The sequence below is a fragment of the Ammospiza nelsoni genome, chromosome 1 (genome assembly GCF_027579445.1).
Source record: "Ammospiza nelsoni isolate bAmmNel1 chromosome 1, bAmmNel1.pri, whole genome shotgun sequence".
Classification (NCBI taxonomy): domain Eukaryota; kingdom Metazoa; phylum Chordata; class Aves; order Passeriformes; family Passerellidae; genus Ammospiza; species Ammospiza nelsoni.
Window position 1 is genome coordinate 93,542,567 of NC_080633.1, and position 72,089 is coordinate 93,614,655.

General features: G+C 41.2%; 3 protein-coding genes across 3 annotated transcripts; 2 read left to right on the forward strand and 1 right to left on the reverse strand.

The window, feature by feature from the left end:
- Positions 1-28,079: 28,079 nt before the first annotated feature.
- Positions 28,080-33,465, reverse strand: SEC61B (SEC61 translocon subunit beta). The gene is made up of 4 exons (XM_059488301.1): positions 33,313-33,465; positions 33,115-33,212; positions 32,370-32,471; positions 28,080-28,413 (listed from the first exon to the last, which is right to left on the reverse strand). The coding sequence occupies exons 1-4, from the start codon at positions 33,313-33,315 to the stop codon at positions 28,326-28,328; spliced, it is 291 nt and encodes a 96-aa protein (XP_059344284.1). The 5' UTR covers positions 33,316-33,465; the 3' UTR covers positions 28,080-28,325.
- Positions 33,466-33,702: 237 nt separating this feature from the next.
- On the forward strand, positions 33,703-36,806 carry ALG2 (ALG2 alpha-1,3/1,6-mannosyltransferase). The gene is made up of 2 exons (XM_059478396.1): positions 33,703-34,035; positions 35,881-36,806. Exons 1-2 carry the CDS (start codon positions 33,703-33,705, stop codon positions 36,781-36,783), a joined length of 1,236 nt encoding a protein of 411 aa, XP_059334379.1. The 3' UTR covers positions 36,784-36,806.
- An 18,494-nt stretch (positions 36,807-55,300) lies between these two features.
- On the forward strand, positions 55,301-59,409 carry LOC132082503 (interferon alpha-inducible protein 27-like protein 2B). Its single transcript, XM_059486791.1, has 3 exons — positions 55,301-55,517; positions 58,213-58,359; positions 59,242-59,409. The coding sequence occupies exons 1-3, from the start codon at positions 55,370-55,372 to the stop codon at positions 59,268-59,270; spliced, it is 324 nt and encodes a 107-aa protein (XP_059342774.1). The 5' UTR covers positions 55,301-55,369; the 3' UTR covers positions 59,271-59,409.
- Positions 59,410-72,089: the final 12,680 nt, after the last annotated feature.

The following is a 72,089-nucleotide window of genomic DNA, read 5'->3' on the forward strand; positions in this document are numbered from 1 at the left end:
TTTTCTGATCCCACTCCAGCTGCTGTGGGCTGTTGCTAAGATCACCCCACAGGCTCCTCTTCACCAAACTAATCTCTCAAACTCTGCATGTGTTCTTGGTCCTTTGCTATGCTGGCAGCCCTCTGCTGGGCTCCCTCCAGCTTCTTCACAGCCTTCTGGCAGCAGGGTGGGGTGGAAGTGGGCCCATACAGCAGGGTACCTGATTCCAGCCTCACCAGTGCCAAGCAAAAGTGGATGAGAACAGCTTTGCTTGACCTTCTGAGCACGCTCCTTCTAGCCTAGTATGTAAGTTTACTTTACAATTATGGCTCAACCACATGTGATTCAACCAATTCAGCACAGCTCTGAGGTCCTTTTACAGCCAGGACGCTGGTTAGCCAATACTGATGCTGGAGTTACTCTGCCATGAATGCAGAAACTTGCATTTCTTCTAGCTTAATCTTATGAAATTTCTGTGGTCCCAATTTTCAACTTTCTGATGATTCCTCTGGACTAAAGCTCTGCCATTCTGTGTGTCAATCACGCCCCCCCACTTAACACAGTCTGCAAATTTGCTAACGGTGCCATCTGCCTCTTCATACAGGCCACTGCCTTCTTGTCTTCGCTATGTTTGAAAATGAATTTCAAGAAGATGTTCTTTTTCAGTGACTGAGGTGACAGTAACAATCATATTGTTCCCTGGATTGTCCTTCTTGCCTTTATGAAAGACAGGTGTTTCAGCCCTTAGCCTTTTTCCAGTCTTCATGGATTTCTGCAGACCACTCTGATTTTTCACATATGATAGCAGGTAACACTTTCAGTATCAAATGAATCTCACCAAGCACTATGGATCTGAATCCAGTTGTAGTTGTCCCTAGCTCATTGCTCCTTCCCAGCTGTATCCTCCATAACAAACAGTGCTGGTGCAAATCTGTGTCTGAGTTAAAAGAGACACTGAGGACCCTGTTTTGTTATGCTTACCACTATGTTGTTCTCCCCTATTCTTCAGCAGGCCTACATCCTCTTTGAACTTCTCCTGTAATTAGAGTTCCAGTAGAACCCCTTCTTGTCACCCTTAATGCCTATCCTTGACTTAACTCCAGCTGGGCCTCAGCTGTACTCATTTTTATCAAAAAATGCTAAAATAATATCTTAATATTCTTCCTTTGTTCGTTTCAATTCTTGTATGCTATTTGGTTGCATTAATGGCTTGCCAGGCAATTCCATGCTTAGTCCAGAGCCTCTTCTGCTGGAAGCCCATCCTGCACAATGGGATGCTTAATTGTTACTCACCTCTCAGAAAACTGAAAGGTTTTGTGCTTGGTTTTGCTTTTTTTTTTTCCTTTCAGTTTTGCTTGTTTTAAATCAGCCAGCCCTCCTTTGCCCTTTTTCCCCTTGGCATCTTTCCTAGGAATTTTGCCTAGGGAAATTCCCTAACTAAACCAAACTCTATAAAGTCTAGAGACCTAATTTTCCTCATTCTCTTTCCACTTTTCCTCTGTATATTGACCTCAGTATCTCACAGTCACTGCAGCCCAGGTTGCTATTTCTGCCAGACTTTTGGCTGCTTTTTCCCACTTTGCAAACAGCTGGTCAAGTACAGCCCTCTGGCAGGCACTGGCATCACAACCTGTGAGCTGCATAGTCTGCAACTTCTTGGGTTGCTCACATGGTGCAAGCCCAGCAATGCCTACCTGAACAGCTCTCAAAGGCACAGTCAAAAGAGTTCTGTTTGTGGAAAGCCTCATCTTCCACATCTTGTTCAGGAGATTTTGGTCAGACCCCATCTCAACATCTCTGGTGGCACTGCACCCATAGGCCTTGGCTCTTGGCCAATACATCCTTGGATTTCTGCTAGAGCCCTGCTAAGTCAAGGAGCACCTTCACAGAGGGGACAGCAAGCCCACTGATCTTCCCCAAGTAAACTGTGTTTACAATAGTTTATGTATCTTTCCTAAGACCTCTCACCAAAAGTCTTGGTATCATGCATTTTGTGTAAGACAGTGTTACACAAAATATTACTGCTCTGGTTTCTCTTTTTTTCTCCATCTTTTCTATACCACTTCTTCCTAGAACCCTATTAACTAGTATTTCAGCTCTCTAGAATTTAGCTTTCTTTCTACATTTGTATTTCACCCACTTGAGTTCCTATCATCCCTGGCATTAGTGAAACAATTATCTTTTAAAAAGTGATTAATAATATAACTGGGGGTGAGTGTTGGGGTTGAGGCACAGGAAAAGAGGAGTAATAGGTTCCCAGTACTCGTAATTTGCAATTCATTAAATTAAAAAAAATATGAACATGCCTTAAAAAATCACAACAATTTAGCATCCTTTACAAATGTAAGCAAAATTACATGATCTAGTTATGGTCATTTATTAGGAACATGAAAAACAGATAATTTTGAATCCATTCAAATGAAAGGGAGATAGACCTATAGGTGATCAGGAAGAGTGAATAGACTGCAATTATACTACTTTTATTCAAAAATTCACTGCAAAATTACATGCAATAATTATGCCACTGTTTTACTGAAGCCAAACATGAATTTTAAAACATCCTTTACTTACACTGATCACGTTCTCCAATACTTTAAATGAGATCTAAGAGGATAAAAACAGATAAAGGCACCAAAGTTTCTGTGCTAATCTTCCAACAGAATACCCTACTAGCTATTGTTGAACAGAAATTAATGACCCCAAAGGATATCCAAAGAAATAACAATTCTGTGGTTTCCAGAGGATGAAAGCAGATGCGGCATTACCACCTCTCCCTATCCTGTGCTGCTTCTAAGTGGATGTTTCAAGATCTAGGAGGCCAGAAGCATGGCCTCCAAAAGGCCTGCAGGGTTCAGGAAGTGATGCCTCTTCTTGAACCCATTCTCCCATGCTCACTTTCACCTCCCATTCAAGTCTTTTCCCTGCCAATAGTACCCGAGTCAGGGACAGGAGAGGGCATTTGCCAGCTTCAGGGGAAGCTCTCATTAAGACAGTAATGACCCACCATGCCCAGGAACAGCCTGTCACAACAAGGTGTCTGAATAACAGAATGGTTTAAGTGACTCCTGACTGATTCTGTGTTATCCAGAAACTCTCCTCTCACATATTGATGCTTGTTTATGCCAGCAGCCACACCTACTTATCTAGGGGGCTGTGGTGCCTGGTTTTAGGTAATGGGGAGGGAATCATCCCTGTCTACCTGAACTGCCACATCCCGGATAATTATTTTTATGAAGGGCATTTCTCAGACACAGCAAGCAGTAAAACAATACTGAGATTTTAAGTCACTTCTTAAAAACTTCCACTCTAAGTATGGCACAGTTCAGATGTTTTTGTCAAGTTAGAATTGATATCTCCACTTTAAAAAGTCTATTAAAACATGGTTCTTCAAGGAACAACATGAAAGCAAACATGATGAAAGAATTCACAGTCACAGCCATGAGTGTCTCTCATGTGTCTGTATCTTAAGCTCTCTTTCCTCCCTCTGTTGCCTAAAAGAAGCATCTTTTCACCTCAGTTTTTTCAGTTAGTCTTCATGATGAGGAATAATAACCAAGAACACACTTCTAGTTAGTAGGTGGCTTCTGTGCAGAGCTCTTCTCCATTGCTCTTGCCAAGATGAATAGTGCTGTCCCACTCTTTCCTGCCCAGCGTTTTACTGGTGGGGAACTGTATGTTCCAAAAGGTGATTTATTAACCTGCTAAACAACAGAGCCAAATGCTGTAGAGATCCTGCTGTCAGCATCCAGCATGGTAGCTAGAGGAAGGTTTGTTCTCTCGTCTAATCTCAATGATCGCTACTGATGTGAGTCATGTTTCCCACACTGTCACTGATTCCTCACCTGTGTGATGTCTAAAAGGGGATTTTAGGCACCATCTCCTGCCCCAATTACTCACACAGAGCTAGCAGCCTTCTGCACAGACAGATACAGTAATTAGACATGTGTCACACCTCAGGCTTTAAATACTGCTCCAATCTTCTTGCATGCAGGAATTTCTGAAACAGCCTTGGATTTTCCAAGGGTGCAACACAACCATGGCAAATTCTTGCTGGCACACTTTTTGGCCTTGAAAGTGATTTTTTATTTATTTACTTGGGGTTTTTAAGTCTTTAAGGAGTAGAGTTTCTTTTAGGCAAGTACATGTAAAAGCAGGAAAGCAACAGTCAGTGCCAGCCTGACTCGCACAGAGAGACAAGATCTTTAAAATAGTATTTCCGCTCCTTTTGAGGCTACAGTCTGTGGTTTCATCTGAGGTACCTGTGTGGCAACCCATTCAAATGAGCCCACAGAGAGTCTTGTATGTTAAAAGGAAAGAGGAATTTCCAGTGGAAAATGTGATTGAACGGAGAGATGTTCATTTGGACAATCTCTTACCAAAGCTCAGCAACTAACTAGTGGTATCTGCCAGTCTCTTTTTCCATGCCATGAGGCACTCTGTCTTTACTGCTTACATCAATTAGAACTCATAATGTCATTACTGGGCACATCAAAGCATCATGCCTCCCTTCAGAAAGGCTCATAAGTCTGCCCACTCACATTGTGGTCTGCAAGTAACTATGAATCCCCCAGCACTTAGTGGTATGTTTCACACCTCAGGTCTGGGCTGGCTCTGAGCACTGTTTTCAGGCTCTTATAGCCGTGACAATTAGACACCATTCCTTAGGAACCCTCAGGCTTAGTCAAACATTCTCTTTTTTTCATACTAATAAGAACTACTTTTAGAACATGATGCTCACAATTTAGAATATAATTAAGAAAATAACCCATCTATTAACTGAATATTTCAGGACTGAGGTAATAGTACAAGACAGCATAAGTACATATGCATTTACAGATTTCAAAATAAATTTTCCTAAAAATTTGCATGTGAGATTTTTAGTCTCCCATGGAACTTGTATATGCATGTCTAACTATCAGAATCACAAGGATGTTTTGTAAGCATCAAGCTCTTTTCTGGCTACAGGTACTAATTATAACAATCACTGAATTTGTCAACATGCCACTGATGCTTAAGGGAAATGTCAGAGGAGACAGGGCTAATTTGAAAAGGACAGAGGGAATGGAAATATTATGGTTTGGGGTTTGAGTTTTTTGTTTGGGTTTTTTTCAGACAAGTGTCATACCATTGCTCTTGGCTTCACTTCTGTATCCTGGTTAGTTTTCTGATCTCCTGACTGTGTGTCAGGGTGCCAGAGACATCACAACAGAAGTGACAAGAACTGGGGAGGAATAGTCAGCAGTGGTCCCAACTTAAATGTTGCTTATCTTCAGCCTGAGTCTGCAGTTGGTGAAATTATTCAGGAAAGTGCAGTGAAGGGATAGAAGTGAGAGGTCAGTGCTCAATGGCTTCTGTGTATCTTGTCTTTGGGGACTGAGGAATCTCTGCCTGTTTGCCTTCAACTTCCATGCACAGCAGGGCCAATCTTAAGCACAGAGGACACAGCTGTCTTGGGTAGCAGGCTGAGAACCAACCACAGCCCTGATGCCTGCTCTGTACCCTGGAGCTGCTGACAGCCACGCCAACACAGCTGCTGACTCCACTGAGAGGATGGAGTCAGATGTTTCAATTGAGGTCTTCACTCATCCACTCAAATGACAAGTTGAATTCCCCAGGCTTTCCCCCTCTCTCTCTGAGCCAGCTCCTTCCCCTCCTTTCTCCCCTCCCACACCATGGGTCCCACCACAGCATCTCACTTTGGAGGTGGCCATGCCAAGAAGCCCCAAACAACCTCTGCTATTTGGCTGTGAGGAGCCCAACTGTGCAGCTGTGAGCAGAACAGCTGCCAGTATTTGGGAGTCCTACAATGCACAAACCTGTAAAGGCTGGGAGCTGGAGGCATCCTCATCCTACCTTAAATGTCCAGCTAGTGCAATGTGCAGTTGGCTGAATGCCTTTGGAGACACGGTGGCCATGAGCAGTGGGATCCCTAGAGCTGCAGCCTTCTGCTGCACACTGCCATGGACAGGCTGGTTACTGTGGTTCAGCAGCCTCAGGTTGTCACTGCAGGTGATCAACCCAAACAGGCAAAATGAGAGTGACAACGAGCAATGTGGGAGTATGCTGTCACCTGGCCAGATAAGCCTGAAGAGATCTAGAAGACCCTTCCACAGCAAGCAAAGGAAACTAGCCAAAAGCCGCTGTCTTCTTTGGGATGGTTTCTGAAAAGCTCTGAAGCTGAGTGGCTCCAGGTGCTACCAGCACAACACTCTGTCCTGTTCTGAATCTCAGTAGTGGGGCCACCACAAAGAGCTGCTTGTGGAGCTCATCAGCTCATCACAATAATGTCACAGAGAGGTTTTGTGGTTGGTTGGTTTTGTGTTTTGCTTTTTTTTTAAAGGTCAAAACAGCTGAAAACTGCAAAAATGAATTTGTATCAAAATAAAGTTTTGCAAAATTGAAGACAAATACAGTCCTTTGTCCAGCTGAGTACATAAATGTAGTTTCCTCCCTTGTCCTAGCAGAGACACATCTGAACCAGAAGCAAGGGTAATCTTAATAAATGATGTTAAAGTGCATATTTTTCATTGAACTGGAGGGCACGGAAGCAAAGAGCAGAAAGTTAAGACACCTGTTGCACACCTCCTTCAAAAGAAACTATATAATACTAATTGCAGGCTGTCATAAAATCTCTTATAATGCCTCAAAGGCATTGGGTCAATGTGTTAACAATTTGGTTCTTATACTTAGTGGAAAATAAAGAGAAAAGAACTTCAAGGTATGCTTGGTCACTGCAAACTTAAAACTTCAGCTGTATAGTTTGATGAGTGGTTTTATGTTGGAAATTCCTTTATGGTTATAGGAAGAGCAAAAAAACCAACATCAGTCCCGTTCTAATATTGAAAAGTAACAGAGAGTGAACAAAAGAACAATCTGGAGATATTCCCCAGGAAGGAAGGAATTACGGCTCTGTAACCAAATGGCTACTTTTTCTTCCCTGTTTTCTTAAGAGAAAGTTTTGTGTTTAGTCTCTCTAAAAACATCTTTGCTTTTCAGGTGATGTCTGCTTCACTTGTTGAGAACAGAAGTGTTAGGAAGGACAGCATCTGGGGAGAAACAAAGCCAGGAGCATTTACTGGAAAGCACTAACTATATCAGAAAGAGTACTTCAGATGCTGATTTAATTGAAATCAGGAATGTAGCTGGAGAAAAGAAACATTGCCAGCGTACCCTGGAGAGCAGTGCTGAAATATGTGCTACATTGACCACTGACAATCCATAGAGAGCTGGCAGGTCACACTGTGCTGGCTCTTCTCCTTGTTTCCAGCTGCTAAATTACATTAAAGTCAGCTTAAAATTCATTAAACGCCTTCCTATTATTACTTTTCCATATAAGCAGTTGTTATAGCTGCTGAAGAGACATTGTGTGATGGTGACAGTGAAGAGAGAGACCTGAGTAAATATGAATGGGAAAGGAGAGGTGATTTTGACCAGGAAAACGCTTGGGACCCTTCAGAATTTAACTGCTCTTCAAAAGATGAAAGCAGCTACACAGTAGATTGTGAATTCAGATGCTTAAATGCTCCAGAGATACATTAATAGTGATTGTGGAGGTCACGTTTTGTTTGGCAGTTTTGCATAAATCCTGAACCAGTCAGAATGATCACTCTGTGAGACTCTCATTGCAATGATGCTGACCCGGTGTCACTGATAATTACAGGTAATTTCAAGTGCTGTCATTAATTTGCCTTTTTCAATCTCTCAGCAAAGCCTTACAGGCTTTGTCCTGTATATAATAGCATTGAAGGTAATACGATTTCTTCCATCGGGGATTTAAGGAATTGGATTTTACTCAGATTTTTTTAAAGGCTTAGCACTATTTCCTGCAGGTTTTGAAAAAAGTAGTTCTTTAGAAGTTTTCACCAATTTCAGTGGGAAGTTTTTTCCACAGGAGGATAGAGAGGAGAGAAACTCAGGTGTTATCTGAAATACAATTCACAGAATTCACAGAATGACTAGGTTGGAACAGACCTTAAAGATCATTGAGCCCAACCCATGCCCTAACACCTCAACTAAACCATGGCACTGAGTGCCACATCCAGTCTTTTTTTAAACACATCCAGGGGTGGTGACTCCATTACCTTCCCAGGCAGATCATTCAGAACTTTATCACCCTTTCTGTAAAAACTTTTTCCTAATATTCAACCCATATTTCCCTTGACGCAGCTTGAGACTGTGTCCTCTGGTTCTGTCATCTGCTGCCTGGAAAAAGAGACCAACCTCCACCTGACTACCAGCACCCTTCAGGAAGTGCAGGGAGTGATAAGGTCACCTCTGAGTCTCCTTTTCTCCAGGCTAAACTCAGTTCAGAAGGAAACTTCCTTTATAGGTGGAAGTGGAGGAGAGAGCAGAGGTCCTTGCCTCCATGCCCATGTAAACCTTTTTGCTTACATGGTAATTTTTTTTATAAAATATCAAAACCAAAAATATTTTTTGCTTGAATTCTGGCCTTTAATGGCATGACATATGCAACAAAGAAGAATCAAGTGGCATGCAGTAAGTGCACCAACAGGACAGAAATGGCAAGCCAAGCCCAGTATTAAATAGTATTTTGAAGTCAAACATCTGGCATAGTGCTGTCCATTCATTAGCTGCATCATCTGATGTACATGAGAAAAACATATCATAGGGCCTTCAACACCACCTTCTAGTCTGACTGAAAGAAAGAACCCATCCATTTTCCTGGCAGAGCAAAGTATCTACTAGAGGAAAAAACTCTTTTTAAATCTAAAAAAGAAGATATAAACCCATTTTTTGTGACTCATATGACTTAGAGCTGTAAAGACTTTTTAAAATAGTATTTGCAGTTTCTGCAGGGAAGACTTTCAGAATAGTACCACTAAAAGTAGAATGCCCAGAAATCTTGAAAAAAGTAGAATATTAAAATAATATAGATCATAACAGGAAGTCATGCCTCTGCATATCTTATAACTGGAGTCTGCATAGGCGATGCAGAGGTCCATCCACTGGAGACCACTGCTGAATTCCATGCAGTTCCTCTGCATATGCAATTCCCACTGGCACCACACTTGACCCAGTCTACACAAGGATGCTGCCAGCACACAGTAGTCATGTAGTCATGTGTACTGTTACCTTATTCTGATCTTCTCTAAATATTTGGAGCTGAATTTGGCTTGTCTGACAACTCAGGTGCAGCAGAAGATGTGAAATTCAGTCTCCAGACTGTGAGCTTCCTATGAGTTGGGACAATAGCAGGGGCAGTCAAACCAGCTATAGCAAAGGTGAAGAAGAACAACACAAGACTGATGGGAACCTTCTGAACCTAAGGGTCTTCTAGGGAACTCAGTTAATCCTGCCGGTTTCTTCAGGGGAGTGTCTGCCTCTGTGGAGAGAAGCGCCGCCGAGCCACCAGCCCTCTTTGGGAGAGCTCCTGTACTGTTCCAAGGTGGAGCTGCTCTGCCCCCGCATGGCAGGTCACTGGCAGAGCACGGAGCCAGACCTCCGCTGCACGCTGACAAACCCATCCTCTCATGGCAAAGCATGCCAAAGATTCTGTGCCACATGGAAGGGACCCGTGTTCGTGTTCAGTGCATCATGTTCTGTTACAGCTGCACATGCCAGAAAATTGTAGGAGCGAGGCAGCTGAAAGGAGCCCATAAAAAATTAATGGCTGACATAAATACCAACCTCCAAACAAAGAATGGTCAGAAGGGAAAATGCAAGAGAACTGAAATCTGTGACTTATTACAGGCTTTGTGACAGGTTCTCATTTGGAGCACTGATTTTAAAATATCGGGTATTAAAGACAGGTTTTAGACAGGATTCAAACTTGGCTTCTGGAAGCAGAGACCATACCTGTATATAAAATGCAACTGGGAAGGAAGTCCTAATGATGTTAACTACTCCACAGAAGCCAAGAATGAAATACAGAGACAGAAGCAGGAGAAGGATGGAGTTAAAAGTTTCTGTGGAGGAATCCAGACAGCCTTTTAGGGGAAGAGAAAAACTATCTCAGTAGAGACAATTAATTCACAGAGCATGGGAAGTTCGGTTCTCATGGTGAAACGTTCCCATGAGACCAGACAGTCCATCCCATTATCCCCCAGGACAGCTTAGGCAACACCAGTAGTCACTGAGAGCTAAACAGGGTCTTGGCTGCATCCAGCTGACTCCTCCAGAGTGGGAAGAAGATCGTGACTGCTTCTTGACTACATTGAAACAAATGTATAGAGCTTTTATGTGGGCAGGGGCATCTGGTTTTCGCACCATATGCTACTCCTTTTGGAATATAAGTATATAGCTGAGTAAATGCAAGGGGTTGTTTATATGATGAGCATGAAACAGTCTGAAATGACACCAGAAGCCACTAGTAATAAATAAATTCTGCTTTTCGTCACAGGCCTCCAGATTCTCTTGGTAAACTTTTTGCTGATATGTTTGACCTTAAGTGAGATGGCCCTTGGACATGGATGGAGGAAAACACTATTGCTTTTCAAGTACACTCGATACTTCCAGACATCCAAAATGCGACAAATGAAACAGAAAAACAAAACCAAAGTAAACCACAGCAAAACCTCACAAAATTCCATCACATCCCAGTTGACATTCTCTCCCTGCAGCGTTTTCCATCAAAGATGCTACACTCATTCATTGGCAAGGTGGCCTCTTGCCATTCAATGTAAGGGAGCTGTGATCAAGTGAGTAAACACTACTCTTCATAAAAACCTGAAAAAATAAATATTGTAAGTGGTGCAGAAGTGCAGAATTTAAGAGGGTGCCACAGGCTTCAGTAACCAGAGGTGTGGGATCCTTTCTGTCTTGAAAAGGTTTCCATCAAAACCCTTCTTACAGATAGCACAGTAAGGAACAGCACAGATTATTAGTATACAAAAGAATAAAGAAGAAAAAATTTCACAGTCTGTGGTGACTGGCTTTATTAATTGTAGGCTGAGAGAAAAGATAGTCAAAATATAAACTACTGAAAACAAAGGGAAGGCATCTGCCAAAAGGAGATTACATGTCAGACTGAAACCTCTGTGCATCGGTGTGTATATACATGTGTACATATTATTTGCTAATGTTGGCTTCAGTGCATTTCTTACTAATCTTACTCCTATGAAATGAAAGAATTGTTAAAAAATTAAGGTTTTCCTGGAAGAAGTTTGAAGATCTTGAGTGTGGTGTATTAGTTCTTGTTAAAGAGTGCAATCAGTGACAAATTCCCCAAGTGGTACAGGGAAAAGTCATACATACAACTGGCACGATGAATTTTCTTGACAAGAAATCTTTGAAGAGTGTCGTCCAGCAGAGAAAGACTGAAATAGCGCCAAACATGACACATTAAGCCAGGACATAGTGCAACTGTGCAGAGAAAGTGATACAAGGATCTGTTTCTAGCCAGGGAAGGCATTTGTGATTAACCAATAGCTGGTGGACATTTGCCATTTCAAGCCATAATAACAACTTTTAATCAGACTCAGTTTAGAGTTTCCACAGAGAAACATCAATATTGATCCCCAATGGATTTAGGAAACACACACCTGATGTTTCATGTATGCACATACATACATATCTATTTCTGTGAATACACTTCCAAATATTTAGGAGCACAAATGCAGAGCCACTAATATATAGTTATGTCATTAGACATGGACGTAGTTAAGGGGTGGTTTTATATTTGCATCTGTAACTATAGATAAAATTTTAGCACATTATAAAAACACTGATATATATTAGAGGATTCTTTCTATATCCAGAAGAAATAGGACATACGTACATGAGACAAAGCTATACGTAAATATCTGGCAGCCTGGCACACTGAGTAGGCCTGCGCTCTCACTGAAGGCTGGGGCTGAATTAATGTTAGTTTCCTTTCAACCATGACAGGGAAGGAGGAGGGAGGTCTGGAAAGCACCATCTGTTTTTCCAGATTGCTGTTAATCTGCCAATAATTCATACTGGATATAAAGAATTAATGCTATGGGAGAACATTGAAAAATATACAAAGCTTTCCTCTTCAGCATATGGAGCAAAGACCAGCAAAGAAGAGGCACCAGGTTGTCTTCCTGGGCCAGGAGGGTGAAAAACCCTCTGAAATTTGTCTTGTATGTTAAAGAGAATGAAAAGACAGACAGATGTGGAAGAGGAAGGGAATGTTCCTCTGATAATCAAAGAAAGAAACCTCACATTCATCAAAAGAAGGCTTTATAAAAAAAAAAAAAATTAAGATTGGCCAAGTAACACCAAAAAAACAGGGCCCCGGCCCAGGCAATGCAGAGGAACAAATGATATCCTGCCTGTGGGGAACATTCAGACTATGCTTTGTGAGCCCGTGATGGCTTCTCTGAGAACACACATTGTGAGCAAAAGGTCACACAAAGGGAGCCTAAAGTCACTTGGAAAGGGTGGCAAGGTGGCATCAGCGAGACAGCAAGACATGGGGTGATACATCTGAGGTTAGGCACTCATCCAGGCTGATTGCGGATTTTACATTGACCAGAAAAGGTCGACATATGGTCTGCTGGGAAATCCGCCAGCAAAACTACTGCTATTTTTGTATGGTTTTAATACAATTTTCAACCTTTTCCTTATGTGTGCAGCTTTATTAGAGAAAGGAGTGATGGTTACTACAAGGAGCAATCTCTACCTTTTACGGTGCCTCTGTCAATGTTAAGTTGAGCAGGAGTGAGCTACATACAGGTGTCAATTCACTGAAATAGGACTGTTCTATCCCATTTCTGCTGCACCTATCCAAGTAAACTGAGCACTGGCAAGCAATCAGCCTTCCCACAAAAGCATGAGCACTGTTTCTTGCACATCTTTGGTCCAGGCCAAATGACATCCTGATCTCTAGCAACACTTCAAGACTTAATGCAGGTCAACAGCCTCTCTACTGTGCTTCTATGGCCTTCACACAAGCACACACTGCATCTTTGGGGCAATTTGCCACTTCCAGTGCTTGAATCCAACCAATACAAACAAGTATGAAGGCTTTTCCACAGGCAAACGTGGTATTCTGGATCCATCCTTTTATTCCTGTCTATCCATGGTGGCAGAGGTCTTTTCAGAGGTGAATAAACAGCATTTCAAAGCTACTGCCTTTGCATTCCTACAAAGGTCCTCTGTGTTCCTGTGCAGCATGAAATTGTCTTACAACAATATTTAATTTTCACACCAGAAATGAAAGGACTTATCTACGCTGACATTAGGAAAAGAAAATCACCCACCTCTCTGAGGACAGAAAGCTGGTGCAGCAACATAAGTGATCTGGCAGTTCTTGCATAAACAGGAAGAGAAGAATTCCACAAATTTGATGACATGTGGTCTTTATTTTCAGAGTTGTTTGATTGACGAGTGACTGTGAGGGGTGCTGTATACAGGGAGCTCTGCTGATGGGCCCTGTGATCCAAAGCTGGAAGGAGCTCTAGACTGATATCACTGCTACCTGATGACAATTTTCTGGCTCTGGGGGCTATTTCTTCTGTCAGACATGCTGAATGCCATATCTCCTTCATTTCATATGTCTTTTTTTCTTAGGCTTTTTTTTTCCCTTCTGAGTTTTCTTACCGTATAAAACGTGTGAATGGGTATGGGTTGTACTCTTAAATCATGAATGTGGTGTCTCTGTTTCACTCAAATTTTTACAATCCTCACTTTAGACCCAGTAAAATCTACCAGTAAAAAACTTGTTTTATTCTCCTCTCTGGTAAGCTTAAGCTGCAGGTTAAGAACTTCTACAAAGATCACCCTTTGTAAAAAGACTACAAAAGTGGCAGGGGCCAGAGCCTAACGCCACACCTTCAGACTCTCCATCAATAAAAGCATGGACTAATGACTTGCTTTCCAGGAGCAGGACAAGGTTAGTAAAAAGAAAATTTTTGAACAAAATAATACAGCTGGGAAAAAACAAAACAGGTAAAATTTGGCATACACAAGAACTTTAAGGGATTCTTTACCATAAAGTGGTCATGGTTTAAAGCTTTAATATTCTAGATAGTAATCTTTATTTCCACAGATGCACAATGAATTTTAAGGGAAAAAGTCGGTACATCATGTTCAGCTTACCCATGAAATGCAAAACCTAAATTCCAGAAATTAAAGTTCTGGCTATATGAAATACACTTATATTCCATCTATCCAAAGTATATGTTGTTTAACTTAGTCATTTGTTTTATGAAAAGTAAATTAAAGACATAATTTCTATAGCTGCTTAATGTTTTATTCCTGGCTGGGTATTTGGACTAGGAAAACAACAGCTTTCCTTTTGGCTGTTAGTGCTTAATTATTCAATGTTAACAGCCAAGAAGTAAGCTGTTAGCCCTCCTCCTCTTCTTCACAGCTTTTCTTTCTCTCATGGGTCTAAATCTGTCCTTCACACATATGAAGAGCAGTTTGAGTTGTAGGGGTTACATTTTGGCCTCACAGGAAACAGCCCATGGCTTACAATATTTCCTCTTAATATCCCTGTGGCTTGTTCTCCAATCTTTTAAAACAACACAGTAGCAGCTTAATTTCCTGTCTTTGATGCTCTCCTTTAAATACCATCACAGACTCCTTCACAGACCTGCTCCCAAGCTAAGCTCTTTTGCTACAGTTTCTGAAATGTGATGATTATTCTACCTAAATCACTGTATGAAGTGCTAGACAAAGTAAATAAGCTCTAAATCTAGTGAGTTTCCTTCTTCCTTAGAAGCCTCCACAGCAGAAGACTTCACCAGACCTAACCAGATTGACTCCAGCAGCACTTAAAGGTTATGTTGAAAGGCAGCAAATACTGGCATCAGAGGATGATGACTGCTTGAAACATCCCCAAATAACATCTCCTAAATTAAACACATATTCAGTGTATTTGGGTCAAGTCCATGAAGGCCAAGTCCAGCAGTGTCACCCAGAGAAGTGTATTTTCCTAAAGACTCAAAAAAGTCATATAGCTTGCCTCTCTAGGATTAATGCTACTCATGACATAACCACACTCTTTCCTTGAGTACAGCTTTCACCTTTACCCTCATCTGGAAAAAAATCTCTGGAAAAGTTTCACTGTTTTATTTGCTCTAGCTAAGCATAACAAAAAGCAGGCATGTACCCCTTCATGACAGGCCACCCCAAGATACTCTTGCTACATCAATCAGGGATACACAGTTCATGACTGTTCCCTTGCCTTTTCTACCAAATAATTGCATTTAGGCTATATTATAGACTGCTTTAATTCCTATCAGTCTGATAAACTTGGAAGGTTAAGGGCAAAGAGAACACACCATATATACAAAGCCATGGTCTTACTGTGAGTCTAGCTGAAGTCTTAACAGTCTAAATAAAGAATTACCTATCCAGTTACAATGACACTAATGCTTCACTGCTCAAATTACATTACTTAAAATTGTATATATACAAACATTTTAGCATTACAGAATCATTAAGATTGGAAGAGACCTAAAGATCATCTCATCCAATCATCAACCCAGCACCACTGTATCACCCCAAACCCACAGCTTCAAGAGCCATATGCAGATACTTGAACACTTCCTACCTACCAGCAATCCTAACACCTCCCTGGATAATTTATTCCAGTACCTAACCACACCTTCAGTACAAGGTTTGTTCCTAATATCTAATCTGAATCTCTCCTAGCACAATTTAAGGTCCTTTCCTCTCATCCTTGCACTTGAAACATGACAGAACAGATCAATCCCCACCTCACTACAATCTCCTTCCAGGGAGTTGTAGACAGAGATGAGATCCTCCCTGATCCTCCTCTTCATCAGGCTAAACAACAACAGCTCCCTCAGCTGACCCTCCTAAGACTTGTGTTTGTGCTCCAGACCCTTCACCAGTTTTGTCACCCTTGTCTGGACACCTGCAGCACCTCAATGTCCTTTTTGAAGGGAAGGGCCCACAACCGAACACAGGATTTGAGATGCAGCCTCAACAGTGCTGAGCAGAGCTGGATAATCACATCCTTTGTCCTACACTGGCCACACTATTTCTGATACAAGCCAGGATGCCATCGGCCTTCTTGGCCACCTGGGCACACACTGGATCATGCTCAGTCACTGTCAAACAGCACCCCCAAGACCCTTCCTGTTGAGCAGCTTTCCAGCCACTCTGCTCCCAGCCTGTAGCACTGCCTGGGGTTGTTGCATTCCCATTGTTGAACCTCATGGAGTTATCTTCAGCCCATCAATCCAGCCTGTCCAGGCCCCTCTGCAGATCCTTCCTGCCGTTCAGCAGATCAACTCCCACCTAACTTGGTAATGTCTGCAAATTTACTGAGGTGTACTCGATCCCCTCATCCAGGTTATTAATAAAGATATTAAGCAGGACTGATCCCAATACTGAGCTCTAGGGAATATCACTTGTGGTTAGCTACCAGCTGGATGTAATTCCATCCATCATAACTCTCTGGGCCCAGCCATCCAGGCAGTTTTAGCCAGCAAAGGCTACACCTATACAGGCCAAGAGCAGCCAGTTTCTGCAGTAGAATGCTGTGGGAGCTGGTGTCAAATACTCCACTGAAGTCTGGATAGATGAGCCTTTCCCTAAGTGTGTCACTTTGTCATAGGAGATCAGGTTGGTCAAGCAGGACCTGCCTTTCAATCTCCTAAACAGGCCAAAGTCTGCCTGTCAGAAGTCCAAAGTGGCAGTTCTGTGGCACCCCTCCACCCTTCACTCAGAATTGAAACTATCATTTTGTGGTCACTATGCCCAGGAAATACCAACCCATTTTTCGGTGGTATGCTTTCCTTTCCACTGCACTCTGGGTCTTAACAAAGACAGCTTCAGAACAGGAGGAGGAGAGCAGTGAGGTCCTAGTATTCAAATCTTTTGCAGTATGATATTGATGGTCCTTCTCAACTTGGAATCTGCTTGGAATCCTTTTCACATGTTTTCTAACATGCTCTGCACCTTGCTCTTTCTTCACTTTTCTCCAACTCTATGTTACACATGTGTAACACTGTTACATACAGTGTGTTGTACATATGTCAGACACTTAGTATTAGTTCCTTTGTAATCCCTACCTGGTTTTACCCATTTAAAGATTGCCTTTCTTTAATTGCTTGCAAGGGACTGCTGATGAACTTCTCACAGCCCTGGGGCCTCTGGTATCATCCTGTCCCTGTAACCCACAAGCTGCTTTATTCCAGGATTAGTCATACACAGTTCATTCTACAGAGAATAAGTGTTTGTTATTAATATTTTCTAGTTACAAAAATATATAAGATTAGGTGTATACCACACAGTTGTACAAAGTGATCAAAAGCTAAAACAAAGTAATAGTTACATGGTCATTAGACAATCACTGATAAGGGTAAATAAGCTAAAATAAGTCTACAACTAACCCAAGACAAGTCCACAGGAAACCCAACAGGTTCAGAAGTCTTCACTGTTAACTTGAGACAAAGCCTGTGGCCTCTTACAATAAATGGAACCACCTTATCTACTTGGCTGCAAGGTTACAGCTGTTCCTTGAACCCTGGCCTTATGATGGAGATCAGAAAGTATAGAACAGAAGAGTTTCTAGTAAAATCTGAGCTTGAAAAAACCTCTCAAGAATTCATGTCTTCAAATCAAGTCAACCTCTGAGAAGCGACATGGACTGTGATGCAAATGTTCTCTTCAAGATCAAATATTCAATTCAGACTAGATTAGAAGGGACTAGACTTCATTACTCATCAGTCAGTCTCCATGATAAATGTCTGAATTACAAATTTGCCATCATACAGGAAACAAACACACATTTTTATTCATTGCAAAAGAAGAGCAAAACTGAAGACTTCATGGCTGTGAAGAGCACTTTAACACTCTCTTTGGTCCAAATGAAAGCTTACTTCTCACCAGAATGAAGCGATTGTACTCCTGATAAAGGAGGATTGCTCTTTCTCTAGCTCAAAATATGGAAATAAATAGTAGATGTGAGTCTTCAGGACAGTAAACATAATCCTGTCTCTGCTTGCATACCAAAACATAAATGCAGATTTAGACTTAATCTCACTGTCTCTGACCTCTCCAGTTCCATTTCAATGTATTACTTTGAAAAGTGTGTTACTTTGAAAAAAGTGATTGTTACTGATTATGTAATGAAAGAAAAAGACACCTATGAAATCCACATAATTCTTAGCTCAGCCTTTACTCTTTCATGTTTTTTTTTTCCTGTGAGGTTCTCTTTTTTCAAGAGAGAAGTTACTATCAGACATGGAGTTTCATAGTTCATGAAGAGGCCCTGTGACCTTTACACCTATTACCTTCCAAAAATATGAGATTGTAATTTCTTGCTAACATGCTTCTGTTATTTTCAGGCAACTTCAACACCATCATTCTCATTTACCTCAGGCAGAGTCATTACAGAACTTGGTGAAGAAAATTCCAGCAGATGATGTTGCTGAGAGAGCTGTTAATCAGGGACCACTGAGCTAAGCCCTTCACAAACAAACAGAATGCAATCCTGGACACACAGACTGACTTCCAAGGTCTGCTCTGGGTAGTTTAGCAAACATTCTCATGTTCTGAATCTACAATGCATAGAAAAGAGGAGGCCAAACTTTTCAGGGCTTTGTCTTTCATTTGCAACCTCTCACCCACATTGATTTGAATGACTCATCTCAAAATAAAGAGAACAGGTGAAAAAACAGTAATTATACATGCAGAATTTTTCAAGAATCATAATTTCCCCAAACAAGATTTCCTGTCTATTTTGTTTAGTGTAAGTATTGCAAAAGCGAAGACACTTGCCTGCAGATACAAAACAGATTGGAAAAACCCTGCCTTTGTGATTGAAGAATGTCTCCACCTCTTAAATACTGGAAGTTGTTATTGATTTCCCCAGCAGATGGAGTAGCATGTACAGTTTTGATGATTCCTGACGACTTATTTATGGGACTTATTTATTTGCAATACATACTACGTTTTTACCAAATATCATGGACTTCTACTTGGTTCAGTCTATCAAAAAAAAAATCAAGCTCCAAAGACTGAATAATACAGCTGATAAAACTAAGAATCTTCTTTCTCTCCATAACTCTCCGAGACTTTTGAAAATCTGACATAACTTTTGTTGAGGTTCTGCTTTATCTTCAGCACTTTGCATCACCTGCTGTGCAGCACAGCAGCAGAAACATAACAAGTTTCAGAGGATGCAGACATTCATCTAGGCATCAAAAAGGCTCCACAAGAATCATATGGTCATAGGATAATTCAGCTTGGAAGAGACCTTGAAAAGTCATCTAGTGCAGCCCTCTGTTAGCTACACCTCAAAGGCAGGTCACTCATGAGATCAGACCAGGCTTCCCAGGGCTTTATCCATCAGATCTTGAAAACATCCAATGGTAAAAGGAGCCTACACAACTTCTAGGGGCAACCTTGGCTCAACCATCCTCATGGTTAAAAACTGTCTCTTTATAGCCAATAGATCTCGTTTCAACTTAACCCCATTGTTTCTTGTCCTCCTGCCATGAACTTCCATGAAAAGACTGCCTTCATCTTCTTCAGGGCCTCTGTGTAGCTCTAGGAAGGACATTATTACGCCCCAATTTATCACTGTCTTTCCTATCACAGAGGGTGATCACATAAGGTCAGAGGTGGACACAGCCAATCTGCTGTAAACTGACACATTGTGCCACTCTCCTCCTGTATTTCCTCATGCTCACAGCTCATGCACAGGCTAACTCAGATGGACTTCATACTTTTATGCCAAGCATTACATAGAGGAATATCTGTAACTTAAGGACCTCAGAAATCCTGAATTCCAGCCTGACTTGTGTCACTAAATTGCTATACAAAAAAATTTCTACACTGCTTCCATGTAAGGACAGCATACATCTCACATAAAATATATATATACACATACATATATATATTCAAGGTTCAGCCCATCTTAGCAAGTCTGGCCTGAGACAAACACTATTATTTCTTCATTCACATGACAACAGAACACACCCCCTAATGCACAGAGATCAGTTTTAGAAGCAGATATGATAAGGTGGGACTAACCCAATGCTTTCCTATCAATTTGTCTTTTCCTGGAAAAGGCAGGATGACTCTAGATCCCTTCAGCAGAAATCCAAGCAGTGCTTTCTGTCAAGGAACAAAGGTGGGCACAAACACAAAGAAATTGGGAGTGGCACTGATGCAGTGTGGAAATGAAAGCAGGAGGAAAGCACTAGCATTGCTTTGATAGAAACAGCTTTATTTCACAGCAACAAAGAACATGACCTGTGATTACTGCCTTTTTCAGCAAGCAGAGGGAAATTGCCTGTGCAAGACCAACCAAGACCAAGTCAGTTCTTCAGTGAACTACATCCAAACTTGAGCTACATGGAATCACAGAGTTGTAGAAGGAACCTTAAAGAACATCTAGATCCACCCACCTCACCACTGACATGAGTTATGTCCTCCTTCAAAGTAGAAGCTGCTACTTTATCAGGAGGTTATCAGGAGGTGAGCACAAGTGTTATGAGTGCTTAAAACTTAAGAAAATAACTTAAGGGGTTAGCCTGGCAAAAGTTTGAAGGCAAAAAACTAGGAGAATAGTGAAATGATGGTGGTATAGCTTATTACTAATAGCTAGTGAGTAGCAGTGGTTCTTAGTGCTATAGGGGTTTTACCCAGCCGCATCAAGTGAGGGTGAGAAAGGAAATGTAGGATGGGAAGCACTGCATGAAAGTTCTTCTCTCACAGAAGGTACTGGAAATATTTAGCATGGGTGTGCTAATTAAGCATTGCAGTTACACTTTCAAATCTGGGACCTGATGGTGTTAAATGCACAGTGAAAAAATGAGACTTTGTATGCGAAAGTACCGCTTTGACTCCATACATTTGCTGGTTTACAACTGCACAATGGATTTGCACCGGAATGCCAGAAGCCATGGTGCCATCATTCTCCCACTTTAATCTGCCTTTGCAGGTTTTTCACAGTTGGGTACTTCACAAAGACACTTAGAGTAAAATGGGATTCTGTGTTTGGAATGTATGCCAGTTTTTATGACAAAGTTTCCTGTAATCTGATACATGAATTATCAGTAGAAGTATTGTTGCCAACTTCAGCATTATCTGAAAGCCACTGTTTTACAGTAGATGGTGGAAGAACAGGGTCTGGAGCATGAATACAATTGTCTGACAGAACTTTTTTATAAAACATGGTGATTAGGTGGCTTTTTAAGATATCTCTTTTCATTACCTGATGCTCATGCATTGTAGGGGTAAGGCAGAGACTGACTTCCACCAACACCATCTTCCTAAAGTACAGGCATATTACATTGCCTTTGAATCAGCTACAGAATTTTACTAAATCTGGCACAACTACACCTACAACTTCACTGCCAAGAGGTGTCTTTTTATACAGGGAGGGGGCTAACTGCTGTACATATCCCAGTGTACCTTCTCAGACAAGACATGGGAAGTTCACATAAATTAAGGTGTTTGATCAATCTGTAAAATGCTTTAACACTGTGTTGCCTGCAAGAGCAGGGAAAGTGAATTTTGAGACATTGGTATTATTTTCTCCCATTAAACTTGACATCTATATGGCAAAGAAAAGCCATTGTAAACATTCAAATATCTGTACCCAAACTCCCTGGAAAACATCCACACTTCAGCCGCTGCTACACGGGACCTGTCTGGTCAGCACTGGCAATTACCTGGAATTATATGTAGACAATTCTTCCTCAACACTTTTAGCCTCTTGTCTACTTGAAAATGAGGTGAAAACCACCCAGCCTTGAGACTCTGGACAGACAAATGTTCCAGGAGAAAGAACCTGGATTCTCATTCTGGTTTGGACACACGGGTATCTCATCATTTGGATACACAGGAATCACACAGGTATGCAGGGGTTTAATTCATTTTAGGAAAATATTTTAACAATTCTTTTTTATTGGCAAAGAAACGCCTAGAAAAATTGTTACAGTTATATTCTGAGAGCCCCTTTTCCTTTCAGAGGCTAGTCAGTTCACGGGGAGAAAGAATACAGGGTGAGTATATACTTGGAAGTTTTCTTCCTTCTTCTGGATTCACTGGGAATGCTAAGAGGAAATTCAGAAAAACATACTTTTCAACTGAAATCATACCAGAAATTAACTTTTATGTGTTGCTCTGGCCACCTAGTGCATGTTGTAGGCATCTTCTAGTACAGTCTGTGTGAGATCTACACATAACAGAAATGGTGTAGGCTATTGAGAAGTTAGAACTTTATATAAATCACTTTATGAGCCAGCAGATAGATCTGAATGCACAGGTGGTGAGTGAGAAATGAATAAGCAGAAGGCCTGGGAACAGTGCCTAGTGAATTTTGGGAAGGCACTCTCAAGCACGTCTGAGTTTTCACTTGCATCCTCCATGCATGAGGCTAGAGCCTGTCCTTATGTGAAATTCAGTATCTCAGTGCCAGGATTATGCTCAAGCCCAGACATATCAGGTTTTTTGAGGAAGGCCATAAACAGGGACAGAAGCTTGAAGTAATCCTGCAGTGATGCAAACTCACTGCCGTGCTGCTGGCAGGAAGGCAATTGGTCTCATTATCTGCATCTTCAGCAAGTTTATGAGGACACCAAATTTCATAAAGTGGTAGCTGGTGGAGAAGAGCCCTGCAATCCCAGGGACCTTAGCAATGTGGAAAAACGAGACAAAAAAACCTTCTGAAGTTCAGGACAGACAAACTTTAAGTACTGTATCTTGGATGGAGCAACTCCATGCAGAGAGACACGGCCTGACTCTCCAGAGATCAGCTCTGCACAAAATGTCCCAGTGGCCACACTGAACATGAGCCAGCAGCACACCCTTGCAGCAACAAAGCCTAACCATGGAACAAGATGTACAACAGGCATGTCAGCAAAGCACTTGTAAAGATACTCTCTTATTACACACTCATTTGAAAAATTGAGTTTTGTGCCCCCAGTGCAAAAGAAGCACTAACAAACTGGAGAATCTAGGAGAGGGGTATTTAGACGGTTGGAGGCTGGTGCACATGACACACAGGGACAGAGACAACCAGGTTTGTTTATCTCAAGAGGCTGAGGGTAAAACACAAACTGCTGTCCCCAGCAAAGGTGAGAAAGTAGATGAAGCTAGAGCCCTCCCAGCAATGCAGAGCAAAAGGACAAGAGGCAATCACTGCAAGGTCTCCAACAAAGGAATTTTGATTGGATATTACAAACAACATCTTCACCAGAGTGGTTAAGCACAGAGATGGGTACCCAGAGAAACCCTTTCCTTGGAGATTCTCAAAATGCAATTGCAGAAGGCCCTCAGCAACCTGATCAAGCCTTGATGATTACTCTGCTCTAAGCAGGGAGCTGGATTAAAGACATCCACAAGTTCTTACTAAAGTACATTTTGCTATCACCTATACCCATATTTCCAATATTATTTCACATTGTCGTGGCTGTCTAGTGTTAAGAGCTGGTTTGAGTGTGAATTTCAATTTCATAGAAAAGGTTGGGATTTGCAACTACTTTTCATTGTAGTTTCAATCAAACAAAAAAAATTTGCTTTGATATTAAAGCAAGTTAAGACTGTTAATTTTTAAAAGATATTAAATATTACATTTAATTAATTTTATCCATTGATTACTTTTTGAAGTAAAAAGAGGAATATGGAAACAAAAATGGAACAAAATTAGAAAGCGAGGTCTACCAAACCCCACAATTGCACCAAGTTCAGATTCACACTGAATTACAATAGTTTGGTCCTTTACAAATTTCTGTGCAGTTGTATCACACAGTTATGTTTCCTCCCTCACAGATGTCTCCCTGAGGTGAGGAACACATATGTTCTCCTTCACTGCTTACAACAAAATCCACACTCCAACTGCATGGCGCTTTTATGTAAGTCGGGAGTAACATTACTTACCAGCCAATCTTGGGAATTTAAGGCAACATTGCTTTGGGTTCTGTTCATATTACCTTACCAGAAAAACAACCAAGACAGTAGCTAATAAACTGGAAGGTCTCACACAATAGTGTTTGATAATTAAGCGATGTTGGGAATGCAGCCCCTCTGAAACCAGAGCATAGTAACCACAAATTTATTTCTGATTTTGGAAGCATTTCACTCAATGTCTAACCTCTGCAGAATGTATAAGCCTATTTTCTATCTCTCTGTGGTATCTGAGAAGAAAACCATGTCAGTGTACTTACTCAGTGATAAATGTATGAACAAAAAAAAAAAAAAAATCACATAAAACTAGCTGGAATTTCCCTTTTTTCACCTTTTAAGACAAGAAGCTCTTTCAAGAAAGCAGTGCATGGAAGTTTCGCTTAGTTCTATTTTATGAAATAATAGTGTAACTTCAAAGAATTTCTGAATTTTGGTTTGGTCAAAAAGTCACAGATACTATTTGGAGAGGCAGCCATGTGAAAAATCACTCAAAATAAGAAAAAAGGATAATTATTTGCAACCTGCTGCCACATGTGTGATAGCAGTATCAAATCTCTGGTGATACACATCTGAACTTGAATTTTTGACTTAAGTAAAATGGGTTTGTCCTGTTCATTATTGTTACTGCCTGGCATGTTTCTGCAGAGCATTATCCTACTACATGGCACAATTCAGTACCTTTGGAGGTCTCCAGAGAAAAAGAGATAAATAGACCACAGAAGGAAGAAGACAAGATAACAATACACGTCAGGGGTGGGGTATACTCAGTAACTTCACACCTGCTCTTGCTTAGCTTGCCTTTCCTTTCAGCAACTTCTGAAATCATAGCAGAAATCACAAATGTTGTTTCCTCTCAATAAAAAAAACGTATAAGGTAGAGCCCCCCCCTCAGAAATCTTAAGTTGAGAATCATTACTATTCTTAGTATATTATTACCAACTCCAAGCCTAGAAAAGTTTTCCATGAAACACACTTATATAAACAGCTAATATGAAGATGTCAATGCAGCCTTATCAGCAAAGCAGGAAGTATACAACCAGTTAGACCTTGAAGTAATCTCTTTCTCCAGAAAAAAAACAAAACCAAAAACCACCAGAAAGAGCATGTGTGTGCATGTGTTGAGCAGTAGAGCTGGCTTCTAAGCAGATGGCAAAAGCAAAAGACAAATCTGAAACACCAGAACTAATGAAGCCCATATACCTACAGATCAATAGCTCATGGGTATCGAACTTCAGTGTGCAAATATGTGCGAGAGCAAAGGTTAAAGTTTTCCTATCATAAAGGCATTAAAGAAGTCTCTCTTCCCCTTTTATTCCTGGGTAACAAGTTAAAAGCGCAAGGCTTTTGCACAGCAGGAGCTTTGACCATCTTCTTCTATCAGTTACCTATTCCATCCAACCCCAAAGAACATTGTTTTTAGCTTCTAAGTCACTGTTAAATTAGATTGAACCTGCTCACATACTCAGATTTATTGTTGGGGTGGGGTGGGGGGAGAAGAAAACCTTAAGAAAGATGAACTCATGCACAAAAGAATCATCTCCTTATAAAACCCCTTCTTCAGCTGAGGGATAATGGAGTCTGAGGTTGCAACTACTTTAAGTCAAGGATAAAAGGTTCTAGTACTTTACCATCTCTTCTATGGAAACACAAGTTCTTCCAGATATCTTGAATCTTTATTGTAAAGAAGGCAAAGTAAAGATCTTTGAGGATTTAAGAGCCTTCTACAGCACCTAAGTAAAGATATTTACAACAGTCAGCTCAGTCAAGCTCGTATTTCAATCACATACCAGTAGGCATTAAAATCCAAAGTCTTACTAATTCCTAGTCACCTGATACAAAGCTTTTAAAATTACTGTCCTTTCTTCTTTTCTAACTATTACTGAAAGACTAGTTTTCTGTATCACAGATTAGCCACTGTTTATCAGTATGGCTATAATTTATTCACCCAGGCCAAACAGAATTCCATTCATTATTAGCCAAAATTCTGATAAGTCTTTGTAACCTGCATTTCTTTATCTGTACCTCTCTGGAGCTGAAGTTTGATACACATCAGTTGCAAGACTCCACTGCAACTCATGTACATGAAACACTAAGAATATGAGCATGAATATCCAACACAATCATACTAATAATTTAAATAATCACAACTTGGAAGCATACAATAGAGAAATCTGGGTTTTAATTAAGTAAAAGGAAAATAAAACTACAGATGTTTCAGCTAGCTAAATCCAACTTGTTTCACCAGAAGTATGCTGACACAACATATAAAGCCGAGCAAGAGTACAAAGTAATTTGTGCAAAATGAGAGACATTAGCCTCTTTTGACACTGTATGCAAAAATCCATTATAAAGGCCATTCTAGAAAAAAATTATTTAAAATATTTAAATATGGACATTACTGTCAAAATAGCATTTTTATACTCAGTTGAACTAAATGTATTAAAATGTATTAAAATTTTATCAAAAGGTTGTACAGCAAAAGGTCTTCCCCCCATCACTTTTACAAGGTCATCATCAATTCTCGTCTTTAGAAGCAGGAGGACACCAAATGAGCAAAAATATGGAAGGCTTTAAATGGAAATATTTGATGTAAGAAAACAGCTTCTAGGGACTGGAAGGGTTTAAAAGAAAATTGTTTCCTGCTGTATTAGAAAACTGTCAAACAGTATATTAGAAAACTTATTAAAAAAGAGGTTACTTACTTTGTTATTACTGTTATTATCTTTACACTAGAGTATTCCATTCCTTTTCCTTTGAGCACCACAAATTAGCTCAGCAGAGTCTGTTCACAAGGTGAGCAGAACAACTGACCTGCATTTGGTCTTCTCCTTACATTTTCTTGCCTTAAAATTAAACTGCTGACTGTACAGAATTTATTTTCTTGCTAAGCAAAGCATTTAAGTGAGGGATCACGTTCTGAAGTGGTGAACTACCACCTCTACTTACTTTCCCTTGTATTTTAACTTCCCTCCATATGCATAGAGGTAAATGATTTATGGATCCTTTTCCCTTTGATACATGATTTATTTGTATCAGTTTCCACCAATTTAGTCTTCTCCTACACCACTGCCTTTGAGTCCCCAAAATTCCCTGCTCCTCAACTTCCAAACCTCTAAAAACACCTTCCTACTATTACATTTTATATAACTTTCAGTTTCTGCTCCAAGTTTTCTATCGTCCCCTCTACATTTACATTAGGTGCTATGGCATTAGCACAGCTCAAAACAATTACCTCTATAGCCCTGAGACCACATTCCTCATTCTTGTTTTTGTTCTGAACAGTTTGGTCTTTTCTGAATATACTGATTTAAGAATTGCTTTAAGGAAGGTGATAAGAGAGGCTGCTTCCACAACATGCAGTTAGAACTTCTGTCAAGGCTGCATAACTATTGTTTTCCCATAACAAGCTGATATTCAACCAGGACTCAACATGAACAGCAGGCTAAAATAATTCTATCCAACTTCAAGATCATATTAGCAGTGAGAAATGCTAATGCACAAATATGTAGATAATTTTAAAAAGAGAAGGAAGAGCTGTGGGACTGTTCAAAAGGAAACTACTGAACATCCAGAAGTAAACTGGAATAATTATCTGAAGAAACAGTTAGCTGTATCTCAACCTATTTGCATGTCCTGTTATTTGAAATGCAGTCATTGCTTTTCCAGCCTCACATTCAATTTAATTCTCCTCGAAAGAGTCTGAACCTGCAGTCACTCAATCACAGAATATCCTAAGTTGAAAAGGACCCACAAGGACCATGGAAGTCCAACTCCTGGCCCTGCCCAGGACAGCCCAAAGTACCACACCATGTGACTGAGGGTGCAAAATGTCTTTGACAGCCATGCAATTATTCTTTTTAAAATCAGTTAGGTACCAGTTCATGTTGTTCCTCAAGTGCAACTCCAAAAAAAACAAACACATAACTTTTATGTATAATGAGCACTAAGTTTAACTTGCATTTAGAAAATAAATTAAATAACTCCAGCTATTCTTCTGGAGTTAAAAGAAGAACATGTCCATCTCAGCACTGGTACCTCAGTTTTATTTCAACAAGGACCTTGGTTACCTTCTCACATTTGTCAACCCGATTTTGTCTCTTTCATCCACAAAAAAAGATCTTCTAGCATAAAATTAAATAGCAATCTACAGTTTGGAAGAATCTGGTTTGACCTGTTACAGAGCATTTACTCAGAAATATGATTATTTATGAAAATCACTAGTAAAATGTGTTAGTGGTGGTACACTGGAAGAGGAAAAAATACAGTTAAGACTGTTTCTATTTCCATATACAACTTTTATTGCAATACCTGTATTCTAAGTGTACAGATACAAATATAAAATGACCCATGACAGGCTTTAAAGCTGCCCAAGTAGCAAACTGAGAAATTAATTAAGTATTATAGCCAAAGTTGACAGGACTTCAACAGGTGATAGGAAGCTTCCCCAGTCTCTCTCCAAGAACAACCAGGATCCACCATAGTTTTGGTCCAAGATGTATGCTTTATGTTGGCAGCTGAGTCTAGGAACGAGTGTATTTACCCCAGATGTGCAGCATAAACACAGAAGCAATAAAAAGAAGACTCATGACCAAAACTGGAACAGGTCCACTAAAAATAAAGAGAAAATGCATTAACATAAAAAAGAAGTCTGTCTTGCCCATTATCAGCCAAGTGAGCTCATCAGTTCATATGAAATTGTACAAGAAAACTCTTCTTCCCTTCCCACAGAAATACCTTAAGGCACATAGAAATGAGATAGCCTCTATCAAAAACTGCTGCTGCTGCCACTGTTTTAAAAGACAGTTCTATACACCCTAAATGTTACATAAAAAAATACAACAAACCCTCCCTCCCCCCCCTTGTAAAAAAAGCCATTAAATGTTCATTATTATTCATCACTGCTTCCACAGTCTCTGGAAAAGTATCCTCTGTGTTTACAACTCAGATAGCCAACTGAGCAAAGATGCAGTCCTATATAAAAAAAAACAACAGAGTCCTCTAGCGGCTACTAAAATTTTGGCAAAAAATTCTAATTAGCTGTTTTATTTTAGAGGTTTTGTTTCATTTGAAAACAATGGCAGCAGTGGGTGAGAGACGGAGACTTCTGCTTTCTTGAAAAACACAAAGTGGCAAAGCTACACCATTAAATCTTTACCTAAAATGATTATTTTTTTCCCTTCTTACTTCCATATATTGTTTAGAAATTGCATAGTAATGTTCTTAAAAAAACAATTTAATCTTAGGGTGCACATTGATAGCTTCAATCAGCTGTTTCATGCTGTTCTAAGATGCAACAACAGTTACATGAATACACACACTCAACACTCCTTCATACCACTCACTTCACACAATCTCATTTTTGATTTTCAACATGCTATTGGGAAATCTCTTATCCAGCCTGTGTTTCCCTCCAGGGTACTGTTTATAAGCATGTAAATGCTACCAGAATACAAATTTTAAAAAAAGGAAACTGAAAAGGGATTCAAAGAGCTTACTGACATATTTTTCTATGAGATCATGATCCACATACTTGAAATGATCACAACCGTAATCTTACACTGAGTTTTAAAACTCAGTTATTATCTATCATACTCAGACTTATTTGGGTATGGAGAATCCTGAACACAGACATAAAGCATTTAGCAAATAAACTAATAACAAAATAAACAAAGTCCACATACATGGTGACTACATGAGCAACCCCTTCAAGAGGTATCTTTCACTAAGCAACAGAATGTAATTCTCAAACCCTAGCATTTTATATATATAAATAAATATATTTATTTTATAGTTTTATTTATTTACTTATATATATATATATATACATGTAAGTTTATAGCCTACATAAAATAAATCATAATTTATAGTCCTTACACTGTATCTGAATTATTATTTAATTGATTTGAGCCTTCAGCAGTAGGAACAGAAGCTGCTCTGCCAAAGGCACACAGTAAGAATGCAGCCCCATTAATCAGAACAGAATTACATGGAAATTAACAGTGGGGACTGATTGTGTGTTCAGTGTTTTTTAACATGAAGATGACATTGGACTCCTAAAGAAAAATCAACTCTCCAATACTGATACAGATATCTCATTTCCTCCAGTCCCAAAGAAAACCTGTTGACACCCTGCAATTCTCCTCTACACACCTGCATCTTCTCAGGCCCCCACAAATAAATAAATGGATTCAGACACCTCTAAAAATTTGGTACTCTGCATTCTCAGAATGTCTTTCATAAGGCTGCATATCATACCACAAGCTCAATTTGACTTTCTATCCACAGGAAAGCTGCCTATAGCTCCTTAAGCAGGAAAGCCCAAGACAAGATACAGGAACCACAGGTACCAAGTGACCCAAAAAGACGAAAAAGTTTGGGTTTAGTTTTCTTTTTCAAAGCATGTAATCTCCAAGCTTTAAGGAGAAAAATATCATATCCCCTCTCTGCCAAATCCTCCACAACTCCCTTTCACTAACAGCTGTTTTTTAAGGCATACACATCTTGAAGTATCTTGTAATACAAACAAAGAATCTTTCCTGAGGGAAACCAACTTGCCTATTCAATGGATTTATTACTCTGGATATTGAATAGATACAAAAATATCCAAAGCATCAGTCTAATTCCGCACAATATAAAATATATAAACTTTTTTATCTAGAGCGAAATTCCCTTCATTGCAGCTAGTATGAATTAACCTGTTCTCAGATGGTTTTATGTATTTTTTTCATAGTAATTTAGAGATATTGCATTTTAAACAGTAGGAAAAAAACACCAAAAAAGCCCACCCACCACCACTACCAGGCTAAGCTTTCCCATTGCTTTGTGCAGTAGTGATCACAACCATTTCTAAAAACAACTTCAGCTGAAGCACTCACTGAGGCAATCACAAATCCTTGATAGCCCATTCTCACTTTAAAGTCTACTAAACAGGGCAGAGATAATAACAACTGGTTGCTATGGAAAAAAAATTGAAGAAAAATACCTAAAAAGCTGTAAGCAAGAAAGTTGCTACCATGCCATGGCTCAGAAAATGTTACATCTCGTGTGGGGTGCTTTGTAAAACCAATTCACTTTTATAGATTTGATTCTTTCATTAAAAACCTGACCATACAGTTACCCAAAGTAGCTTCCAAAAAAACCACTCCCAGTGCTCCAAAACCTTAAAATCAGGAACCACTGTGTCACAACATAAGTAGATGGGAAAATCTGTTTACTGATCTGCTTGCACTGAAGATGAGAACAACTGAGTGGCCATTCAGCATCAAAAGTGAAATCAAATTATTCACAAGGAAACTTAGCAAAAATGTTAAAGTGTATCACAAGTCTACTAAAAAAATCATAATGCCCTTCTGGTTGTTTGGTTGTTGTTAGGTTTTTTTGTTTGTTTTGTTTGGTGAAATTCATTTTTTAAATTGAACTTCCATCAATCAAACAACAGATAAAACAGGCGCCCAGCCTATCTGCATAGATTTGCTCTTGAACACTATTGCTGCTCATTGTCTTTTCTTTGCCTTGTTTCCTTTCTGGACTCAGAATGGAGTAAGCAAGGCAGAACAGCACAACTTTGGTGGTTTGCTGGATACAGTTTGTTTTCTAAAGTTTCAAGTACATATGAAAACATGTAAAACAACTTCAAAGGAAGGATTACTCCCAGAACTATCACTAAGTAGCCTATAACCATGTCCTTCCCCAAATGTGCAGCTAGCAGCAGCCCTCTTGAAGAACTCCAAAAGAAAATATTAATGGATTTGAGAAAAAAAAGCAAAACAGGGTCAGTCCTGAGCATCTCAAGACTTTTCAACCCAGTAAGAACAAGAGCTCGTGAACTGTAATTCTACAATAAGTAGAAATTTCCACTCAGGATGTAACTTGGCATGCACTCATCAGCTCAAATACGCCTTCCACTTCTGTTACCCAAGTATTAGGCTTCAAATTTTGTTGGGAAAGTCATCTGAATGGCTCAAAGTGGTCAAAAGAGTAAAAACTTAGGCTCTCTCTATAGTGTTAGGGACATTACTAGGTATTTGACCATAATCTTGGAACATTCACCTTGTGAAAATGGAGATAAAAGGCATTGGCATGCTATTTGCTAGGCAAGTTCAGCTAAAGTAATTTATCTACAGCTTTTCAAGACAAACACCTGATGTGAGCATATGGTTTATCAGTGATATTCTATTTTCAAGGGGTGCACAGGACCGTAACATAGCTATTATAAGACAAAACTCAAAATTTTTACTTAAAAGAGAATGAAAACATACAGATGCTTTAACTCATTGAGACAAGTGATCTTTCTCAACTTCAAAGTGATTGCTCACAGCCTTCAAAGACTACATAGGGTAAGCTTTGGCAATTACAAAATACAACTCCTACCTACCTTTTTAAAACCACTTTAACTTTAGAAACTCCTTCTCCAGGGTCACAGATTAAATATGGCATTTCAACTATCAACTCAGCAAGTTTTCCCGTGCACCCCAGAACACTGACAGATTATTATTAATTCAAAGAGTGCAAGACAGGGAACTCTGCAGCCCTCAAGCCTGCCACCACCCATTCACCCAACTTACACTTTGAGCCCTGGCGAGTCCTCAGTGTAGAACCGCCACATCCCACCAGTCCCTGTGGACGTGGCACGGCCTGCACTCCTTGTCCCACAGCTGGCATTTTTCCTTTAAGGGGTGACAGAAGAAAACAAAGACCAAACAACACATTAGTACTCCACCAGCTTCTAGGACCCAGCAGCCCAGGAGACTGCAGAAACAATACACTTCACAGAATCGATCAGGTTGGGAAAGACCTCTAAGACCATCAAGTCCAACCAATGACCCAACACCACCGTGTCAACTAGATCATGGCACTGAGTGCCACATCCAATCTTTCCTTAAATACCTACAGGGACACAGTACGTATTTATATTTTACACCACCTCCCTCGGCAGCCCATTGCAATGTTTAATCGCCCCTTCCTCCTGATGTCCAAGCTAAACATCCCCTGGCGCAGCTTAAGAGTTGTGCTCTCCTATCCTGTCACTAGTTGCCCGGGAGAAGACACAGCCCCTCACCTGGCTACACCCTCCTTTCAAGTAGTTGCAGAGAACCATAACGTCACCCCTGAGCCTCCTTTTCTCCAGGCTAAACACCCCCAGCTCCCTCAGCCCCTCCCCATAGCACTGGTGCCGCAGACCCTTCCCCAGCAGCGCTGCCCTTCTCCGGACTGGCATCAGCCTGTGCTGCCCCGCCGGAGAGGGCACCAGCCCGGCGAGCAGAGCGCACCGGGACAGGAGCTGTCCCCGCAGGGGCGGCGGGCACCCACCTCTGCCGGACGGTGGATCCCGCGGCGCGGGGAGCCACAGCCTTGCTGGGGGAGCGGCCGGAGGAGCCGACGCTGGTGGCGCTGGGGTTGGGCCCGGGCTGCGGAGAGAGGAGAGAAGCGGGAGGGGGTGAGAGGCGGCAGGCACTGCCGGCGGGGCAGGGGCGCCTCAGCCGCGCCCCGCCTGGGGCAGGCCCTCACCATGGCGGCGGCGCTGCGGCTCGGCGGTCTCACACACGCTCCGCTACAGCCGCTCCGGCCACGTCCCCGTCCGCATCAGGCTCCGCCCCGCGCCGCGCATCCCGGAACCTCGCGGCTTCCCCGGATAATGCCTGAGCAGCAGCAGCGCCTTGTCCCTGTACCCATGGATACAGGGATACGTTCCGAGGCCGCTGCGCCCTGTGACGCCTCGGTCGCGCCCGCTCCTTGCGCAGCGACCGGGCCAGAGTGGGACCGTGGAGAACGGCGCGTCGGGCAGCAGCGAAGCCGCCCGGCGGGCGGGGCTGGCGGGAAGGCCCGGGAGGAAGGGAAGCAAGGCTGACGTGTCCCACCGGGACTGCCGGGCTGCGCATGCGACCCGCGGCAGCGGCCATGGAGGAGGCGGAGGAGGCGGGAGGAGCGGGCCCGTCCGTGCTGTTCCTGCACCCGGACCTGGGCCTGGGCGGCGCGGAGCGGCTGGTGGTGGACGCGGCGCTGGCGCTGCGGGCGCGGGGCTGCCGGGTGCAGATCTGGACGGCGCACTACGACCCCGGGCGCTGCTTCGCGGAGACGCGCGGGCTGGCGGTGCGGCGGGCGGGCGGCTGGCTCCCGCGCAGCCTGTGCGGCCGCGGGCACGCCCTGTGCGCCGCCCTGCGCATGGCCTTCGTGGCGCTCTACGTGCTGCTGCTCAGCGGAGAGACCTTCGACGCCTTCGTGTGCGACCAGGTGCGGGCATCGGCATGGACATGGGCATGGACATGGGCATGGGGACGGGAGCGCCCTTGCCGCTGGCCCGACTGGAGGCAGGGATGCTCCAGTCGAGGCTGCTCTTCACAAAATCACCGAATTGTTAGGGTTGGAAGGAGCGTCTCGTGATCATCTACTCCAAACCCCCTGCCAAAGCAGGGTCTCCTACAGCAGGTTTGGAATGTCTCCAGAGAGGGAGACTCCAGGACTTCCCTCGGCAGCCTTTTCCAGTGCTCTGCCACCCTCAAAGTAAAGAAGTTCTTCATGTGGAGGTAGAAGTTCTTGTGTTTTAGTTTAATGAGGAGCCACTGCTCCTCATCCTGCCAGTGGGCATCACTGGCAGCATCTTCTTAAAATGAGGTCCACCTTTGAGATATTTATATGAATTAATCGTCTCCTAGGCTTCTCTTCTTTAGACTAAACTAGCCCAGTTCCTGCAGTCTCTCATAAGAGACAGGCTCCAGAACCCTGGAGTATCAAATCCTGATAAAATTCAATTAATTATCGGGTGTGCAACAAGCCAGTAATGGCACACTCAAGGGAGAGACATCGATTGTTCATTTCAGAGCTGTGCAAGCCTGGCTGCTCCACGGTGTTCCACAAATTAAGAACACTCCATCAGGCTTTCTGTGCCATCTTTTATACACAGAAATTCAGAGTTAGTAACATTCAAAATGTGGCCCCTCATAATACTATGATTGGTTAATAGTTTCCAGAGAAGGGCAGTGGAGGTGGGTCTAGAGCTCAAGTCTTATGACAGGTGGCTGAGGGAGCTGGGATGTTTAGCTGGGAGAAAAGGAGGCTCAGGAGGACCTTATCATCCTCTATAACTGCCTGAAAGGATGTTCTGGCCAGGGGGGGATTGGTCTCCCTGACAGTTAGTGACAAGGTGAAAGAACATAGTCTTAAGTGACCAGGGGACACTTAGCTTGGACATTAGGAACAATTTCTTCAGAGAGGGTGATTATGCATTGAAATGGACTGCCCAAGGAGGTGATGGAGTCACTGGCCTTGGATATATTTAAGGAAAGACTGGATGTGGCCCTTTATGCCATGGTCTAGTTGACACAATGATGTTGGGTCATCGTTGGGACTCAGTGATCTCTTTTCCAACCTAACTAATTCTGTGATTCTATGCAAGTTACATGTCCCCAGTTAACTTCTACATTTGCTTGGAGAAATGGTCTTCACCTGAGCAGGGGTCTTTCTGACCTGTGGGTGTGGTTTTTAGTGTTAAAATGAACATAGTTTAGCTATAGGATACATCAACCTTGAGTATTTTGCAAAGTTAGCAATGTATACATAGACAGAAATCAACATCTTGATTTACTACATCTTTAAGGCTTGTTAGTTCCAGAATGTCGTTGACTAAGGGATGCTGGCTGCTGACAGTTCCATTGATGAGATCTTCTTTCTTGCTGATTAGGCTTCAAAGTGTACAAAGATCTTACATCAAAGAATGTCCTGACTTTAGATAATCTTGACCTATTCCACATTTTGCAATTTAAGTCTTACATTCTGGGGCAGCTGGAGGAAGAGGATGCCACTGCTGCTTGGACTCTGCTCCCAGCACCCCTGGTAATGGCAGAAGGAGGTGCTTGGAGAAGTCCTGGGGCTTGATGGGGAGCTGGGAGAAATTATAGGGCCACAAGAGGTCCTGGATGAGGGAGTACAACTTGATGTGCTTGTATGGGGGAGAGGGAGAAGGCACTTGGCTTGCAAAGCAGCGGCTCTTAGCATGGCTTTGAAATCACATGTGCACACTGGTGGCACTGACACAAACAATTAACCTGTCCTCTTGTCCCATCTCTCTGGTTGCACTAGGTGTCTGCCTGCATTCCTGTGCTTAGACTGGCCAGAACCCGTAAGAAGGTTTTGTTTTACTGCCACTTTCCCGATCAGCTCCTGACCAAGAGGGAATCCTTCCTGAAGCGCCTCTACCGACTGCCGCTCGACTGGCTGGAGGAGTACACCACTGGCATGGCAGACTGCATCGTTGTGAACAGCAAGTTCACTGCCAGAGTCTTCAAAGACACATTTAAGTCCCTGTCACACATAAAACCAGATGTCCTCTACCCATCGCTCAACATCAGGAGCTTTGAAGAAATTGTTCCTGCAGACATAGCTGATCTGATACCGAAAAAGAAGAAGTTTTTGTTTCTTTCCATTAATAGGTATGAGAGGAAAAAGAATCTGGCGTTGGCTCTCGAAGCTTTGCACGAACTTCAAGGGAGACTTGATTCCCATGAGTGGGATGAAGTTCACCTGGTTATGGCAGGTGGTTATGATAAGCGAGTTCTGGAAAACGTGGAGCACTATGAAGAGCTGAGGAGACTCGCAGCGAAACTTGATGTTAATGACCATGTGACTTTTCTGAGATCATTCTCAGATGAACAGAAAATCTCTCTTTTTAGTAACTCTGTGTGTGTGCTTTATACACCAAGCAATGAACATTTTGGCATTGTCCCTTTGGAGGCAATGTATATGAGATGTCCAGTTATAGCAGTTAATTCAGGTGGTCCTTTAGAATCAATCTCACATAATGTTACAGGATTCTTGTGTGATCCTCTGCCAATGCAATTCGCTGATGCCATGGAAAAAATTGTAAGAGATCCCCTCTTAAAGGACACGATGGGAGCAGCTGGGAGAGTGAGAGTTATGGAAAAATTTTCTTCAGAAGCTTTCTCAGAACAGCTGTACCAATACATATGCAGACTAACAGAATAAAATTCTATTCCTATTTAATAGTTTACAGCGTTGTGTCTCTCATTTGTGTAGGAGACCAGTATTCATTGTGACTAATGAAGAATTAGGGATATCTAAATGTCCTTGTTTTGCTTCTTGTGCTGCCTTATGTCACTTGACACATTGAAGGAGCAAAACATGTCCCACTGTGTCATTAGAAGGTTAAAATTTTCATGTGGTAGACTGATCTGCCATTGCAGGAGTTTGTTTGTGTACTGTGCCTTGGCAAAATGCAAAGTTGAATGGCAGTAAGTTACTGCAGGAAAATGACTGCATTTTTATTTAATACTATATGGAATGGCTGATTCAACTTACAAAATTTGGATTTGTCCAGATAAGACACACACAGCCTTATTTTTATGTATTTAAAATGGTCATCAGTAATTTGTAAGTAAGAAAGGGCTGTCTTAGCTGAAGTATGGAGAGAAGTGCGCAGTCCAACTAACTGCATGTTTGAAAACCCCAGCAGTGTCAGGAGTATGAATGGTATGGTTTTTAAATGACTGAGCATAACTGTGCTTGTCCAGTTGCGTTGTGTAGTCACACTGGGTGTCAGAAAAGCATACAGGTGTGTGAGCAGGAGGAAGTGAGGCTGGAATAACACCAAGGATATCACACTACCTCAGGCAAAAAGGTTAGTGCTGAAAGCTATGTTTGTTCGTCACCTGCAATGCTTGAGGAGGTAATTTTACTGTGGGAATTTCTGTAGGATTGTAGGGTTTGTAGATAATTAAATGTTTTTCTCTATATTTAACATTTCATTCTAAATGACAGCACACTTTTAAAAAAGGTCTTAATCTGGACCAGGCAATAAAGACATTTTATTTTGCCTAATTTAGTGGCAACTTTATGTTTTCCTAATGCAGTGAGTGTACACAGGACAGTACTGTGATTTTTTTTTCCCAAGCCAGTGCGGGGAAAGAAATATATTTTTTGTTCATCTACCTCTCTTTTAGCGCATCCTTATTAGTTGATGGTTCTATTTGTTATAACATTTATAATAATCCATACAATTGAACTTTAAGTGTGAAAGTAGATCCAGTGAAATCCAGTGTTACCTATAAAATACAATTTGCAGCGTGGTGTGAAATGTAATTTGTGGTCTGAATTCTGCAATTTCTACTTAATGTAGTTTCAGGCATTTCTACATTAGTACTTCACAGCAGAGAGACCATTCTTTTTGTTGCTTAGGACCAAAACCCACGTCTCAGTATACTTATAAGGCTTTTATTTGAAGTAGAACAAGCAAAAATCAAAGTCTGTCTTTGTCTTTAATCAAGAAGTTGGAATACTCTAAATTTTGTTTGTTATGGAGTGAGAGCGGATGGCCTCACAGGCCCTGTTTCCTACATATCTATTCAGTCAGAATTTAGGCAAGCCTAAGTCTATATTCTTGCAAGCCTGTTCCTTCATTTCTACTCCATTCCCACCTTTAAAAGCTTTCCTAAATCTTCGTGCAAGTTTTTCATCATGGGTGTGGCAATGGATGACTGAAGGACCAGAAGAGACAGTGAAGACTATCTGTAGTCAGATAAACACCCTTGAGACATGTTTGCCCTCAGTTTTAAGTTGCATTTAAAAGGTACAAGGTGGATGGGGCCAATTCCTGTGCTTGCTTAGTCTGTGTTACATTCTCCTCTCTCAGCTGTGCTGGGGTTAACCTGGAGCCTGAAGAGACACACTGGTGCACGCTTGCCAGCATAGCTGCGGGGGTAGCTCTGTTTCTGCTCCAGCCTTGGCCTCCAGCCCTTTCCTGAGCTGTGTTGCTGGCAGGCATGTGCCTAGTCCTATATCCTGCAGCTTCTGTTCACTGAATTTCATGGATTCCACTTGGACTTGATCTGCCATCTCAGATTTTCCTGGTGATTGCTGTGACTGTCAGCAGCTGCTACTGTCACCAGGCTGCCCCCCTTGGGTACTGTGCCCTGGTTGGTGAGGTCACTGTCCCGTGGTGTGATCTCCCCTGACTTTTCACTGCCATGCCTCGCAGAGCAGCCCCAGTCCTGCTGCTTCACGGCAGGTAGGTTGGACCACCTCAGTCTTGAGGCTGCCTGCATGGAGCCTGGCCTTCAGGCTCCTCATCAGCTGCAGATCAGGCTCAGACTCCTGCAGGAGCCTGTGGTCAATGTGTAGGAATGTGGCAGAGCACTGCAGGCTGCTTCAAGATCTCTTGCTTTCCATCTTGAGAAACCTGAGATAAGAGATATCCCTGTCCATTTAAGGAGGGTTGGATCACACGGTCTTTAAAAGCCCCTTCCAACCCAAACGTTTCTGTGGTTTTATGGTCTTCCAGAACCATTCAGTGGGGACTGCACAACAATATTAGGATTTATTAGTTAGATATGGCTAATCTTTACAGCTATGCAGGTACCATATATCCCAACGGACATCAGGTGATCAGCAGTAGTAATATCCCAGAGCAATGTGGATTGTGACTGTGTGGAAGGCAATGACCATGGGGTCCAAAATCAGGTGACTTAGTTCATTTAAACAGTTTTTGGAGGGAGCGCAATTGCAGTGGCCAAGCACTGGAGCACTGGAGCTCCAACAGGGGAAGTAATAATAAACAACAGATACACAAATCAGTTGACTCTGGAAACTGGGTGTGAAAAGCAAGCCCCTTTAAAGTTTATATCTGTCTGTGACCCTCAAAATGAGATGGTTAGGGCTGGCCTACCCCAGAGCTTGGGCCAGTCTATCAGTTGTGTTCTGGGGGTAGGCCAGAATAGAAGCACCACTCTTGGTTCTTGTGTTGCCTCAAGAGTGCGCTACCACTCCTCAGAGGCAGCTGGGATTGCCAGGTCCTGTTTGTATCAGATGTGAAATTCCTATTTGTGGGAGTGATCTGTCTAAAGAAAAAGACATGGGGCATGAGTTTGATTGTGGGACAGTACAACCCCTATGGCCCAGACATCTGCTTCCATAGCGAAATGCCAGCCAAGACTTCAGCAGGACAGTAAGGCAGGATGTGGTGACTGACTTTCTGTTCCTCAGGAGCTTTGTGTGCTTCTCATGCCCATGGGAAGTAAGATCCCTTCCAAGCAGGTACCAGTAGAAGAGCCATGACACTGGAAAAGCCTGTTTTGATTCATCAGAAGAAGCTGGCAAACTCTACGAAGTGCTGCACTTCCTGCATGCTAGGGAATGAACAGCATAAGGGAATGAGCAGAAAAGTTCTTTCTGAACCAGATACAGACACTATGAGCATCTTGTGGTACTGTTTGGTCTCTCCTGTGCTCTGACCACCTTCCATGGTTCTGCACATCATGTGCTGCATAGTCTGCTTGATAACTGTGTAGTGATATTCTCAGCATCTTCAGGTTTTCCAGCACTCAACAGGCACACAGGCTAGGACAGGGATGTCCTAAATCACTTCCAGCAGTGGTGACTCCATGTCAAACCCCAGGAATCAGTTCTTTTCAACAGCACAGGGTGGAGATCCTGGCATACCTGGTGGACCCTGACTACTGGCATGTTGATCCCAGATAGGTTGAAGCCACCTTAAAATGGCAGGCTCCTCTGAAGGGTCAGAAAGACCCATACATTTTTTGACCAAAAATGTGGAATACTGGCAGTGGAGGTAGAGTGTCAGATCAAGAAATTAAATCTGTGATTGTTGTTAAATGTTTTCAGATTCTGCTGTGACTTGTGTTTTTATGGTCTCATGAGCCCTGAGGCTGGCTCAGTTGGCTAAAACAGGGTGCTAATAATGCCAAGGTGGTGGGTTTGGGCCCTGCATGGGCCATTCACTGAGGAGTCAGACTCAACAATATGTGTGGATCCCTTCCAACTCAGACTATTTGGTGATCCTGGGAGGGTATTTTTCTTTTCTCTTGAGCTTCTGTTCATTTAATCTCAAAGGGTCATGGAATCATGGAGTGGTTAGGGTTGGAAGAGATATTAAATATCATCTTGCTCCAACCACTCTGCCACGGGCAGAGTCACCCACCACCAAACCAAAGCTGGTTGTTTGAAGCTCCGTCCAAGCTGGCCTTTCCCTACTGTTTTAAAGACCCATACATGAAAACAAAGTTTTAGGTTTACAAAAGAAAGAGACTTATGATTTCAGAAGTGCACGTACTCAGTTCCTTATTTTATCACAGCATAGCTTTGTTTCCTCTCTACTTCCTCTCCTCCTTTTTGGAAATCCAACAAGAATCTTGATTATGGACACAGAATCCAGGATGTTTTTTGTCAGTGACAAACTTCCTGTCAATTAAATGGAAGCAGCTTCATCATGAGAGGACAGTAAGTACTTCCATTTTTTACAAGTCAATGTGTTCTAGGGTATATCAAGTACATTTTGTTGTGCTGTCTGTAGACCAACATAATATGAGAAAACAAGGCTGACCAGTGCTGAGTTTCCAAAAAGACAGGTTTTTAAACAGTAATTTTTTGTACCTGTTTTGAATCTGTTTCAGAAATCCATACTTTTTCCGCTCTTCTTCATTATTTAAATAAATAAATTATTTATGAGAGTTTTCTTTAAATCAAATTACCTTATGCCTTATATCAAATATACCTTATGCAACCTGCTGTCACAAGAAATATTAAATATTGGTCTAGTATTATTAAACAAGTTATCATTAGTCTACAAGAAAATGAAAGTTTTAAATTCATTTCCCAGCAGTGTGGTGTGAAGGATGATGCAACAAAAAGAAAATGGCAGCAAGGAGGATCTCCTCTCCTCTCCTCTCCTCTCCTCTCCTCTCCTCTCCTCTCCTCTCCTCTCCTCTCCTCTCCTCTCCTCTCCTCTCCTCTCCTCTCCTCTCCTCTCCTCTCCTCTCCTCTCCTCTCCTCTCCTCTCCTCTCCTCTCCTCTCCTCTCCTCTCCTCTCCTCTCCTCTCCTCTCCTCTCCTCTCCTCTCCTCTCCTCTCCTCTCCTCTCCTCTCCTCTCCTCTCCTCTCCTCTCCTCTCCTCTCCTCTCCTCTCCTCTCCTCTCCTCTCCTCTCCTCTCCTCTCCCCAAATTTGCATATCCTGATACCTTCTCTTACACCCCAAATAAATAAGAAGAAGCCAAATAAAGTTGTTTAAAGCATAATTGGAAAAATAAGGGCAGAGTATGTGCAGGGTATAAGGTGTAAGCAAAGAGAGGCAAGGAGAGAGGTGATTAGGCTTTAGAGTTTCTTCACTTACCTTCTTAATGCTGTGGGTTGGAATGTGCAGACAGAGTTGTCCTTCTTCAATAACCTTTAATCTAGTCAATCAGGCCACAAAAAATAATTTATCATGCCTATTTTTATGCACTTTTTCAGACTCTAAAAAGAAATCTGAAAATTTTGTTATTAAGCCAACCTGACACTGCTGCTTTTTTTCCTTCCCCCTCCCCCCTCATTGCTATTTTTTACAATTTTACACAATATAAAAAATTTATAGATTTTAACATTTGCATGGAGTCTATAAAAACCTCATGCTGCATTATCATATTGGTAAACTTTATTATTTTTTATTATGGCTTTATTCTCTCTCATGGATGAAATGGCTGATATTTTATTTTGAATTGTAATTTATTATACAGTTAGTATCACAGGGGTATTTATAATGAAACAATAACTGCAGAATACTGAAAAAATATAGTATTAAGGAAGGGGTATATTCAATAACATGCATGTTAACACAAACAGTAGAGAAGGAAAGGCATTTTAATTATAGTTATCCTTATCTGCTTTTATGGTGAAAGTAGAATGTGTGACCCAAAAAGAAATAAATTAGGGGCTGGTCTCTATTGATTTATGGGTGTGCAGTTCTTTAGTGCCCATTATTCTATGCCCAAGATTAATTGAGTTAGGCCCACATTTTTGCACTGTTAGTCATACGAGGAAACCAACAAGTTTCACCTCATGAACTCTGAGACAGATCTATTAACAGTATAGTACCTTTATGACTCAAATTTTTCTGCACTGAAAGAGAGAAAAAGTGTAATGACTGACAAAATGAAAGTAGAAATCATTTGGAGTGGTTTTACATGGAGAAGGGGAGCAAAAGTTGCTCAGTTTAAAAACCTATATGTAAGATAATCAGTCTTAGAGAAATTGTTCTTCAAGCAACCTACTTTACAGGCACACACACATATTTTGACTTAATGAACTTTCCCCCTCCCAATTATGCACAGAACTCCTGTGCTTTATAGCCAGCTTTGGCAAAGATAAAAATCCTGTCTGATTTACTGTTTTAAAAGCTGGCCTAGGATTAGCCCTGTAAACAAACCTACAGCTGAACGAGGTGCTGTGCGCAGTACAAACCTCGTAAGGATTGATTGCAGGAAGAGATCCTGATCACCCCCTCCTGTAGGAGCACAGGACAAGAGGACAGAGAACTGTGGAAGCAGGAAACCTAGCTGGAACCTGTCTCCCACTGGCATCCCTCTTTTAGCACCTGGCAAGAGACAGAGCATTTCCCTCCTTCATCCCCCTTTTAATACCTGTTTTCTTAAAAAATGAAAGTCAAGAAGCCTAACATGACAAAGGACATCTTGGTGGGACCTAGTGATGAGTCTAGGTCATTTGATGCCCCACCAAGGTGAGAGAGGTCCAAACAGAGTTCCTACAAGAGCAGTGCAGAAGATGAAGTGCCCCCACTGAATGAAGCGGGGGCTCAGCAGTGGTCAAGGAGAAGGAAACCATGTTGGCGCTGATAAAGGAAACATCATTCAAATAGGTCAGGGACATCATTCAAAAATCATTCAAATAGGTGAGGGAGAAATCCAGGGCAACCTCCATTCCCAGGTGTCTCCGTTTCTCTCCCATCTCCCATGCGTCTGGTTGCAGTAATCAGCATAGAGTGCCCAGGGAGCACGAAGGACCATTTGGTCACTAAGGAGCAGGGAGCCAGGAGCTGTGTGCCATGAAGTGGCCATCCCACAGGCAAGGTGAGCAGGGCAGACCTGGAGATGTGGGAGTTACAGATCATAGCTGTTGTCCAGTTCAGAACTTAGCAGAAACGAGACCAGAAAGTAGCCTTTGCTCCTTTCTAGGTAAATGGCTATCACCTGGGTGGATGCACTGGCTGTGGAGCTGTTGGTTTTGTTCGTTTAATAGAAACAATGCATATACACCAGCACAATTCAGTGTGGATTATAACATGCAAACAACAAAAGTGATGGTCCAAATACAGTAATTGCTTAGAAAGTCCATCAATACTTGTGATTAGGAGCTGGAAACTATATTAGCACACAAATAATACTAGACAGATCCTGCTGAAAACAGAACATAAATCTAATCTGATTCTTGATCCATATTTGGACCTCTTCTGTTCTTTGGCAGAATAGCAAACCACGAAAAAATTAACCAAGAGACCACCCATATACCACACAGAGTGCTTGAAAGACATTAAAAGAGACAACTCTCTTTCTGAAACAGTTCCTGTCTGAGGAAAAATGTATGCATTGACATAAAAAGCAATATACTAAGAGAGTTCTGCCAAGAAGGGATATTCTATTCATCCAGTACCAGTGTCTGATTTAATAATACTTAAAGGAGAGGGTGCTTTGTCACCTTTTCCAGCAGCATCTAGTTTTCTGCATAGAAGTATTCTTCTAACACTTTAGTGGGAATTCAAGACAAGAATTTGGCACTTTTAACTTAAGATACCAATTTGTGATTTACTGTGAATAAAATCTTCATCTATGAATTTTTAATCTCTAAATCTATATGTAAGTTCATGATAGGTGAGAGGGTAAAATTCCCCATCTTGCATTCCTGTTACCTTTCATAAATAATCTGGGATGCTCAAGTCTTGAAGTACTTTCTGTATACATGAACCCACTGTGGAGAGCTGACCTTTAGAGTGAGAGGTCCAGTCCAGGCTGTTCTCCATGGGGATAAAAATGGAGGGTACTGTGGCACAGTAAGATTGCTTCTGCCTATATATTCTTAAAGGGAAGTCAGTTCCTAGAACTTGGGGTTATGGGGTTGTTAGTGAGACATTTCTAGAGGCTGAAGTAGATATCAATCAGAATTAAATTTGCAATATTCTCTGCAGTGAGTAGGGGCACTTAAAATTCTGTAATTGCTTAGGGCTTGCAGAAGAGTTGTTCAGAAGAGAGGAAAAACTGCTGTAAATCCAAGCTGTTACTGTGCTGAAAGCAGCCACACCTCAAGTCCAGAAAGGTTATATTTGCATCGATACCTGGTGTTTGCTGTGTCCTCCACTCCCTGTCCCCTTGTGCAGTACTTTGGACAAGGGCACAGGGAGTGCAAGTTTGTTTTTACTGGGTTTCGTTTCCTCAATCCCTTCACCTCTGGATTGTTAATTGTGAAACAAGAGACACCTTCCTATTATGAAATACTCAGGAATCTGTTCTCATCTCTGTCTCTTCCTAGAATGGCCTTTGTGGTCAGCATGTGCAAGAAGAAGGGAGCAGAAGTTGCTGCCTGTTGTGATTAATGCTTTGTGTAATTGTCTGTGGCATTGAGATGCTGTTCTCTTATGAGCCTGTGAAAGCCCTACAGAAGAGTGAAAGAAAGATTAAATCTGCAATTCACTGTGTTCTGTGACACCTCTTCCAATGACCACGATATGAATTTGGAAAAAAAGATCCCTGGTGCTCACATGCCTGTATTCAGTCACTGCAATATTGCAGCTACTTGGATGGAAACTCCTCTGGATAATAAGCAGATGATAAACAGGCAAGAAGATCAACTCCTTTTACAGCTAAATTCAAATCTCTTCTCTCTCGCCTGCAGGATTCATCTAGTTTTCGCCTTTCTCCTTTAAGAATCCTTTTATATCAGATTCTCTCACTCAGGCAAAGATCAAGGTCATTTACAACAGCAATAGAAAGTTGATTAAAACAAATAACAAAGGCTGTAGTGTCAACAAGGTAAAAAAAACCCTAAGAGCATTAAATGAACAAAACTAAGGCAAGATCTAAGTCTGATCAGTTCCAACAGTAGGTTTCATGTTTTTCCTTTCCACAGGACTCTACATCTTTTCTTCACCATAGTGATTCTGGGCTCAAAATCCACCTTAGAACTGTGCTGTTAAACACTGATGCATAAAAGGGCCAAGCAATTGATTCCCAATGCTCCTGTAAAATGACAGGCTACACCACGCTCACTCCAGGCCTTTACAAGGTGAGCAAAGCAACTGACTTTACATTTCAAACTCTCACCTCCCCATAATACTCAAATTGGCCATTTTACTGTGCTTGGCGCTGGTATTGGTGGACAGGCATAAGAAGGATAAAACTGGTTTTTCAACTTTGAAATGTTTGTATTCCTTCCCTAACAGACTCCCTTTGCTAATTGCAAAGAATATTTCAACCCCTACAGAGGAAAAGAGCAGGAGAAATGGATGGGGGTGGGCCTACAGCCAGAAAGTTATCCATAGACTTTCAAACGACATCTCATTTAAGCTGATGAAACTCACTTTCACATGAGTTGTGACATAACCATGGCAGGAACTGACAAGTGTCAAAATCTTGCGGAACAAATAAGATTTCAAGTCCTATTCCTCTGTACCAAAGAGGAGCCAGCAAATGCTATACATTTATTCTGCTTTTTCCGGTGGCACTAACTCCTCTCAGCAGCTTCACTGGCACTCTGAAGGCGTGTCCAATTCTCCCATTTACTTAGAATAGCTGCTGATATTTAACCTGAACTTTCCTGGCTTTTTCACAGAGACACCTTCCTAAATATGACTCTGCTAGGGGGAATAAAGAGTTACTCAATGCTCTGTCATCAGCACTGGGGGTTCTGTGCAGATTCTGGAGCCCAAGAAGCAACCTCAGTGTTCTACTGGCACACCAGTGTCTTAACAGAACAAACCAACAAGCATGGACCTTGGCACAAAGGAAAAATAATGGTAAGAAAGAGACAGATGTATGTACAACTAGATAATGGTGTCCAAGTGCAAAGAGGGAAATTTCCAGCTTTTTCCCCCTCACAGTCACATACTGCACTGGAGGATACTGTGACGTCTTTCAACTAATCCAGTCCTGTGGCCTGGTTTTTTCCAGAATAATGTCTGCCTGAATGATAGAGATGAACCACAGTACAGTGTGTCATACTTGGAGCCCCTCTCATCATCACACAGTGCAGACAAGTAGGGGTAGTGAATGCACCAGGTGGGTCTGTATTAGGTAAAGGGGAAAAAATTAGAGATTTGCTCTTGAAATTCTGGCACACTTTCAGCTACTTTAAAGTACAGACAAGGCCTGGGACCATAAAAGCCATGAGATGTGGGCAGCACAGCCTTGCGCCAGTCTGCTCACTCATCCATCTAGGACAGAATGATCCATCTAGGACTGTTCAACTTACCAGCAGTAAATAGTTTATCCAGTGTCTTCTCTGCAGCCACCACAAGCAACAGAAATCTCTTCATTATTTATTGTTAGTACCTCATGATTTGACATTTAATTTAAGTCTTTCACTGTGTCTTGCCCAGAAGCTTTAACATTATAAATAGGAAAGCACTTTCTTTCCCATTTAAGAACTAGCCACAAGGATTTAGCTCTGTTTGATGAACCTTTCCAGAAGGCTTGCATCATGTTGTCATACATGGTGATGCTCAGAAGATTTCAGGATACTCTGTTATGAGGAAAGTTACCTAATTGCTGAAGGCACTGTTTCTTCAAGGCATTTATCACTGGACATATATGTTTCCATAAATACTGTAGAGATTAGGGAGTTTTTCATTTTGTTTACAGTCGCAACCTTCTTTACAAACAGCTGGGTGTTTTTTGACAGATTTGATTTTCTTTCTGTTACAAAAACTTCTTGGCACTTGGGATACCAGGCATTTTGACACAGGGAGCAGTCAGGCTGGCCACAGACAGCATGCCCTTGGCAAATCCATGTTGAGTAGTGCTGATTGCTTTCTTCTCCTTAGGTGTGGCTGCCAAGAGGATGTGCTCTGTGATCTTTCCAGAGAGGACTTTCACTGTGTGCTTTTCTTACTGTACTTCATCCTTACTCATGCTGCTTTACCCTTTACAATATCTCAGATGCTGTATTACATTTATTTGTAGCCTCCATTCTCAAACCAGAAGATTAATGCCAGATCCAAACATCCTCCAGATGCAAAAACTTTTCAATAAACACAAAAATAAGAGGTTTCTCTTAATCGAAGCAGACTGTTAAGGCCTAGAAGAATCTAAATGAAGCAGCCACTCATTGCTCTTCCAAGGAAGGCTCTCAGTCCTTTTAAGCGTGGTCTGAAACCTGTCCATGCATCTTGCAGCTGGAACTGAGAAGTAAATCAAGCCATCTGGTCTTCAGAGCCCTCGTGTATGTAATAGATTGACCATTCTGTCATTAATGGCTTTTCAAAGCACCTTAAAAGCATTGCCAGCACTCATGCTTACATAGGTACTCACCTGTATTAGTGTTTGAAACCTCTTTGTATTAAATGCTTATACTATACTTCTTAACATTATGCCTGAGTAGCATACTACATGGCCTCAGAAATCTCCTGGAAACAGGAAAATAATATTCCCTTCAACTTACAGGCAGGGAGAAATCCAAATATTTTAAGCTCTATGTGCTCAACTTCTGTCTTCTGACAAGACTTGCCCTTTCATATCTGAAAACAGGACTTTGTTTCTGTTCCTTGGACCCTGCCATGCTGACCACGGACACACAACGTTGGAGTGCACTCCCTGGATGCAGAAGCTGTAGTCTGGGACATCAGGAAGAGATCTGGCAAGTCACATAAGCAATACCATCAAGGAATTAATGTCCTCTGGCTTGGAGTAGAGATGGTAGGCACCACAGACTCTCCTTCCTCCTCCTCCTTCCTCTGCCAGCAGCTTCTCTGAGGACTGGACCCACCAGCCTGCCCTAGGATCTGTTGGATCAGATTCCCTGACTGAGGAAGCAGCTGCCCCAAGGGACCTGAGCCTTCTGAACTGCTCAGCACTTTCCCTGGAGCACACACTGATCTTATCCATGTAGGTCTGTGGACTAGAAAAGGTGCCCATACTTACATAGACTTACTTCATGTTTGCAGATTGTGTGTCTTGAAATGGCTTTATTAAGGCACCAATTGTTATTATATTTGAATAGCAGTGAGAACTTGGTATTGTTAATAATAGGACTTTGACCATGAATTCCATCGCTTCATATTTCATTTTTGTTTTCAATGAATTTCTTCCAGAAAAACATATCATCTTATATTCCTTTAAGAGAGGGATATAACCTATTAGTGCTTTGTCTGCTTGGTCTGTTTTTTTCATGGACCTGCTTCCTAGATTTCAGAAACACTTAAAATTTTCCCTCGAATCTATACATCTTGAAGACTGTATGAACTGATTGAGACTCTTTTCCTTCCCAGAGGCTAGAATAATTTGTATTCCTGTACTCTGAGGTTTTGTTGGTGTAGCTGTGCATTGGAAGGCTGCAACCTCAAGGTAAAATGGAACTCTAACTTGGCAGATGACCCAGTTTTTTCACTTACGTATGCATTTTGTTTTAAAGAATAATATATAAAGGAACGATTCATCTTCACCTCCATCTTAAGGCTCAAAAAAATCAAAGACCCTACTGCTGACATTTGTTAGCTGAAGTAACTTTCCATGTTTTGTAAAGTAAGACATTTACACAAAAGGAAAGTATCTGCAGTGCAGGAATAATGACTTATATTAAATGTTTTTGGAATAAAATTATTATTTTGCTCAGAACATTAGCATTGGCTATCCCAGGACATCTTTCAAGTACAACTGTCCTTAGAGCCTTGAGAATGATGCCTAAGCATCCATTTCAGTCTGCCAAAGGCATGTGGGAGGTCAGGATAAGAAATAAAAGAATCAGTGGGAAGCCCAATGTAATAATGAAGACTTCCTTGAAGGCAGAGCACAAATTGGATATAACTCCATGTTTAAGTGGTATTTCTGCTCCTGGCTCCTATGGTGCTGCTCTTGAAGGGCAGAGTCCTGATCTGGGTGAAGGCTCTCAGCTTCAGCATTCAAGACAGGACTACTCCCTCTTTTGCAGACTCTGCTTTGAGTAGGGTCTCATTTTATATGTTTGGACTATGGAGTAGAGTCCTGCCATAAACTACAATGTCAAGAGTGACTGTGCTCTCCAACATAATGTTGAGGTCAAAAGCAGAGGTGCCCCTGTTGTGTATGATCCAGTCAGAGGGAGCTCCTCAGAGCATAGGCTGAAATTTGGATATGCAAAATGGACATTAATAAGATATTTGCCACCTAACTCCATTTAAGGCCTAAACTTAGTCTTCCCAGGCTACTTATTCAAAGGCTTTTATCTGGATTTCTAGCTGGAAATTCTGTAGAATTTCAGCCGATATGAGTATGCAGTGCATATAGATGTTAAATGTGTTTAGTTCTCTTTTTCATAGCACACAAAATTAAAACTTCCAAAACTATAATTTTCTGCCCCCAAAAAGCCACCAGTGCAACTTTGTGATTTGCTTCATCTGTAGTGCAGGGATGATGATACCTTGCTTTTGGTAGATGAAAATGATAATAAAAATCCAAATGAGACACATGCAGCCTAATCCTGGAAAAGGATGACACATGGAAAATATTATATAACTCACCTGTAAATTTCTTTTTGATGTGGGCTATAAAACTTCTGGGTCAATCACTTCCCAGCCTTTTCCTAGCTATAGTAAATTTGGGTAGTAGAAGATTGATAAGTTAAAGGAAGCGATTCTTCCCTATGTTACACACTCATGAGTACTCTTCTCTACCTCTGAAAGACAGATAAAGACCATGCAATAATTAATGTCTATTCTAAAGAGAGCTCTAGAAGTTCTTGAGAAGTGTTAGTATTTATTTCTGAGGAAAAGTGATTGCTTATGTGATTAGAGATTCACTAGACACATACCTAAATAAAGTTAGAAGGTAAAATTCCTCGGATATCAGAGAAGTGTCCCTACAATACTCTGATTTTATAAGCTAACAACACCTTTTTAGCTACTTATAGCCTAATGGTAGGGTTTTAACAATGAGGGATATGAAGAAGGTGCAGCATCTCCTTGGAGGTCCATAGATAAAGGAGAACAACAGACATAATTTGCAGAATTCTGACTAGATACACAAGGGGGAAAAAAATCACTGTATGGGTGGTCAAATAATGGACCAAGTTCTACAGAGATGTGGAATCACCATCCATGGAGATACTTAGAACTCAACCAAATGTGTCTCTGAGCAAATAACTGGATAATTCCCTGGCTGGACTGGATGATCTCCAGAGCTTCCTTCCAACCTAAATTTCTCTAAGATTCTATGATTATGATTACATGAAGATCTCTTTCACATTCACACGTATCATGTGATGTCACTGTGTGAGCTCATATCAGCCCCTTGATATCATAATATCAGTCTTTTGGAGTTATTTTCTGTTCTTATTTTACACTATGTCAATCCTCACAGACACTGAGAATTTTTAAGTCAGATAATTGTGTTTGCTGACCTACCCTAAGCATGACAATGGTCATATGTTAAATATTATTTAATTAACTGGTTTTTTGGGAGACCTTACCTAGTAAGGCTTGATAGCAAGATTGCTATTTTTTCACAGCAAATGTGGCTTTATAGCTACTAAAGCTAGTGCTACCTGTATTGTGAAGTTTTGCCATTTTTGGGCTATGTAGATGGCCTCTTATTCTGGTGGAGATACTTTAGAAGTGTCTTGGAATATCTGTATCAGTTATAGGCAGCTTGCATGTATTTCTTCTTGGGTGAAATGAAAAATTTAATTATACGAAAAAAATGCAAATTGCTGCCAACTGTGTTAACTGTGAGAGAGTTGCATTATCTTCTAACATAAATTGTCAGTGAATTGAAGAAAAGACGTTTTGGAAGCTGATCTGATTACTGTCAGGGAAAGTGCTCAAACTCAATTGTTGGCAAATGTCCAGTACCCATCACTGAACGATCATCACCTCATCATTCAGTCTTCTCAACTGACATGCAAAACAACATCCAAATATTCATTGCACATCTGTGCTGGACAGATTATGCATTAGCAATTCAAATCAATTCAATGTACAGGCAGTTTCTGTAAAGGCGTCTGTTTGGGTGAGATGCCTTGTTGTCTGGGATGGATAATAAGGCAACTCTGTCTAATCTTGGAGAACAATCAGCCCATCTTGAGAAGGTGACTGACTACGTATGCTCTTGCCCTGACAGCGCTAGAACAATGCCCCCATAATGCACTTGACTCAGCTGGTAATAAAATCTACTTTTGATTAGCAGCCATGGCTTGTGTCAATCACTGCGTGATGTACCATTGTCCTCTGGTCCTGAACACAGTTTATTTACAGAGAAACAAAAGCTTTTTGGATATGGCTGCTGCCCAGAGATTGCAAAATAGATTGAGCTGTCAGCCTCACACACTAGATGAAGATTAATGAGTTGTGCAGACAATAAATATGAAGCAATGACCATAAATATGCTAATAGGTATTATCCATATACACTATAATTGCTACAAAAATTAAAAAGTAGTGTAAAGGAAATAGGTCAGAGGGTGACAGATAGATAATCTTGGATGCTGAAGATCTTTGGTTCAGTCAGATTCTCTACAGGTTTATTTCCTTCAATTAGACCCTTCAAAAGATTAATTGTTTAAAAGCTGTTTGAATAATCTCTTTTGAAACAGAGGTTTATGGGAAAATGTTTATGAAAAAGTGACTTCAATGAACGTGTTATTGAAATAAAAAAGGTGAGTACCAAAAGCAGAGATTAATGTCTCTGATCAGCTGCCCAGCTTCACTGTGAGGTAAATATTTCTAAGTGTCACACTAGTGGGGACTGCAAGGAAAACATACCAAAGAGTCACATCAGTTTATATCCACAAACACAAGAGACTAAGGTCCTTCCAAGCAAAATATATAAGAGTTGCCTGCAGATCTGATTGCATTGGCTTGTTTGATGTTTTCATCTTAGCCTATTTCCCCTTCTTTTATTTCTTTTTTCCCTTTTTAATTTAAGACGAGAAGAATGCCCACCACTCAGATTTTCAGAGTACTTCCAATCCAGCCTCTGGCTTTCCAATTCCTTTCAAAGAGCACATAGTCTAGATTTTTGACACCTATGGGTTTCATTTGTACTTGAAACTCAGAGAGTTAAATGTTAGCTCTGTATTTAAGTGTTGCAGCACCTAAGGCTACTGAAATTGTAGTGACACTGAAAATAAGAGCAGTCATACTCTTGGTATTCATGGCTTTGACTCCTTGGTCTCTCAGGCTTAGAAGTGCCACTGGATGCTTTTCAGGTCAGCTCACACCACCCACCCCCTCAACAACGTTTTTGTTTCTGGAATGGGGAAGTTAACTTATCCAGATATTCCCCAGGTACAATTTACTGTTATGATGCCAAGCTCTGTGATAAAACTGAATTGTTTTGGTGTTTTTTTTTTTTTTTTCTTTCCATACTTTAACTAGAAGTTGCACCATTTAGCTCCTAAAGTATCACTGCTTGGATTTTGACAAATAGTCCACAAAGACTTACAACTGCCTGACTGCTTCTGTGCCAGCTTCCTTGAAAACACAGCTGCACATTAACTACACTTGCCTAATATCTTGGAAGTCACCTTTTCTAACTATAAATGCCAGTAAAACAAAGCACAAAAAAAAAAAAAAAAGAAGGGAGGGAACCATTCAGGAAAATGTCTCACACAAAGCTGCTCAGTCAAAGGAGAAGCACACCTTTCTGGAAGAATCAATGGAGAGAGAGGACTGCTGGAAGCTGCAGGCTCAAGAACTGTGTTCTTGTTCCCAATCCCACTTCAACAGTGCCACTGTGTCTTTCTAAATTGGAGGCTGCCTGTGACACTGTGATGTCAATGCCACACGTTGCCAGGGCACAGCAAGGTGCTGTCCCACCAAGGGAGGTGAGCACAGCAGATCCAGAGATGATAAGGCAGATAGAACGTAGAGTCCAAATCATTGGGCAAGTTTGTAGGGTGAAGTCCAAGGCTTCCCTTGAATCCCTCCAGTGGCTTTCGTTTCCTTATTACACTGAGTTTCTTCATATCATTTTTATGAGACTTCTAGTAATTTCTTCTTTCCTTGCTTATGTCTCTGCCAATCTGAATTGCCTTGAGACACTTTTTTTTTTTTAATAAAACTTTCATTATATATAGTTTTAATTATTTTTAGTTAAACAACTTTGTGTGTGTCCATTATGATTTGTGGTTCAGGACTGAGTAAATTGTCACTTCATATAGAGTCTCTGCAGCTTGTAAAGCCTTCATTTTCCTTGGCTTTGTCAGACTTTACCATCATTTCCTAATGGGCTGTTTGCAATATTAAATAAATTATACTAACAAAACACTGAAAGATTTTACTATTTTTGAAGGAGGGTTCTGCAGCAATATGTACAAAGAAACTGACATTTTTGGTTTTATTGTGACTTTTAAGAAGACCAGTAGCATTCACTGTCTTACTCTTATGTGGAATTTTTAACTGCATTTAAGCTTCAACTTTAGATATTTTATAACATTAATTAATTAAAATGATACATGAGGAACCTGAGAAATTGTGGGTTAAAGATACACCATAATTACAGAAGACTTAATGCAAGCAGAGTAGAAAACAAAAATAACTGGCATTAGAATTAAGGAAACTAACATACATGAATTAAAGAAAAGTTGAATGAAAGAGAAGAGTTAAAAGATCACTGCTGCTTAGAGGTATGTGGGCCAGATATCCCACTGCTCAGATAAACAGCACATATAAGAGGAGAGGAACAGACTTCATAGCCTTTGTTCTATAACCCACCATGTACAAGATATAGATATCACACTATTGTGAAAACACTACAGTTTTGTTCTGTATATTCCCTCTTTGAGAACCATTCCTGTGGTTTGTGAGCTAATCAGATATTCTTCTTTACCTAAGGGAGATCCATGGATTTTTAATGAGCCTTATTTACACTCCTGGCTAAGAAAGGCTGTGATAAATGCATGTGTGCCATTTGCAAAGGCCTGTTCATTAAAGGCAGAGGCTCTGCTTTAGAGGGACTTGCATGAAGAAGAACAAAGCATCTGTGTCAATCTGCTCATATGACACAAGGTCCCCTCATGGTTCCTTCCATATAGAAATTAATTCCAACCACCCATTGTTAGCTAGGTTCTGATTTCCAGCTCTGTGTGAGCCAGTGTTTTCAGGGGTAGCTGTACCACAGCTGAACTCTGGGTGTGGTAACCAACCCACCTGAAGTCTCTGCATGCCACCACTTTACTGCCTTTTTGTCTCTTGTCTTTACTCAGAGTTGTAGGAATACTTAAAACAATGCAGTACCTTCTACAGATGCAATTCAGTGCAATAGGGTGCAATGCAAAAGAGTTAAGAAGCAGAGCTTTCAGCTGCTTCAGTTGCCAAGCAATGACTCCTGCACCAGTAATTTGTTTTAGTATCAGAAGAGGAAATTACTTGGTTTGCCTAAATTCCATCTTGGCAACAGCAACAAAAAGACCTATTGATAAAGTTCAGTTTTGTTTCCTGGCTGAGAATAAGTTTCAGTTTCTATTCTCCCTTACCATGGCAGCAGTTTCATTTCTTCTCTATCAGCTGGAGAGAGTATAAAAAGATGGGCTGAGCAGTCCCTGAGCAGTCCCTGAGTGCTTCCCTGGAATTCTCACCAGCAGCAAGCAGCATGTCTGACCAGAACGTCCGCAACGCTGGCTTCACTCCCTCTGGGATCACAGGAGGATCCCTTGCTTCATCACTGATGTCCCACGAAGCCAGAGCCTCTGGGGGAGGTGTGCCTTCTGGTGGCCCCACTTCTACTCTCCAGGAAATGGGTATGAGCAATTCTGTGTGTGACCCTGTGTGTGGTTTTGTGGTTTGGTGCATAGGATTAGGCAGCTGTTCCTCCTCGAAAAAAGCTTGCCAAATAATCTCTTCTCTCTCTACATTTCTGAATGGTACTGGAGAAAGAAGATTCCTCCATTTAACTGTGTGCTATGAGCAGGATGTTATTAAGGGTGTTTCCTGTGTGTGCACATACTATGCATGAATGAACATATACATATGTGATCTTAATGAGGTTTTGGACAGTGTTTATTTGAAGTTTGTGCTATCTCTCCATTCTGCCAGGAAAAATATGAAGAGTCATGATAGCAACAAGTAATGATGCACTTATGCAAGAACATGATTTGTGTAGCTACATTTCATATTAATTATCATATTTCCCTTACTCTTTACTCACATCCATACAGGGGGAACTCCTAAAACTCTGTAGAGGAGAGAAATCAGTTGCAGTCCAAGAGACAAATTCATGAAGGGAATGTATATACACCCCTGACATCCCCTATCAAAGTGCTAAAATAAGGCATAGCTGCCTTTCACATGACCTAACCCTGCAGGTGGCTGCTGTTCTGCTGCTGCCTGGGAGCAGTCCCTGCCCAGACAACTCTTGGCACTTGTTTAACCCCAGATCCCATGGGATTTGTGCACAAGGTATTCTCCCTGCCAGAGCTGCCTGTGACCTGATTCAGCAGGATCCTCTGAACAGGCGTGCCTCCACAGAACAGGGTGCCCCCTGCAATCCTGCTTTACTCAGCAGCTCAGTATTAGCTCTCTGACCTTGGATAGAGGCTTCCAAACCCCTTCTGTGCTCGGGGTCTCAGGCCCACATGTCCCATGTGTCAGAGGATTGCCAGCCAGCAGGCTGATTATAGGTGGGCATCTCTGGCATACTGGTCTACCACTGGTCTACTACTGCCAGAACCAGCAGGTACAAATCCGAAAGATGGAGCTGAATGTGACTTCTCCAGCCATAAAATGGGTGGTTGACCAGGTGAACTGGCCAGGGTCCAGATTCAGGGCATCTTTTAATAGCCAAAATTGTGTTAAGCTTGATTGAAAGGAAATAAGTTGGATTTTTTTTAAGATATGATTTACAATGCCAATATTATTAATAGAGTGAGGCCCTCTAGGCAGTGAGTGACTAGGTGACATAAGGGTCATTCAGAGACATACTGCATCTGACTCCTGTGAGGCATTCTTTAATTTTCTCATTGTATGATTTGAGTATAGGTTGCTGAATACAGTGTTTATTGAATATTCACTAGGAAAGAGCTTAAGGAATAGTAGCAGCCAAGGGACAGAAGATGAAAGAAAGTCAGGAGAGGAGGGGGACAGAGTGAAAAGCAGACAGGAGAGCTGCTCTCAGGCACCACACTGGCTCAGCAGCAGAAATCCTGGTATGCAGGAGATGCCAGGTGCTCATTCTAGTGATAAGTTAGTCAGATGCACAAGCTCCTTCTGTTACAGACCAGGGTGGTACAGCACACTCATAACCAGTGGCAAACTCTTCAATGGAGATGCCCTATAGAGAGCATGAAGCTGTCAGTTCTAAGCTAAAACACTGAAGATTTTTATCTCTCTGTGTGCTGGGAATTTTTATAAGAAACAGAAGCAAAATAAGCATTTAACTATGCCTAGTTTTATTCTTGTAACCTCTGTGTTACTATGGTCTTTTAAGAAAAGCACCATTTTGGTGAAGAGAAGTCTGCATGGCTCAAGGAAACCTTAGCCATGCCGACAGGAGATATTCCAAAAGAGCTTTTATCCATGTGGAAAATGCTAGCTCTGTAACATTGCCAAGACAGGTGTGAGCTTTGGCTCCCTGCAGCAGGAGAGCTTGCCACACATTCTTTGCCTGATTGAGAGCTAAAAGGGCCTGATTTCATTTCCGCAGGTGCTCACTGAAATCTCTCCAAACACATCTTCTTAACCTTTTCATTCAGACTGTAACCCTTCCTCCCCCCAGAACAAACATGCTCCAAGGAGCCACTGATTCTGCAGTGGGGCATGAGTATTGTTCAGTGTCACTTTACAGAAGATGCTATAACAAGCTCATCACCAAAATATTTGAGCATCCTCCAGGAATGCTTTAAGCATTATCACTAACATTTGTCATCACTGATGCTTTGCTCCTCTCCCAGGAGAAGAAGAGTTTGCAAAGGAATGTTTTGCTTGGGGCTTATTTAGACTGAGGTGAAGAAATACATATTAATTGGCCACTGGCTACCACAACTTGTGGTACTTGAATTTTACAGGTATCTATTACAGGTTTATGTGAGAGAAAGTGAAGTGAAAGGAACATGTTCATCACCTGGAATAGAAAGTGCAACAATTCCTAGTTTCTACAGAAGTTTGTTCCACAGTCCTCAGGCAGCTCCGGAGAAAAGTGCAATTTCAGCAGAGGCAAAGTGTGCTGAAACTATTCTGGAGATCCAGGTTTATGAAAAACAGTCTGTGTAAGAGCCATAGATTTTCTTTTTTTTTCTCCTCAACAGTATTGATACTATCCGTTCCCCAAGGTGGCAGCTAAAAAGCAGTGGACTGACAGAACAAGCCAAGTGATCAGCAGACACCTTGCATTTTGATACATTTGCTAGCCTTGAATTGTTTTAAAACACAGTAGTTTGTAATTGTCCTGTAAGATTCCTTCATTTTTTGCCAGTAACATGTCCTTTGTGACTGTCCTAGGTGCCAGGGGCACAACCCACTCATCAGGTTACACAAGCAGCGGGATCTCTGGTGGATCCAGGGCCTCTGACACAATGTCCAAGGAGGCCACAGCTCATGGAGGTGGAGTTCCCAGGGGAGGCACAACTTCCACTGTCCAGTCCATCTGTAAGTGAGAGCCCTCTTGATAAATTAACAAATGAGTTCTGAGCACTCAGCAATTCTTCAGTTCATTGACTGTACATTTACTAGATGAAGGGATGCAAGTAACAGGAGTGGCTGCTTTGTATTTGAAACAATATTTCTATGGTTTGTTTCTTTAAACTTGGTGGGAAGATGAAACTGGGGAATTAGTGAAAATAACTTTGCCACAAACTTGCAAAGGTATGAGTGGACAGCAGAGTCAAAAATCTGAAACACAGTGACAGAAAAAAAAGCCCAATGGACTTTTAGATTATGCTTTCATCAGCACCACAGTGGCAGTTCAATAGTTCTTTTTCAATTACAAATTTAGTATTAAACCAAGGGCTCCACACTTGAACATGCAAAGCAGATATAGTGGGAAAAAACAGTGAACCCTGAGAATGGAATCATCAAACTGACAGACAGGACTCATTAGTTTACTTCTTGGAGCATTTCAGAACAGCTTGGCTTTCTTTCCTTTAAAGGAAATGCATTGGGTCAAAACCACAGGAATCTGCCTGCACTTACCGGCTCAAAGCAGAGAACAACAGAATTCTCCCTCATCACTCTGCCAGGTTAATGCTACCCAGACCAGATAAAACAAACCAAGTTATGAGAGAGCCTAGTCTATGCCTGACTGCAGCAGTAACAATGCTAACTGTGTTACTAGGATCCAGTGGAATTAGGAAGAGCCTTGGAGGCAGGATTGAAGTTCTTAATTTCAAAAAGTGTGTTCCAAATAGTAACAGAGACCTTTGATTTCTGACCTGGGATGGTTTGTAGCCAATGCTTTTATAGTCTGTATATTTTCCTGTACTGCAACTTTGCTTTTTATTGTCCTCACAATTTCTCTGCATTTCTCCTTAGCCATGGGTGGAAAAGGAGGCAGACGCTGAATAGAAGAAAAACATCCGTCCAAACCTGCAAGCAGTCCATCCTTCACCATCAGCTTTGACAATTTCTCCCCTTCTATGATCTCTCTGTTATGAAAGTCAAAGCCTTCCACGTGCACAAATAAAGTTTCTGTTAAAATGATGGATTCTTGCATTAAATTAATGGGGACAGAGATGAGGTGCAGTTCTTTCCTTGATTAAATATTCTCTGAAGTACAGACAAACACAAGCCAATGGAAGTTAGGGTACTTGGACTGTCCAGCTGCCTTAGGAAAATCCTGGGTTTAGCAACACTAGGCTCTTCAATTGCAAGTAGCTTGCTATGTTTATTTTACAAAAAGTAATTACAGTGTAAAAGCCATCCTGTTGTGAGAGAGAAATATAGAAATATTCAGTAAGGGGCAGTTCCTTCTAGATGTACTTCTAATAGGCTATCAAATTAAATTCTACTTAACAAAAGAGACACATAAGCAAACAAAAACAGGTTCCAGGACTGATTTTTGTATACCTCTAGAGTTTTTAAGATCCTTTTCACAATAATTTCTAGTCTCAGTTTGCTTACAGCAAGGCATCAGCATTGTCCCAATCAGACTGAAACTGCCCCTGCAAATTTATGATAGGTGTGAACAGGTGAGGAAGAGAGCCCATTTTCTGATGCTGGTCTCACTGTTGGGACTTTTTGCTGTTCCTCACACCTGACTCCTTTTCTTCATCTATGCTTGTACAATGACGTGTCACCAAATACATGTAACATTCTGCAAATTCCCATGTACAAATGACCCCACACTTTCATCTTCCTTCTGTCTTTCTGGCTCCTCATCCTCCCTACTCTATCACCTCCCTCCCTCTGTATTTCAAACAAAACCACACAGCACAGCTTCTTCTTCCCTTCTTCTCCGCTCCAAGACGGAGGGAGAGAATGTCACAACTTCAGGTCAAAAGTTCAGAGGTGCTGGATTTGGGGACCTGCAGTCAGTGATCTTGTCCAATGACTCCTGTCACTCTGCTTGAGCATTCCCATCTCAGCTGCATTTCTCCACAGCTGGGAAATGTGTTTGCTCCCATGCACCTTATGCTGTCAGATATGGTGACAGCTTCTCCCTGCTGCCTGGAGGGAGTCCATATCCAATGCACATGAGAAGTCAGCGTTTGCCTCCGCCAATGTTGAAGCAAAGTTGAATTATATGTCAAGTGGTGAAATGCTAGCATGGAGGAGAGACTAATGAAGAGGGGAAGAAATGTATCTTCACTTGCTGGGCTGCCCAAAGCATTAACAAGCAACTGAAAAACAACGGCTTCTTTCACAGGCTAGACCTGATGTCCTAACCAGTAGCTATCTTGGGCAAATGTTTAAATGTAACCAGGACTTGAATTAATAAAATTATAGAAAGATTAAATTTCAAAGAGACCTCAGTGTGAGGAGAATGAGGGCAGTTCTCTAATCAAACTTTTGTTAAAGAAGGGTTAAGCTTAATGTTAGACTTGTTTACTTAGGACTTTGTCCATCAGAGTTTGAAAACCTTCCAGGAGGATCCATCCTACACTTTCTTTCCTCGGTCTAATGCAGCAGCCTGGGACTACTGAAATACAGCTGTGATCTACCAACAGATATTTTCCCCCTCTATGCCTTTAGCACTGGCATGATTAGAAGCCAGAAGGTCTACCCTGGGTTTTTCCCATTCAGAAGTTTTTCTCCATGTGCAAATGCCAAGTTATGGTCCCAGAGAAAAGCAAGGGCCTTGATCCCCACAAGCTGACATTCAAACAACTGCTTAGCACTGATGGTGATGATGATGATAAATGAGTCATAAGAATGAAACCAGTGTAAGAATGACAAGAAATAGTAGAAAAAGTCAAGTACATACATAACTCATCAGACAAACTGAAGCTGTATTGTCCAAGAAACAATGTCAGACCATTTCATGGCAATTAAAGACCTTGTTTCTTATTCAAAGGGGTGAGATTTAAAAATGGGTTTCAACTTTAATGTTTTCATTTGTTGACCTCAGGTATTTTTGTATTGTTAAAAAATGACTCACAATAATGAGAGCTGACAAAGGTACTTATGCCTAGAAGAAGGAAACCAAAGCAAGGATGCTTAATCACTTATCATTTCACTTTTCAGCTTTTACGTAGTTCTAGTGATAAAAGTTTGAATTATTTTGCCATCTTTAGATCTTGTGTTGAGAACTAGCCTAGATAGCTTTGACAAAGCAGGGAGAATTCTCAGCTGCATTCAAAATCCCTTCACTGAGTCAGCTCTAATAGGTCAGCAGAAGAACAAAGGTACAAGCATCTCCCTGGAAGCCTTTCTCGCAGACTGCTTCAGCTAATTCCTCTGTGCAGAACTACAAATTAACTATTTACATATTTAACAGAATATAATTGGAAAGGTCAAAAAACAACAAATATTGCAATTTGAATCCTTCATGTCTCTCAATCAATCTTTGCACAACAAATAGACAGAAAGAGAGAGAAAGGAAAAGAGGCAGCAGCGTGTGATTAACAGAGCAATAGCACTGGAGCAAGGCACTGCAGAGAGCACATAGCTCTCTGCACAGAAATCAATTTCTCCCATGGGATGAGATCAATAGTTGTCTGACAGGACACTATGCAGGCAATTTAATAGCATTTTATCTAAATGAATCTATTCCTCCCCCCAACTGGCCTCACAGTTCATAAGAAGTCTCTCTTAGTAAAACAGATTTATTTATTTTTTATAATACAACAGGAAAGTATTTATCATTCTGAAGACACTGCCATTGTTTATTAAAAATCATTTATCCCTGTTAGTTCCTTGTTACCTACCACTCTTTCTCAACATCTTTATTCTAATTAGCTAAGTCACGGACACAGCCCATAAAAATTACTTTCAGTTACTCTGGAAAAATTTTTCTTATCCCAAAACATTCTAAACTAAATAGCAGCTTTTCAGGAAAAATAAGCCCATATAGCACGCAAACTCAGTTAACTCAAAGAAGTATTGGTATCTGAAATGACATATTTATGCAACAAAAAAGTTTATTTATTGAGGAATTATTTATATACAGAAATTGATTGTCGAGTGGATCTATTTTAATAGTACTTAATAAAAAATAAATAATAAAGTCAATCTGATCTTATTAGTGGATATCTGTGTGAAGTAAATGATAATGAATGAGAAACCCTAATAAGCATAATTCCAAGGATGGATCTTTGTCACTCTGGGAGTTTGGTATTGTGCCCCAAAGGCTCTTGTAAATCCAGCTGCAGTTCTTGCTCATCATTTAGAAGATTAGGGGCTGATAAGCGACAGTCAAGCCTTATTAGAACAGGCTAAGGCAACGGGAAGCATTAATTGGGTAATTTAATGCACAAGGAGACATTAAATGCCTGTATTGTGGTTCAGATGCTGTTTCCTCTATTGATTTCTTCACGTCTTGTTCTATGAAATTCTCACAAATATTGTTGGAGAGGGTGTAAGACAAAGCCTAAGTTTAAAAATATCAAAATACTTTTGTTATTTCCTGAGGCTTCCCTTTACTCCTTGTGTTAATGAGGGACCAATCAGTAGCTCCTGCTCTTGCAAGCAGAAGGAAGAAGACTAGTCCCTTGTCCAAGGATTCTTCCAACAAAGGAGGGGAGAGATCCATGGTCTAGTAGCTCTCTGCAATGAAATGCTCTCTCATCATCTTGTTCTGGTTTTCCTCACAGTGTGTGCATAGAGCAGGAGCCCTGCAAACCTGGCAGGGAGCTCAGACACTCTTTTCCCATAGAAAGCTGGGAGCACTTAAAATCTTCTTCTCTTGCACTGTTTGGGAGGAGATATAGAAATAGTTGCTGGACTGATCTTCCTCTGGAATTAAAGAAGATGAGAGGAAGGTCCTGACACAGCTGTTTCTTCTTTGTCTAATGCCAGAATGAATCCACTTATGTGGCTGGATTTGCTCTGTTGCCTCAGTGGTGGATATCGGTGGCTGGAACACTAAAATCTCTCAGTTACATACTAGGTCCTGATTTGGGTCCCATTTTAAGACTTCCTTCCTAAGGCACCTTTCCCACAGCTGAACAGCAATGAAAAGAGGTGATCTGACAGTGTAAAAAATTCAGCATGGAAAGGGGACAGCCTTTCCTTTACCTCACTGACCTAGGCACTCTTTGTTTCTCATTTTCTAGTACTGCAGCTTGGGTGATCAAGGGTGATAATTCATGGACACTTTGTTTTAATAATTTACTTTTGCACAATTTAAATATTAAAATGCATTTTGAAGACATGCAAGTCTCATTAATTTCAAATAAACATTGTACATTATGCTCTGTTTAACAGCATTCAATCCCACTCTTTGTAGCCATGGCCTCTCCCTTCCACCCAGCAGCCTGGCACTGTTCCTGCTGCCAGCAAGTTTCCCCATGTCCATGGCATGGCCTGAGAGGCCACAGTGATTTTATTTACTATCCCTAAAGTCATGGAAGCCTGGGTAGAAGAGGCAGGGTCCACGTACAGCCCAACACATTCCCTCCAGCACTGCAATAACTGGTGCTCTAGTTGCATCTCCTCAAGGGCTGACCCAAACACAGTGATCCAAGACTGACCACAGGACCAGAAACCAGGAATAAGCCAAACACATTCCCTTCAAACCAGCGACTGGGTGTCCAGTGGCTGGGTTACACAGGTCAGTCCCTCTCCTCTTCAGGGGAGGAAGACTCCCCAACTCTTTCTGTGGGCCCCCATTTCACTGAAGTTCTGGGTGTTGTAACTGTTGTGAAAAGCAATGAAATCATGTTGGCTGCCCACAATGGTCTATTTCCTGAGAACCCCCCATATTAAAGAGACACAGCTAATAATTCCCTTTTAATACACAATAATTTTTAAAAATCATCATTATTATTATAGTAATTAACATTAAATCATTCCCCATCCTTCTCTGTATCTCTTTGGGGTAATAGCAAGCATTAAAATATAACCTGGTTTTGTGCTTATCTAATATAAGTAATATTTTATGCAAGCTATTTTCTTTTTACCCATTGTTCAGTGAGTGCAGTTTGTGGTGTTTTTTAAGGAATACCTGCATGTGAAAATAAATAAACACATACATTTTCCTCAATGTAATAAAATTTCATAGAAAATACTGTTGGTAAAGAAATTACATATGCCACAAAAACAGTTCTTAAAATTCAGATGTTGCTTTTTGCAGTCTTTTGCTATTGGAATTTCCACCCAGCCAAGATTTTTACTGGCCAGTTTTCAGCTACCTCTGCAATTTATGTTATACATAAACAGCTCTGATTTTAATTGCTATCAACTTCTTATACTTGATAGATGGTCTTAAACATTTTTTGCCTCCAGAGACTGCTTACTTTGCCAAGTATTGACACACTTTCAAGATTTATACTTCTCTGAGGAACAAAGTTTACAATAAAATGTAATGTATTCCGTGGCTGTGAATGGTAATGTTGCTAAACAGTCCAAAGATATTTCACAACTGATAGTTATTTTCCTCTCACATCCAGCACTGCCCTCCTTTAGTACTACTATAGATTAAGGCTTTTAAAGAAAAATCAGACCCCTAATTTGCCTAATTTAGTGTTTCACAGATCCAATATGACTTAATTTATGTTTCTTTCCACTAGAGCCATTATTGGACTAATGATTACACTTTCATTTTTCCCAATAATTATTTTAAGAGGCTAACTCTTGTGGAAGGGATTAATTCCCTTCTGGGATTGGAATAACCCCTTTCAGAGCTCAAATATCATCCTGCAGCCAGAAAAGGGAGCAGTTTCAGGACTGTAGACAACAATGTCAAACATACAAGTAGTTACTAACTACTGGACAGAAAAAACTCAGTAGATGATTGAAGTCACATCTAGATTAAAATATTTGGATTGGATCCAGTTTCCTGGTTGTAATCATGGGTCGCAATGCCCAGAGAAACCCTAGAGGGCAAAGAAGGTTCTCAGAAATAATACATCAGTTTGTACCATCTCCATGAAACTGCTGTGGCATTGCTGCAGAAGTAGCATCATCAGGCTCTAGCAGGAGCTCTTGTAAAATCAGCTGAAAAGATCTTCAGCACTGAAACAATTCACGGATGTTACTTTAGTGACAAAGAGCACCTCTCAGCTTTCTAAGAGTACACTAACAAAGGAGAAGATTTCATTTTCTTGCCTTATTTCTTTCCCTGCCATTTAATCTCTTTAATGCAGTTTTTAATATTAATCAGTTTTGTAAATAGGTGGCACAGCTCCTTTGCACAGGCAAAAGAAAGACATCTCTGAGCAGCAAAAAGGTGAGCAAATATCCCAGCCATAAAAGGAAATGCCCTCCAAGCTTTGCACCACCCACCTTCCTCACCGACCAGGGAATGGAAAGGAGGCAGTCCAAGAGGGTCTGTGATTTCCCTCGGATAAGTGATCATAGCCTGTACCAGATGAATCTGTTGTGAAGTTTAGAATTTAAACATCCCAGGTGATACCACTATTCCACATTACTTGGCTTCTGTGCTCAAGATGAAGGAGACATTCCCCACATTTTTAGTAAGAAATACTAAAAATTCTAGGAATAGTTTATTTTGCCAAAGTGACAATTTCTATAATTTCAAATTTTCTTGCCCCGGTTCTCCCCCTCCTACCCATTTTACAGGGATTTTTCTACAGCAAAGAATAGCTTAAACTGCAGACAGAATAAAAACTGAGGAAGGCTTAAGAGTAGAATTTTATAGAGACGGAAACAAGCAGTTGCTTAAGTCTGTTAATAACCAGATATAGCAACGATGAATGATAATGATCAAAAACCAGAAGAGACCAAAAAGGAAAATATTTTTTAAGATTTCAACCATGCAGGATAAAGAAATAGAAACAGAGATCAAATTTAGTATATGATTCAAAAAGCATGTAAGTGCTAACTCATGCGCTTACAATCTCACTTAAGCATTTATACACAAATGCTTAAGAAGTTCTTCATGTTCTGTCAGCAAGAAGTTCATTTGTACTTTGCCACAGTAGTCTGTGTTGCAAAGACTTTTTTGCAAAAGCATTAGTGAATTTTCAGCAAAAATTTTATTAGTCAATAAATTAACTCTAGAAACCTGTTTCAAGATATCTAACCAATAATTCTTCTGTAGTGCATTTTATTTACATTTTTTAGTGCTAGGATATAAATCTGAGGGTAATTCTGCACCAGTCCAATAGAGCACTCATGAAAGACAGTGGGTGAGATAATTCAGTTCTGATTATTCATGTTTATTTTATCTTTAGCATAAATAGATTATGAAAATAATGTTTTCCATGGCTGGTGCTTTTTTTGGTGAATTTTAAATTATATGTGGAATATTCTTAAGCAGAAAGATATTAAAAATATGAATGCATTGTTATTTTTACTCCTCTTGGCTGCTGTGCTTAAAAATAGTACATATACAAAGAGGTTAATTGCATGAGATTTTCAGATAATACATTTTTAAACTACTGACTTGGAAACTGTGAGATTAATAGCACTGAGAACATCTAAAGGTAATAGGATTACAATTTAATATTAACTAAGTGTTTCTTGAGGGTCTGCTGTAGCGGTGCCTCATCTCTGGGATCCACTAGAGTAATTAGTCTGTAGTGGCATACAGTGGTGATGCTTGATAACTGCAGCTTTTCCTGCCACAGTTAGGATTTTCCATTCACTGGCAAATAGTTTTTATTTGCAATATCTTCATAAACAGGCACACAGCAAGCTTGCAAATGCTTTTGCCCTAAGATGTCACTGATTAGGGAGAGACCAGTTCTCAAAAAATGACACCTGAAGCACCAGTGATGGCTGACCAGGGCAGTGAAGTGAGGGGTTTGGAGGCTTTCCTCCTGTTGCTGGAGGAGCAAGTTTTATATGTAAACAAAGCAGTCAATGCTGGGCAAGCTGCTTAATGCTGAGGAAGGTGTTGTTCACATCAAGATCAGAAATCTGATGCTGGAGTAAGGCTGAAGTTACAGCTAGGTCAGCTGAGGACCTGAATGGAAGGATGGCAAAAAGACACTTTTTACCTGGTATTGCTGCCCCTGCTCTCCCAACAGGAAGATGCATTGTTATTACAGGGATGCCCAAGTCAGAAAACAGAAAGAATGCATAGTGAACTAATGTTTGATATTTACACGGTCAGAGGGTTAAACAAGAAATGCTCAGAAGCAAAAGGTTATCTTATACTAAGTACTAATCCTTAGGAGCTCCATTCAACAAAGCCCTTCAAGACAGCCAGGCCCTGCCAAGCCCTGAAGTGCAGTGAGCTCACCCTCCAGGTCACACAGAGGCACCTCGGCCCACACTTGGAGGACACGTGCATCTCCCTGCTTGTGTGCAGTGAGCCACATCTAGGAGAGCTTGGTATACTTGGCAGCAAAATGAAAACATTTCAGTTAGTAAAATAGGCTAGCAAAAAAACCCCAAAAACTCAAACCCATAATCATTTATGGGGGAATATTTTACTGATCTCAATTTGCAGGATGTCCTCACAAAACATAAAACTTGAGAATTTTATGCACCTCAAGACCTGCCTCCTGCAGAATGTTAGTAGGGTTTAAATGCTGCTACTCGTGCATTTTGGAATCTGTTTCAGGTAATGAATAACTTCTGACTTTGATAACAAGGATTCATTCTCCTAGAACATTCAGCTCTACAGAGGAGGTCATGTGCTGCTGCCTCCACATAAAAGTAGTGTTATGCTCAGTATCAATCCCTCCCATACTTTCCTTCAGTTCAACTGTTTAGATTTCCAGCTATTTTTACCAGTAATTTTTAATCCTCTGTTTGCTAGGAAATGTCTTTATACCTGTAGAAAAACTGCTAACAATGGAAAAAAGATAATGAAATACAAATACTGAAAACCAATAACAAACCCATCAATGTCATACAGAGAAGAGAAACAAAAAAAGCTCTAGTCACAATTTCTTTCAATTTCAAGACCTCTGAAGCTTGATGGATCCCATTAGGTTAGCAGATATGAGCCTCCTTTGCATCACAATAGTCCTGTGAGGCACAAAGTTTTATTTTGGAGTACCTGAGTGCATGAGGAACCTGAAGAAACTCCACAGACCTTCAGCAGAGGAGGGACCTGGGATTTATCTGGTGGCACTGACACAGAAGTTTTTTCACAGAGGCTCAAAATTTAAAGTCATTTAAGTCACATTCAAGTGAGTTAACATGTCACCAAGATATTTTAAGCTGCTCACATGTCAAGAGCCACCGACCATCCCCACTGCTTGACCCTGTGCTCCCTCCCTGGTGTATCCCAGGGTCTGTAGGTGATCACTGCCAAAATCAGCTCTATCTGTGCTGCACTCATACACAGGCTTCCCTTGTTCAGAGTCCTTTGTTAGAAACTCAGTCCCACAGCATCAGAGACACCCAGAGGAAATGGAAAACAAATTGCCCAATATGAGTGAAACATTCAGTGAAAATGTGTGACCATCTGCCAAGAAACACCAGCAGAGGTGAGAAGGAAGGTAGGATGTGTACTTATGAGTGAAAAAGCAATGGCACTGGACCTTTGGACTGAAGGGAAAAGAACTCCTCACCAAGGGGCAGTCAATAAGCATCTCCTTCTGAGAAAGTACAGCACCTGAGCACAGAGTTCTCCTTGTCACCATGTCTTAAACACAATGGGTCATAAGAGATGCTGGCCAGACAGGACTTCCAAAGGCCATGTCCCACTCAAGGTGGAAGTTGAACATATCAGCTTTGCCCAGCCAAGTCTTGAAAACTTCAAGGGACATAGAGACCTCTAAATATTTTCATGTCATGGCCACTGATTATGACAGAATTTAGAAATTTAGATGCATACAAAATCTGTGTTTGAAACAATAAGACTAAACTGTTTTTCCACCACTGGTAAAAATAGTCACTGTTTTTTGAAGCTGTGATAAGTAAATAAGGGTAAATCTGTATTACAGGTATCTTGTAGAGGCCAGCCAGCTCCTTCTGCCCTATGCCAGAATCTTCTGCAGGTGCACTCATGCATCTTTCTTACCCCTTGAAAGCAGCAGCAGAGTAGTGACAGGGCAGCATCCATTACAGGACTAGAACATGTACCTGCCGTGTACAAAGAATTGTTTAATGGATCCCTTCTCATGATATTTGCAAAAGCAGGCAGGCAGGCATTCTCTTCATGTGGAGGGAGAGCAGCACAGCCCACCCAGGAGTTGTTTTTGACCACTGCTAGTGGTGGCTGCCTGCAGTGAGATAGCTAACGAAAGTATTAAACATTGATACATTTCAGTGTGCCAATTGACTGTGCATTTTAAATAGACTCTGGTGTTCTCTCCTAGTGGAAAGATTTATTTTACTTTAAGAATGTATAGGGCTGTGCTTTCAGTACTTTTTCTTTGTTTAACAAGCAGATCTCTTGCTGAAAACCCAGTAGACCACAAAACCAGTCAGGGGCTTTTATCCAGGATGTCTGACCCATCGCCTGACAATAATTAGTTCAGGTTAATTACAGCAAATCTGTAGATTTGCAGCCTGAAATCATCTCATCCCCTAAGCTGAACCCTCCAGAGGTTTCTTTTATGAGCTCTGCATCCTAAGGGTGGACTTAAAGTAATGAATTTGTCTCTAATAAGATTCATAGGTTTGTTCCCTAAGCAATGGTGTCAATTATAGAATCTAACTCTGATGGCTTATTTTGCTGAAAATAGAGATATTGAGAGTTTTTAATGAAGCATACAGTATTGTTAACGCTTTTGTTTAACTCTTTGCATTGTTGGAAAGCATAAAAATACAATTATGCAAAATATCATACCACTTTCCAAGTATTTCTGTGTGTGCCAATAGCTAATTTCCTTCTGCTCTATAATGGAAAAGGTTAATGTAATGACTCTGAGATTTCATTTGGAGATGTTCCAGAAGAGTGTCTGAGTATTTGCTGCACTTAATGGCAGGAAGTAATAAGTGAGGTTATGTATTGGTGAAAAATATTTCATGCACCGAGAAGATTAATACTGGAGAGAGGCACATGGGGCACAAGCCTGAGGCTTCCTCCTCAATCCTGGCACAATATAATATGTCCATACTTGATACGTGCCCTTCTGTAGTTAGCTCTTAATCATTAACAAAGCAGACAGTGAATCTCTGGGGGACGCGGTATCGGGAGAAGAGAGGGAACCAGATGTAGGATTCTCCGCTCTCCTGCAGATGAGTGGCAGACACCTCCACCTGGGAATGCCACACCAGATGGTGCTGGTACCAGCAAGGTGTCTGCATGGCAAGATAATGCCATGAGAACCTTAAAGGGTTTGACTCTACCCTGATTATCCCAATATCTACACTAATTTTTGGGCATAGTTATTGCGCTTAGGAAGATGAACCACGATGCCACAGCTTCATTTCAGCATTTTATTTCACATGAGACTGCTTACTTATGAAAAATTTAGTATCATTGCATATGAAAGATTTAGCCCTTTATTTCAAACTTTTAAAATTTACTTTTAATTGAGATCCTGTTCCTGCTTTCTGAGTCAGTGCAAGTCACAAAATTAAGGTTTCAAGCTCACAAGAAAGAGCTCGAGTCATTGATTTTACTAATTCTAATAGGAAATTATTATTTTGCTTTTAATAGTGACTTTTTAAAAGGACATCTAGTGATAAGACATGGGGGAATGGCTTTAAATGAAAAGAGGGTGGATTTAGATTAGACATTAGGGTGGTGAAATACTGGAACAGATTGCTCAGAGAAGTTGTGGATGCCCCATCCCTGGAAATGTTCAGGTCCAGGCTGGGTGGAGCTTCAAGCAACCTGGTCTAGTTGAATATGACCCTGCCCACAGCAGGGGGATTGGAACAAGATATCCCTAAGGTCCCTTCCAACCCAACCCATTCTGTGATTCTATTCCATGATTCTACAAAAGAAGAGACAATGTTCAAGGACCCTCTACACCACTGAAAGGCATTTTTGAGGATGGAACTGGAAGGGGTTAAACATGGCAATAGTCATCACTGGGAGGGTGGATATGTCTAAGGCAGTAACTGTTCACCTACAACAACTCCTAATAAAAGCACAATTTATTTCACCAAGGTGAATTGCTGGAAAATTAAAGCGAAGCTGCCCCTGCTGGCAGACTGCCACAAGAGCTTGTTCTTCTTCCTGGCTGGGGGTAACACCAGGAGGCCAATGCAAGCTACTTTTTCAGGAAGGCTTTTAGATCTGCTGTGGTTTCTCTGCACTTTCAGCTGAGCTGGTTGAACATAGAGGCTGTTGGGTCAGACTGGACTGTCTGACACAGGGAGCGAGGACTGAGGACTGTGTACCTCCTCACCTTCCCCATGTCCAGGAGTCCACTCAATTCTCACATTTCACTGACTGCTATGCATAATCTTTCACTGATCTCCTCTCTGAAGGCTGCTTATCTAATGAAGTCTGTTTCAGTGCCCATTTGAAGCAATAAAGGTACCCATTAGGAAAGATATTTAGAAAAGAAGCGCACTGGAGGTAGAAGATTAGAAAGAAAACTTTCTCTAGGTTAAGCACTGATCAGATGCTTCCAGCGACACACATTTTTTGGCTGGAAAAGGCTGGAGCACTGTATCAGATTTACATGTCAAGGCTGTGGATAGAATAATCTCTTCCTGTCCTTACCTTGATCTACAAGCTTTTTGTCCTGTTTTTCCCTCTTTTTATCCTATTTTCCCCTCACTCCCCTTGTCTTGCTGAGGAGGGGGAGAGAGAGAGCAGCTTGGTGGGCACCTGATACCCACCCAAACTCAATCCAGTGCAAGTACCAAGATCTTAACTTTTAATGGAAAAATTACTTGACCTCACCTTTTCCCAACAAGGTCTGGGATTGTGTTTCTGGAGAAGGAAACTCTTAAGA

Coding starts and splice junctions, on each gene's coding strand:
- SEC61B (XM_059488301.1), bottom strand. Junction 32,472..33,114: donor GGATCCACCGTCCGGCAGAG/GTGGGTGCCCGC, acceptor CACCCCTTAAAG/GAAAAATGCCAGCTGTGGGA. Junction 28,414..32,369: donor GACTCGCCAGGGCTCAAAGT/GTAAGTTGGGTG, acceptor CTTTATTTTTAG/TGGACCTGTTCCAGTTTTGG.
- ALG2 (XM_059478396.1), top strand. CDS start 33,703: ATGGAGGAGGCGGAGGAGGCGGGAGGAGCGGGCCCGTCCGTGCTGTTC. Junction 34,036..35,880: donor ACGCCTTCGTGTGCGACCAG/GTGCGGGCATCG, acceptor TGGTTGCACTAG/GTGTCTGCCTGCATTCCTGT.
- LOC132082503 (XM_059486791.1), top strand. CDS start 55,370: ATGTCTGACCAGAACGTCCGCAACGCTGGCTTCACTCCCTCTGGGATC. Junction 55,518..58,212: donor TTCTACTCTCCAGGAAATGG/GTATGAGCAATT, acceptor TGACTGTCCTAG/GTGCCAGGGGCACAACCCAC. Junction 58,360..59,241: donor TTCCACTGTCCAGTCCATCT/GTAAGTGAGAGC, acceptor ATTTCTCCTTAG/CCATGGGTGGAAAAGGAGGC.